Raw genomic sequence first — 72,089 nt, forward strand, 5'->3', positions numbered from 1 at the left:
CAGCGGTTGATGGAGTGCTGCCTGGGGCACAGGAATTTCGAGATGGTCCTGCTATACCTGGACGATGTCATCGTGTATTCCAAAACATATGAGGACCATCTGAAACACCTGGCAGAGGTGTTTGACGCCCTGGCAGGCTATGGCCTAAAGGTGAAACCCTCCAAGTGTCATCTACTGAAACCAAAGGTACAGTACCTGGGACACCTGGTGAGTGCTGACAGAGTAGCTCCAGACCCAGATAAGATCACAGTGATTAAGGACTGGCCAAGACCCTCCAGCATAAAGGAAGTGCGGCAGTTCCTCAGGTTGGTAGGCTACTAGCGAAGATTCATCCCTGGGTTCACCAAAATGGCAGCCCCTATGCAAAACCTCCTGTTAGGTCAGTCAAAGACCAAGAATCAGAAGCCGCCCTTCAGGTGGGACAAGCTGGAAGAGGACTTTCCGCCAGCTGAAGATGGCCCTCACGGGGGATGAGATCCTGGCTTACCCTGATTACGGCCAGCCTTTCATCCTTCACACAGACGCCAGTAACGTGGGGCTGGGAGCCGTACTATTCCAGATCCAGCAGGGCAGAGAATGGGTAATTGCTTACGCCAGCCGTAAACTACGGCCCACAGAGAGAAACCCTGAGAATTATAGCTCCTACAAGCTAGAGTTCCTGGCAGTGGTGTGGGCAGTGACGGAACGTTTCAAACATTACCTTGCCTCTGCCAAGTTCACTGTGTACACGGACAACAACCCGTTGACACACCTGGACACTGCAAGACTTGGTGCCCTGGAGCAAAGATGGATGGCCCGGCTGTCCAACTATGAGTTTACCATCAAATACCGGGCGGGACACACAAATGCCAACGCAGACGCCCTGTCCAGGATGCCGAACTTGCCAGACGGAGGGGAAGATCCAGAAGAACTGGAGGAGATTGAACTCCCTGCGTTCCATCGTCATGGGATTACCCAGTGTTCCCACTGTGTAAGGGACAAGCACTCTGCCACGTTCAATCCCTTACCCCACTACAGCTGGGCGGAGACGCAAGCCTGGTAAAAGAGATGCTGACACAGGCTGATGCCCGCTTTGACCCAGACGCTCCGGAAGAGACCAAACAGCTGTGGAAGGAGAAGAGTAAACTGTTTCTCTACAAGGGGAAGCTGTGGCATCGAATTGTCAACTCCCAGACACAAGAGCTGACCTGGCAGGTAGTGGTCCCGAGATGAGACGCGGCTATGGTCCTGGAGACATACCACGACGGAGCAGGGCACTTTGGATGGAAGAAGCTGGAGTTCCTGTTGCATGAACGGTTCTTCTGGGTAGGCATGAGAGGGGCCATTGAGAGATGGTGCAGAGACTGCGGCCCGTGCAACCTGAGAAGGAAGGACCGTGCCAGCCAGAAGGCTCCCCTGCAGCCCATCATCACCAAGCAGCCACTAGAACTGGAAGCCCTGGACCATGTGAAGCTGGCTCCAAGTAGGTCCGGGTACGTCTATGCCCTCACCATCGTAGACCGCTACTCCCGGTTCCTGGTCGTGGTCCCTGTCAAGGACTTAACAGCTCAGACAGCAGCTATAGCCTTCCAGCAGCACTTCTGCTGTCCACACGGGTATCCGGAGCAAGTGTTGACTGACCAAGGTCCAGCCTAAGAAGCGGAGGTCTTCCAGGAGTTCTGCAACCTCTATGGCTGCAAGAAAATAAGGACAACGCCCTATCATCCCCAAACCAACGGATTGTGCGAAAAGATGAACCAGGTGGTGATAGACTTGCTGAAAACGTTGCCCCTGGAAGAACGCAGTCTGTGGCCTGAAAAACTGCCTGATCTGGTGGACTTGTATAACCACATCCCAGTAAATTCCACCAACTGCACCCCGGCTTACCTAATGAGAGCAAGACCTGGTAAGCTGCCTATTGACCTGGATATGGGAATCCTGACACCCGAGGACACCTTCCCAGGGGCAGACTGGGATACAGAACGGCAGCAGCAGTACCGGAAAGTGCAGGAGAGTGTTGAGAGAAGTCTGTCTCAAGCAAGAGAAAGGCAAGAGACGGCTTACAGTCAGCATGCTCCCGCTGTTCCCCTGGCACCTGGAGAGCAGGTCTTGAAGAGGAAGAGGCGGCTCCATAAGTTGGATGACCAGTGGGAGAAAGACCCGTACACAGTACTGCCCTCAAGCCATGAAAATCCGAAAGTATGCATTATCAGTAAGGATGGAGGAGAGACCACAGCCACTGTCTCCAGAGACCACCTGAAGAAGTGTCCCAAGCAGCTGCAAAGCACTGATGAAGACCAAGACAGCCCTCAACCCGCAGAGGAAAGGGAAGAAATGGTCAGTACCGTACTCGGCGAATTTCCCCGGTCCTGGACACAAATTAACAACGCTATTGTGGTACCCGTCCTTACCTGTCTCCAGCCAGCCCCTCAAGGGCCTACAGAAGAGCAAGCAGCGTTGGGAGAGCAACCGGCCCCGGAGGCAGAAGATTCCATACCAGCAGCCCAGGAGAACCAACCCTCTGCTAGTAGTGAGCCTGCCGTGCCTGTGGTAAGCCAAAGAGTATGCAGAAAGCTGCCCAACCTACCCATAACATCTCCAAACACCTGTAGTGCAGACACTAGCGAGCCCACTACAAAAGGGGTGGAAACAGGGGACCCAGAAAGAACACCACCAGATAGTGGGTTACGTAGGTCTACCAGGAGCACCAGGGGTCAAATACGCGCCCGCTGGAGAATTTAAATGTGATATATATACCTGTGTATTGCCACTGTTGAAATGTTCAATGTTTGTTGCCTGAATACTAATTATGTTGCTCAAGTTACCCGACAGGGTTTATGGACTGACAGGTTATGGACAATGAAAAACCGGAACTGTACCTTGTAAACAGTTGCACCTGTTAAGTGCCCCTTTTGTGCCAGACCACAGAACTAAAACCCGTGGAGGTGGCTGAAGACGTCGTCCAACGCCGGATCATCAATGCCCTGTAGCCACCCCAGGGACTACGTGGAGGGTTTGGGACGGGTCCCTCAAAATACATCTTGGGTGACATGGACACCTGGTTGCGGAAGCGCCGTGACCTATAAAGACTGAACTCCTTCTACATATGTTGATGTGTTATTGCTAGTGTTGAGCATTCCGATACTGAAATATCGGGTATCGGCCGATATTCGCAGTATCGGAATTCCGATACTTAATTCCGATACTTTTGCAATATCGTATACCGGAATCGGAAGTTCCCATAATGCAATGAGCCATTTTCATTTTATTCAGCCAATGAGGATCCTAAGAAGTGTGGGCACATCCTGTTAGGCATGTAGGCATCTTAACTAATGGCATGGCTGTGATTGGCTGCTGAAATGATGTCATGATGCACTATAAAAGCCGCCGCCGCCATTTTGAGCTCACTCTGCTGTGAATTTGACGCGCCCCTGGGCCTGCTGTGTCGCGCAGCGTCTCGCGCACGGGGGCTTACCCGGAACCGGATCAGATGAGGGTTGTAGTCTCCGAGTGGCGGGGACCCGGTCCGTGCCCAGGGAGTCAACTCAGTGTGTGGCAGTCTTGATAGATGTTATTTGAGTGTCGACTACGCCACCCGTTGATTTGCAGCTATGGAGCTGCCGCTGCAGGGCAGACCGCTGAGGCCGGTGTAGAATTGTGCAGCGTGATAGTATAACCCCCAACGGGAGGGGTATGGCCTCAGGGCAGCCGACGTGGAAGATGAGGGTAGCAGGAACCACTCAGAGACGGTGCGGTGTAATTCAGGGTCTTTACTGGTAACAACGATAGACCCTCCCGGAGTACTTGCTAGCGAACGGGGCCTGGTCAGTCCTTGAGCAGATGGGATCTCCCCTGGCCAGGCGGAGTTGTAGGCCTCCCAAACTGACTGTACTCTTCTGGCTACCTTGCTAGAAGCGGATATAAGTAGCCCACGTCCCTGAGTGTACCGTGTGGTGCTCACCCGTATGGCCGGTGACTCGGGGCCTTCTAATGGCTTCCGCTCCACGATGGCGGTGCTGGTCCCACGCGTGTGACCGTGCCTTCGGGTTTCTGGGCCTGAGGACCTGAAATCCCCTGCCGGTCGGCTTCTGCTGCTGGGTAAGAGTTGGTCCCCACAGCCTCGGACGCCGGGTCCGGTAAGAAAGCTTCTCAATCAGGGCGAGCTCTGCAGCTGCCAGCCCCTGACTTGTAGTAGTATTGCTCCCACTGAGCTTCTGCTGTTTCTTCCTGTGACTGTTTCTTGTCTCTACTCTCCTTGACTGACTAACCCTGCTTCAGCCCCGGGTTTATATAGGGGAAGGTCTTCCCCTCCCAAGACTGGGCAGGAGGTGTGGCATGCACAGGATCCCTGGCCAAGAGACCTCCCACCTGCTCTCAGACATAACATTGCTTGTTACTGTGGAAACCAGACCCCTGGGGTGCCACATTCCCCCCTAGTGAAATTTAGTACTCCGGGACTAAACATATTTTAGAAAAACATAACAAGATATAACAATAACAATACAATAAAGAAACACATAAAGGTGGTCACGGCATGTCCGTAACCGGGTGCAGTCTTTGAAGAAACAAAGGTGTCCATTTCACCAAAACAGGGAGACGTAACCAGGTAGGGGTCTTCTGCCTCCTGGACCGGCTGTTCTTCCAGCTCTACCTGTTGCTCCGTAGGTGCTTGGGATGCTGGTTGGAGGAAGGTGAGTACGGGTACCACAACTGCACCATTGACTTGAGTCCAAGACCGAGGGAAGTCCCCGAGCACAGTACTAACCATATCTTCCCTTTCCTCTACGGGTCGATGGTCTTCTTGTTCCTCCTCAGGGTTCCTCAGTTGTTCGGGACACTTCTTCAGGTGGTCCCGGGATACAATGGCTGTGGTTTCCCCTCCGTCTTTACTGATGGTACAAACCTTCGGGTTTTCGTGGCTTGAGGGCAGTACGGTGTACGGGTCCTTCTCCCACTGGTCGTCTAACTTGTGGAGCCGTCTCTTCCTCTTCAAGACCTGCTCTCCGGGTACCAAGGGAACAGCGGGAGCATACTGGTTGTAAGTTTTCTCTTGTCTTTCCCTAGCCTGACAGAGACTTCGCTCCACGCTCTCCTGTACTCTGTGTCCCAGTCTGTTTCTGGTGAAGTGTCCTCGGGTGTCAGGACTCCCATTTCCAGGTCAACAGGTAACTTACCAGGTCTTGCCCTCATTAGGTAAGCCGGGGTACAGTTGGTGGAACCTACCGGGATGTGGTTGTATAGGTCCACCAGATCGGGCAACTTCTCAGGCCACAGACTGCGTTCTTCCAGGGGCAACGTTTTTAGAAGATCCATTACCACCTGGTTCATTTTCTCACAAAGTCCATTAGTTTGCGGATGGTAGGGTGTCGTCCTTATCTTCCGGCAGCCATACAGATTGCAGAATTCCTGGAAGACCTCCGCTTCAAAGGCAGGTCCCTGGTCCGTCAGCACTTGGTCCGGGTACCCGTGTGGACGGCAGAAGTGCTGCTGGAAGGCTCTAGCTGCTGTTTGAGCCGTTAAGTCCTTGACGGGGACGACAACCAAGAACCGGGAGTAATGATCCACGATGGTTAACGCGTAGACGTAGCCACTTCTGCTTGGGGTCAGTTTTACATGATCCAAGGCTACCAGTTCCAACGGTTGCCGGGTGACGATGGACTGCAGGGGAGTCTTCTGGCTGGCACGGTCCTTCCTTCTCAGGTTGCACGGGCCACAGTCTCTGCACCACTTCTCGATGGTTCCCCTCATGCCTACCCAGTGGAACCGCTCGCGCAGCAGGAACTCCAGCTTCTTCCACCCGAAGTGTCCAGCTCCGTCGTGGTATGCCTCCATCACCATGGCTGCGTCTCTTCGTGGCACCACTACTTGCCAGAGTAATTCATGCGTCCGGGAGTTAACCATTCGGCGGCACAACTTCCCTTTGTAAAGGAACAGTCGACTCTTCTCTGCCCATAGTTGTTTGGCTTCCTCCGGAGCGTCTGGTTCAAGGCGAGCCTCCGGCCGAGTCAGCATCTCCTTCACCAGTCGGACGGCAGGGTCGCTGTCTTGCGTCTCCGCCCAGTTGTAGTGGGGTAAGGGGTTCAACGTAGCAGCCTGCTCACTCCTTACCCGGTGGGAATACTGGATAGTCCCATGACGGTGGAACGCAGGGAGTTCAACTTCTTCCAGTCCCTCCGGATCTTCTCCTCCGTCCGGCAGGTTGGGCATCCTGGACAGGGCGTCCGCGTTGGTATTGGAGCGTCCTGCCCGGTATTTGATTGTGAACTCGTAGTTGGACAGACGGGCCATCCACCTCTGCTCCAGGGCACCGAGTCTTGCCGTGTCCAGGTGTGTCAACGGGTTGTTATCCGTGTACACGGTAAACCGGGAAGAAGTGAGGTAATGCTTAAAGCGCTCGGTGACTGCCCATACTACGGCCAGGAACTCCAGCTTAAATGAGCTGTAATTCTCGGGGTTCCTTTCGGTGGGTCGCAGTTTTCGGCTGGCGTAGGCGATTACTCGTTCCTTCCCCTGCTGGATCTGGGACAGTACGGCTCCTAGCCCGATGTTACTGGCGTCGGTGTAGAGGATAAAGGGCTGGCTATAATCCGGGTACGCCAGGATTTCGTCCCCCGTGAGGGCCATCTTCAGCTGGCGGAAGGACTCTTCTTCCAGCTCCTCCCATTTGAAGGGTGGCTTCTGGTTCTTGGCCTTCTGGGACTGGCCTATCAGGAGGTCCTGCATAGGTGCTGCCTTTTTGGTGAAACCGGGAATAAACCTTCGGTAGTAGCCTACCAACCCGAGGAACTGCCGCACTTCTTTTACGCTGGAGGGGCTTGGCCATTCCTTAATTGCGGTGATCTTATCAGGGTCGGGAGCCACTCCGTCAGCGCTCACCACGTGTCCCAGGTACTGCACCTTTGGTTTCAGGAGGTGACACTTGGAGGGTTTCACCTTTAGGCCGTAACTCGCCAGAGCTTCGAACACTTCCGCCAGGTGTTTCAGGTGGTCCTCATACGTCTTGGAATATACGATGACATCGTCCAGGTACAACAGGACCGTCTCGAAGTTTCTGTGGCCCAGACAACACTCCATTAGTCGTTGGAAGGTTCCTGGTGCGTTGCAGAGTCCGAACGGCATGCAGGTGAACTCGCTAAGTCCCATCGGGGTGGTGAATGCGGTCTTCTCCCGGTCCGCTTCTGCTACAGGAACCTGCCAGTACCCGCTAGTGAGATCCAAGGTAGAGAAGAAGTTAGCAGATCTTAAAGCAGCCAATGACTCCTCTATCCTTGGTAAGGGGTACGCATCCTTGTGTGTGATACGGTTGATTTTCCGGTAATCTACACACATCCTCATGGTGTTGTCTTTTTTTCTGACTAAGACTAGTGGAGCTGCCCAGGGGCTACAGCTATCCCTAATCACCCCAGCCTCCTTCATGTCTCTAAGCATCCCCTTGGCGTGTTGGTAGTGGGCAGGGGGTACGGGTCGATACCTCTCTTTTATAGGAGGATGGTCTCCCGTGGGGATGTGGTGTTCTACCCCCTTGACTCGCCCGAAGTCTAACGGGTGTTTACTGAACACTCTCTCGTACTCTTGAACCACCCGATAGACTCCTTGTTTCTGGTGTGCGGGAGTGGAGTCAGTACCCAGATGTAGTTGCTGACACCGGTCCTCCATGTTTTTCTTAGAGCCGTTACCTTCCTCCGGGTGAGATGGAGGCAAGGGTTCCACAGATTGTATAGAATTTTGGTTAATGGTATATAATTTGGCTAGCGTGGCATACCGGGGCAGGTACACTTCCCTCTCCCCGATATTTATTATGCGAACGGGCACCCTCCCATGGCGTACATCAACCACCCCCCGTGCTGTCAAAATGGTGGGCCTACTGTCCGAGTAAACTGGTTCTACCATTGCCTGGTAATCCCTACCTCTCAGACCAATAGCTGCCCGGCACCAAATCATCATTTCACTTTTTGGGGGCATGGCAATAGGAAAAGGGTCACACATTCTTACGCTCACCGCCGGAGAGTTCCACCTGTTGCCGTCGCATCAGTGCCCGGATCTCTTTCTGGAGCACCCGCTGCTCGCCGGAGCTGGCGTTCTTGGCAACCTGCTGTAAAAGGAAAATCACCTCTGCAAGACAATTTTCAATTACATTAGTTCCTAGAGTTATTTTTGGGTGACTCTCATGTTTGTCAATATCTACAATGATCAGTCCCTGTGCTGCCAGTTCGACTCTACCGATTTTGATGGTCACCTCTTTAAATCCGATCTGTGGCACGGGCTGGCCATTGCTGGCGATGATACTCAAGTCGTCGTCAGGGTAGCGGGTAATATCCGAGTCATTCCAGTACTGCTTAAAGAGCACGTACGGGATGGTGGTGACCTGTGACCCGGTGTCCAGTAGGGCACTCATGGGAATGCCATCCAGTACCACAGGCAAGACTGGACGTCCTCCCACATATCTGTCGCGCCAGTTCGATGGGCCTGGTGATCTTTTTCCTGGGGGTTGGCCCTCTACCCCAGGTTGTGCCCGTTTAAAGAACAGTACCTTGCCATATGTCCGGGTTGATTGCAGCGGCGGCAGATGGGTCGTCCGTCCTCGCTGTATCGGTCACTGGGTCTTCCTCTGGCCGGTGGGGTCCTCCTTGGTCGACGCCACGGGATGTCCTCCGGTCCGGATGCCAGCTGGATCTTCCCTAGGGTGGAAGCCTGTAAAGACTGCACAGTTCGGGTTAGCGCAGCAACGCTCTTAGCTAGCTCTTGGACCTGATGGTGTAGGTCTGGAGCCGGGTCATTGTCCAAAGCCTGCGCATCAGCTCCCACAGGCCCTGCCGACAAAGGCGCCGCCTCCTGGTGGTAAGTGATAGCAGGGCGCCTGTGGGTCACAACGCCACCCGGTGCCGGTTCTCGGAGCACCCGGATGGCTCTGTCCTTGAACTGTGCAAAGCCCAGATGGGGATCCTGTAAGGCCATTGCCCGCAACTGGGTTCGGTGGGTATTACAATATAGTCCCTCTATAAACTGTTCGGTCAACAGCCTGTCCTCGTTTCCCACTCCATCAGGGTCGGTCTGCTTAATGGCCCTCAGGGCCTCTTGTAGGTTTAGTGCATAGTCCCTTATACTCTCATGCGCTCGCTGCTTGCACCCGTAGAATCTAAGCTTAATCTCGGCTGAGGTGCGGGTATCAAAGGTGTCCTTCAGCCGGGTTAGTATCCCTGCGACAGTCTTCCTCCCAGGTGGCCAGGATTTTACTTCCCTTTTGGCTGCCCCGGTTAGTTGGGCCACCAGGATGCTCACTTTTTGCTCTTCTGTGAGGGGGTACACCTGGAAGAGGCTATCCAGCTTTTCTCTAAAGTCATGCAGGGTATGTGACTCCCCTGAGTACTGGGGTAGCCAAGCTGCTCCCGGGATATAGGGCATGGTGAAGGGCATAACTGCAGCAGCGGTAGCGCTGGCGGGGGTTGAGGCAGTGAAGCTCTCCTCCGTATCCGACATCTTCCTCCCCCCTAGTGGACCGTGGCCTACCTTGCGATGATCCTCTTCCGTAGGCTCCGCAGTGGATGGTTGAGGACCTTCCGTCGCGCTCCTGTGACGTCGGCGTCTGCTGGGCTCCTTCCAGGACCTTACGCAACGTCCGGACGTGAGGCGGGGCTTCAGTTCTCGCGCGCTTTCGGAGTCCACGCCCCTCTTCTTCCCGCGCGGCGTCCTCAAGATGGCGTCCAATGGCGGGAAAACTCCACGGATGGCGGGAAGAAGGCAGAAGATGGCGCCGGATGGCGGGAAACTTCACCGATGGCGGGAAGAAGGCTGAAGATGGCGCCGGATGGCGGGAATCTTCACCACAGGTAAGTTTGAAAAGTCTCTTTTTCAGGCACGCAGTACCCGGTGGTTGCGGGCACGAAATCCTGCCGACTACGCCAAAGTTGACGCGCCCCTGGGACTGCTGTGTCGCGCAGCGTCTCGCGCACGGGGGCTTACCCGGAACCGGATCAGATGAGGGTTGTAGTCTCCGAGTGGCGGGGACCCGGTCCGTGCCCAGGGAGTCAACTCAGTGTGTGGCAGTCTTGATAGATGTTATTTGAGTGTCGACTACGCCACCCGTTGATTTGCAGCTATGGAGCTGCCGCTGCAGGGCAGACCGCTGAGGCCGGTGTAGAATTGTGCAGCGTGATAGTATAACCCCCAACGGGAGGGGTATGGCCTCAGGGCAGCCGACGTGGAAGATGAGGGTAGCAGGAACCACTCAGAGACGGTGCGGTGTAATTCAGGGTCTTTACTGGTAACAACGATAGACCCTCCCGGAGTACTTGCTAGCGAACGGGGCCTGGTCAGTCCTTGAGCAGATGGGATCTCCCCTGGCCAGGCGGAGTTGTAGGCCTCCCAAACTGACTGTACTCTTCTGGCTACCTTGCTAGAAGCGGATATAAGTAGCCCACGTCCCTGAGTGTACCGTGTGGTGCTCACCCGTATGGCCGGTGACTCGGGGCCTTCTAATGGCTTCCGCTCCACGATGGCGGTGCTGGTCCCACGCGTGTGACCGTGCCTTCGGGTTTCTGGGCCTGAGGACCTGAAATCCCCTGCCGGTCGGCTTCTGCTGCTGGGTAAGAGTTGGTCCCCACAGCCTCGGACGCCGGGTCCGGTAAGAAAGCTTCTCAGTCAGGGCGAGCTCTGCAGCTGCCAGCCCCTGACTTGTAGTAGTATTGCTCCCACTGAGCTTCTGCTGTTTCTTCCTGTGACTGTTTCTTGTCTCTACTCTCCTTGACTGACTAACCCTGCTTCAGCCCCGGGTTTATATAGGGGAAGGTCTTCCCCTCCCAAAACTGGGCAGGAGGTGTGGCATGCACAGGATCCCTGGCCAAGAGACCTCCCACCTGCTCTCAGACATAACATTGCTTGTTACTGTGGAAACCAGACCCCTGGGGTGCCACAAATTCAGTTAGGGATAGGACGCTGTTGTTCTGAGGGACAGTTTTAGCTACCTATTTGGTCTATTCTGCTTTACCCAAGCTACTTTATAAATCGCTGTGCCTTGCAGTGCTAGTGCACAGTTCTCTGTGCTGTTCACCGCTTTCTGCAAGGTCTCTGTGTGTGAGTGCAGCTCACCCTGTAGTGTGTGCTTCAACCACGTCTGGTTGTAGTGCACTCAGTGTGTGTCACTGCCTCATACATTGTCCTTTTTTGCCAATTCATAATTTTTCCTGATATCTCCTATTAGTGTGGTGGTTCCATCCGTATTCAGCTAAATTGGTTCCAAACACACTATATAGGAGTAGATAGAGAAATTTTTTGGGTCTTGCAGCGCTAGTGCACAGTGCTCTGCATCTGTACTGTTCACCGCTGTCTGCAAGGTCTGTGTGTGTGAGTGCAGCTCACCCTGTAGTGTGTGCTTCAACCACGTCTGGTTGTAGTGCACTCAGTGTGTGTCACTGCCTCATACATTGTCCATTTTTGCCAATTCATAATTTTTCCTGATTTCTCCTATTAGTGTGGTGGTTCCATCCGTATTCAGCTAAATTGGTTCCAAACACACTATATAGGAGTAGTTAGAGGAGCCTTTCTGCAGCATTGGGCCCTGCAGCCCCAGCCAGATTAGTATTAGCCTATTTTTTGCAGCCTCATCTATTGCATTGTAGGTTACCTTCCTACATTGTAATAGCTACAAAAAGTTTGTGATACTATCGTTATTACATCTTTAGGCACATCCAGTGTCTTTTTGTGACAAAAAAAACCTAAATAAAGTTCACCAAACACTCCACTTTACAGTTGTGTAGGCCACATTAGCTCATATTAAAGTCTAGTCCACACTTTATAAAATTAGTGTTTCTTATACCTGTTAGCAGCTGTTCAGGAATAAGCACACTAAGCCCTTAGTACTTTTCTGCCTATCTTTATCAGTCTACCGAGATGAAGAAGGCAGGGAGTAAGGCATGTGGTCGTGGGCGTGGGCGTGGAGTTTCTGCAGGGAGAGGACGTGAGGATTCTGTGCCTGCAGGGAGAGGACGTGGGGATTCTGTGCCTGCTGCGGGCACCAGTGACTCAGCATCCCCCAGTTTTACCAGGGAACAGTCCTTTATGTGCAGCTTTGTAGGAGCTAGCCGTACCCCACTGCTGCGCGAGGACCAAATTGAAGCCGTTGTCGGATGGATGTCAGCTAACGCATCGACTTCAATTAGTTCCAGATTCTCTCAGGTCCTGAGCACTGAAGAGCACCCATCTGTCTCTTCACCACCTGCCAAATTGCCCAGGCAGTCAGAGAGCCCTGGACAGGAGCCATCTCTACTTCTGTTCTCTGAATCTCTTGGCTTGGAAAGAGGGGGCCAGCCAAGCAGAATTCTAGAATTTGAAGAAGAGGTAGTATGCAGTGATGCGCAACCGTTTTGTCTCTCTGAATCTGAAGAGGTGGGTGGGCCAGTGCCTATGGTCAGCAGCACACCTCAGTACGCATCTGATGATGAGACTCAGGTGCCACTTTCTGGTGCGTACTGTGCTGTCGAGACTACCCAGGAGAAGCAGTTGTTTGAAGAGGATGGTGTAGTTGATGAGGTCCTTGACCCATCATGGCGTGAGGGACAGGAAGGTGGTGGGAGCAGCTCTGAGGAAGAGATTCCCCGAACGGCCCAAAAAGGAGGGAGAGGGAGAGGGCAGACTTGGTTGCCTGTAGCCTCCACTTCGGCACCCATTAGGAGCATGGCTCTTCCAAAATCCAAAGCGGGCGCTCCCAAGACTTGCAGTGCCTGGTCCTTTTTTGACACAGTTGCAGATGACATTTGCTTTGTCAAATGCAAGCTGTGTAATCAGAAGGTGAAAAGAGGGAAAAGTGTCAGCAACCTCAATACCACAAATATGTGGAAACATGTGCGGACCAAGCACGTGGTGGAGTTACAAAAACACACTGAAGACCTAGGCCAACCTACAGCGCCACCTACCACCTCTTCAGCTCGTGTTGTAGCCTCTTCCTCCAGCTCACACACAGCTGGTTCGGCTTCCTCACAGGATCGCCATGGAAGAATCTCTGGCACTGTTGTACAGAGACACAGTGAAATTCCACCCACAGCACCACTTTCCCAGTCATCCTCACACTCCCAGGCCAGTCTACAGCCATCGTTAGCACAGGCATGGGAGAAAAGGCGCCCATACTCGGCAAACCACCCCCGACCACAGGCTCTGAATGCTGGCATTGCTAAACTACTGGCCCTTGAAATGCTATCATTCAGGCTGGTGGAGACTGACACATTCCGTAACTTTATGGCATTGGCAGTCCCACAATACAACGTGCCCAGCCGCTTTTATTTCAGCAGGCAAGCCGTCCCTGCCCTGCAACATCATGTGGAGGGAAAAATTAAACATGCGCTACAAAACGCCATCAGTAGCAAGGTCCACCTGACCACCGATGCGTGGACCAGTAAGCATGGACAGGGACGATACCTTTCCCTCACTGCCCATTAAGTAAATGTTGTGGAGCCGGGTACAAATCTTGAGAGTGGCGCTGTACGTGTTCTGCCAACTCCAAGGATTGCAGGAATCCAGTCTGTACACATTGACTCCTCCTCATACTCCAGTTCCTCTGAATCAGCGCTGCAGGAGCCGTCACGGTCTACCTCCACATCGACCCGTGAACGGTTACCTGTTATGATGACCGATATGAGTACAGCCGTGGCCAAATGTCAACAGGCCGTATTAAAATTAATTTCTTTGGGGAATCGAAGCCACACAGCGCAGGAGCTCTGGAATGCCATCAAGCAGCAGAGCGACGTGTGGTTTGTGCCAGCGAATCTCCAGCCAGGCATGGTAGTGTGTGACAATGGCCGAAATCTGGTGGCAGCTCTGGGCCTAGGCAACCTCACTCACATCCCATGTCTGGCACATGTGCTCAACTTGGTCTTGCAGAGTTTTTTGAGGGACTATCCGGATCTTGATGCACTGCTTCACAAGGTCCGCATAGAGTGCGCTCACTTGCGGCGTTCCAGCAGTGCAAGATCACGCATTGCAGCTCTGCAGCGCCGATTACGTCTTCCGGAACATCGCATCATATTTGACCTACCCACCAGGTGGAATTCAACGTTACATATGTTGGAGAGGTTGTGTGAGCAGCAGGCAGCAGTAATGGAGTACCAGCTGCAGCAGGCGCAAACAAGTCGCAGTGCGCGCCTTTCACACTTCACCACCACTGAGTGGGCCTCTATGAAGGACATTTGCCACGTTTTGCGTGCCTTCGATTATTCCACGCGGATGGCGAGTGCAGATGATGCACTAGTCAGCATGACTATCCCCCTTATCTGCCTGCTTGAAAAAACACTGCAAGCACTAAGGGACGAGGTTTTGGAAGAGGTGGAGGATGAGGAGTCACAAATGCCATCTGCTTCTCTACAGTCTGCGCAACGTGGTTCCTCACAAAGGCCTAGGCAGGGGACACTTTGTGAGGAGGATGAGGAGGAGTCAATGGATGAGGAAGACATCTGTCCAGAGGAGGGAGGTACACAATGCTCTAGTAGTCAGTATCTAGAGCGAGGGTGGGGTGATGCAGAGCAGGCAGAGATCACGCCTCAAGCAGGGGACAGCGTTTCTTGGCCAGTTGGCAGTCTGCAGCACATGGTTGATTTCATGCTGCAGTGCCTGAGAAATGACCGCCGCATTGCCCACATTCTCAACACGGCTGATTATTGGGTGTCCACCCTCCTAGATCCTCGCTACCGGGACAACTTACAAAGCCTCATAACACCGTTGAACCGGGAGCGTAAAATGCGGGAGTACCAAGACGCACTGGTGCATTCCATCATGTTCTCCATTCCAACCGAGAGCAGTGCTGCTAGTGCTTTACAAAGCAGCTCAGTGCGTCGAGGCAGTGGAGGAAGCTCTGCACAAAGAGGGAGCAGAAGCAGCGCCTCAGCACAAGGCAAGACCAGTATGGCCGAAATGTGGCAAAGTTTTGTGTCCCCGCCGCCACAAATGTCTACACCATCACAGACGGCTCCAGTCAGCAGGAGGCAACGTTTCCGTCAGATGGTGACAGACTACATGTCTTGCCCTCTTAGTGTACTCCCAGACGGATCTTCTCCCTTCAAGTTTTGGGTCTGTAAGCTGGATACATGGCCAGAGCTTAGTCAGTATGCATTGGAGGTGCTAGCTTGCCCTGCTGCTAGTGTATTATCGGAACACGTCTTTAGTGCCGCAGGTGGTGTACTAACAGACCGTCGCATGCGACTATTCTCCGATAACGTTGACCGGCTTACTTTTCTCAAAATGAACAAGGCCTGGATCTCTCATGAATTTGCCAGTCCTCTTCCAGAATAAATAATTGGTTGGCAACAGTATCCAGGTCTCCTGTTCTGTTCATGTTTCTACCACCTGAACTGTAATCCCTGAGCTCCAACACCGCCAGTTGGCGCTCGGAAGTGCCGTCTGCACAGTCAACACTTGCTGCCGTGTTATTGGGGTTCAGTAACGTCAGCTGTTCCCCTGCTGTGCGGACGGCAATTTCTCCTGCTCTGTCCACATTCTCACTACTACAGATTTTAAAGTTGCTCCAATTACACCTCTGGCTCCTCTGTTTTCAGTATTATCCCTGAGCTCCAACACCGCCAGTTGGCGCTCGGAAGTGCCGTCTGCACAGTCAACACTTGCTGCCGTGTTATTGGGGTTCAGTAACGTCAGCTGTTCCCCTGCTGTGCGGACGGCAATTTCTCCTGCTCTGTCCACATTCTCACTACTACAGATTTTAAAGTTGCTCCAATTACACCTCTGGCTCCTCTGTTTTCAGTATTATCCCTGAGCTCCAACACCGCCAGTTGGCGCTCGGAAGTGCCTTCTGCACAGTCAACACTTGCTGCCGTGTTATTGGGGTTCAGTAACGTCAGCTGTTCCCCTGCTGTGCGGACGGCAATTTCTCCTGCTCTGTCCACATTCTCACTACTATAGATTTTAAAGTTTCTCCAATTACTACTCTGGCTCCTCTGTTTTCAGTATTATCCCTGAGCTCCAACACCGCCAGTTGGCGCTCGGAAGTGCCGTCTGCACAGTCAACACTTGCTGCCGTGTTATTGGGGTTCAGTAACGTCAGCTGTTCCCCTGCTGTGCGGACGGCAATTTCTCCTGCTCTGTCCACATTCTCACTACTACAGATTTTAAAGTTGCTCCAATTACACCTCTGGCTCCTCTGTTTTCAGTATTATCCCTGAGCTCCAACACCGACAGTTGGCGCTCGGAAGTGCCGTCTGCACAGTCAACACTTGCTGCCGTGTTATTGGGGTTCAGTAACGTCAGCTGATCCCCAGCTGTGTGTCCGGCAAATTCTCCTGCTTTGTCCACATCCACTGTACTACTGATTTTAAACCTCCTCCAAATACACCTCTGGCTCCTCCGTTTTTAGTATTTACCCTGGGCTCCAATACCGCTAGTTGCTGCTCAGAAGTGCCGTCTGCACAGTCAACGCTTGCTCCAGTGTTATTGGGGTTCAGTAACGTCAGCTGATCCCCAGCTGTGTGTCCGGCAAATTCTCCTGCTTTGTCCACATCCACTGTACTACTGATTTTAAACCTCCTCCAAATACACCTCTGGCTCCTCCGTTTTTAGTATTTACCCTGGGCTCCAATACCGCTAGTTGCTGCTCAGAAGTGCTGTCTGCACAGTCAACGCTTGCTCCAGTGTTATTGGGGTTCAGTAACGTCAGCTGATCCCAAGCTGTGTGTCCGGCAAATTCTCCTGCTTTGTCCACATCCACTGTACTACGGATTTAAAACCTCCTCCAAATACACCTCTGGCTCCTCCGTTTTTAGTATTTAACCTGGGCTCCAATACCGCTAGTTGCTGCTCAGAAGTGCTGTCTGCACAGTCAACGCTTGCTCCAGTGTTATTGGGGTTCAGTAACGTCAGCTGATCCCCAGCTGTGTGTCCGGCAAATTCTCCTGCTTTGTCCACATCCACTGTACTACTGATTTTAAACTTCCTCCAAATACACCTCTGGCTCCTCCGTTTTTAGTATTTACCCTGGGCTCCAATACCGCTAGTTGCTGCTCAGAAGTGCTGTCTGCACAGTCAATGCTTGCTCCAGTGTTATTGGGGTTCAGTAACGTCAGCTGATCCCCAGCTGTGTGTCCGGCAAATTCTCCTGCTTTGTCCACATCCAATGTACTACTGATTTTAAACCTCCTCCAAATACACCTCTGGCTCCTCCGTTTTTAGTATTTACCCTGGGCTCCAATACCGCTAGTTGCTGCTCAGAAGTGCTGTCTGCACAGTCAACGCTTGCTCCAGTGTTATTGGGGTTCAGTAACGTCAGCTGATCCCCAGCTGTGTGTCCGGCAAATTCTCCTGCTTTGTCCACATCCACTGTACTACGGATTTAAAACCTCCTCCAAATACACCTCTGTCTCCTCCGTTTTTAGTATTTACCCTGGGCTCCAATACCGCTAGTTGCTGCTCAGAAGTGCTGCCTGCACAGTCAACGCTTGCTCCAGTGTTATTGGGGTTCAGTAATGTCAGCTGATCCCCAGCTGTGTGTCCGGCAAATTCTCCTGCTTTGTCCACATCCACTGTACTACTGATTTTAAACCTCCTCCAAATACACCTCTGGCTCCTCCGTTTTTAGTATTTACCCTGGGCTCCAATACCGCTAGTTGCTGCTCAGAAGTGCTGTCTGCACAGTCAACGCTTGCTCCAGTGTTATTGGGGTTCAGTAACGTCAGCTGATCCCCAGCTGTGTGTCCGGCAAATTCTCCTGCTTTGTCCACATCCACTGTACTACGGATTTAAAACTTGCTCCAATTACACCTCTGGCTCCACTCTGTTTTTAGTATTTACCCTGGGTTCCAGCACCGCCAGCTGGTTCTCGGTAGTTCCATTTGCTCTTGTACCTTCTACTACCCATCCGGGTTCCAGTACCGTCAGCTGGTCCTCGGTAGTTCCATTTGCTCTTGTACCTTCTACTACCCATCCGGGTTCCAGTACCGTCAGCTGGTTCTCGGCAGTGACTTTGGCACGGGTACTCCCTCCTGCCCAGCCTGGTTCCAGCACGCCAGCTGTTTCCGGGTAGTGTCAACGTCACTTTGCCTCCAATGCGTTGTCCTGTCGTGTTGCGGTTGGGTTAGCCGACTCTATGGTGTTGCAGTTTAGGTGACTCCTATGTGGGCTGCGGGATCTGGCAATGAAGGCTGGTTCCATAGTGCCAATAGGACAAGCACCCCCTGTAGGACTGTGGGTTTTGGTAACTGCGGCCGGCTCGCGGCCTTGAACTTTTTTTTACATGGGTACCTTCTGCTACCCATCCGGGTTCCAGTACCGTCAGCTGGTTCTCGGCAGTGCCTTTGGATTAGGTGCCTCCTTCTCGGTATCCAAGTTCCACCAACGTCTGCTGGTCCTTGGTAGTGCTTTCTGGCACAGGTACCTCCTGCTTAGTAACCGAGTTCCAGTACCGTCAGCTGGTCTTCGGCAGTTCCATTGGCTCTTGTACCTTCTGCTACCCATCCGGGTTCCAGTACCGTCAGCTGGTCCTCGGTAGTTCCATTTGCTCTTGTACCTTCTACTACCCATCCGGGTTCCAGTACCATCAGCTGGTTCTCGGCAGTGACTTTGGCACGGGTACTCCCTCCTGCCCAGCCTGGTTCCAGCACGCCAGCTGTTTCCGGGTAGTGTCAACGTCACTTTGCCTCCAATGCGTTGTCCTGTCGTGTTGCGGTCGGGTTAGCCGACTCTATGGTGCCTGCAGTTTAGGTGACTCCTATGTGGGCTGCGGGATCTGGCAATGAAGGCTGGTTCCATAGTGCCAATAGGACAAGCACCCCCTGTAGCACTGTCGGTTTTGGTAACTGCGGCCGGCTCGCGGCCTTGAACTTTTTTTTACATGGGTACCTTCTGCTACCCATCCGGGTTCCAGTACCGTCAGCTGGTTCTCGGCAGTGCCTTTGGATTAGGTGCCTCCTTCTCGGTATCCAAGTTCCACCAACGTCTGATGGTCCTTGGTAGTGCTTTCTGGCACAGGTACCTCCTGCTTAGTAACCGAGTTCCAGTACCATCAGCTGGTATTCGGCAGTTCCATTGGCTCTTGTACCTTCTGCTACCCATCCGGGTTCCAGTACCGTCAGCTGGTCCTCGGTAGTTCCATTTGCTCTTGTACCTTCTACTACCCATCCGGGTTCCAGTACCGTCAGCTGGTTCTCGGCAGTGCCTTTGGATTAGGTGCCTCCTTCTCGGTATCCAAGTTCCACCAACGTCTGCTGGTCCTTGGTAGTGCTTTCTGGCACAGGTACCTCCTGCTTAGTAACCGAGTTTCAGTACCGTCAGCTGGTCTTCGGCAGTTCCATTGGCTCTTGTACCTTCTGCTACCCATCCGGGTTCCAGTACCGTCAGCTGGTCCTCGGTAGTTCCATTTGCTCTTGTACCTTCTACTACCCATCCGGGTTCCAGTACCGTCAGCTGGTTCTTGGCAGTGACTTTGGCACGGGTACTCCCTCCTGCCCAGCCTGGTTCCAGCATGCCAGCTGTTTCCGGGTAGTGTCAACGTCACTTTGCCTCCAATGCGTTGTCCTGTCGTGTTGTGGTCGGGTTAGCCGACTCTATGGTGCCTGCAGTTTAGGTGACTCCTATGTGGGCTGCGGGATCTGGCAATGAAGGCTGGTTCCATAGTGCCAATAGGACAAGCACCCCCTGTAGGACTGTGGGTTTTGGTAACTGCGGCCGGCTCGCGGCCTTGAACTTTCTTTTACATGGGTACCTTCTGCTACCCATCCGGGTTCCAGTACCGTCAGCTGGTTCTCGGCAGTGCCTTTGGATTAGGTGCCTCCTTCTCGGTATCCAAGTTCCACCAACGTCTGCTGGTCCTTGGTAGTGCTTTCTGGCACAGGTACCTCCTGCTTAGTAACCGAGTTTCAGTACCGTCAGCTGGTCTTCGGCAGTTCCATTGGCTCTTGTACCTTCTGCTACCCATCCGGGTTCCAGTACCGTCAGCTGGTCCTCGGTAGTTCCATTTGCTCTTGTACCTTCTACTACCCATCCGGATTCCAGTACCGTCAGCTGGTTCTCGGCAGTGACTTTGGCACGGGTACTCCCTCCTGCCCAGCCTGGTTCCAGCATGCCAGCTGTTTCCGGGTAGTGTCAACGTCACTTTGCCTCCAATGCGTTGTCCTGTCGTGTTGCGGTCGGGTTAGCCGACTCTATGGTGCCTGCAGTTTAGGTGACTCCTATGTGGGCTGCGGGATCTGGCAATGAAGGCTGGTTCCATAGTGCCAATAGGACAAGCACCCCCTGTAGGACTGTGGGTTTTGGTAACTGCGGCCGGCTCGCGGCCTTGAACTTTTTTTTACATGGGTACCTTCTGCTACCCATCCGGGTTCCAGTACCGTCAGCTTGTTCTCGGCAGTGCCTTTGGATTAGGTGCCTCCTTCTCGGTATCCAAGTTCCACCAACGTCTGATGGTCCTTGGTAGTGCTTTCTGGCACAGGTACCTCCTGCTTAGTAACCGAGTTCCAGTACCATCAGCTGGTCTTCGGCAGTTCCATTGGCTCTTGTACCTTCTGCTACCCATCCGGGTTCCAGTACCGTCAGCTGGTCCTCGGTAGTTCCATTTGCTCTTGTACCTTCTACTACCCATCCGGGTTCCAGTACCGTCAGCTGGTTCTCGGCAGTGCCTTTGGATTAGGTGCCTCCTTCTCGGTATCCTAGTTCCACCAACGTCTGCTGGTCCTTGGTAGTGCTTTCTGGCACAGGTACCTCCTGCTTAGTAACCGAGTTCCAGTACCGTCAGCTGGTCTTCGGCAGTTCCATTGGCTCTTGTACCTTCTGCTACCCATCCGGGTTCCAGTACCGTCAGCTGGTCCTCGGTAGTTCCATTTGCTCTTGTACCTTCTACTACCCATCCGGGTTCCAGTACCGTCAGCTGGTTCTTGGCAGTGACTTTGGCACGGGTACTCCCTCCTGCCCAGCCTGGTTCCAGCATGCCAGCTGTTTCCGGGTAGTGTCAACGTCACTTTGCCTCCAATGCGTTGTCCTGTCGTGTTGTGGTCGGGTTAGCCGACTCTATGGTGCCTGCAGTTTAGGTGACTCCGATGTGGGCTGCGGGATCTGGCAATGAAGGCTGGTTCCATAGTGCCAATAGGACAAGCACCCCCTGTAGGACTGTGGGTTTTGGTAACTGCGGCCGGCTCGTGGCCTTGAACTTTTTTTTACATGGGTACCTTCTGCTACCCATCCGGGTTCCAGTACCGTCAGCTGGTTCTCGGCAGTGCCTTTGGATTAGGTGCCTCCTTCTCGGTATCCAAGTTCCACCAACGTCTGCTGGTCCTTGGTAGTGCTTTCTGGCACAGGTACCTCCTGCTTAGTAACCGAGTTCCAGTACCGTCAGCTGGTCTTCGGCAGTTCCATTGGCTCTTGTACCTTCTACTACCCATCCGGGTTCCAGTACCGTCAGCTGGTCCTCGGTAGTTCCATTTGCTCTTGTACCTTGTACTACCCATCCGGGTTCCAGTACCATCAGCTGGTTCTCCGCAGTGACTTTGGCACGGGTACTCCCTCCTGCCCAGCCTGGTTCCAGCACGCCAGCTGTTTCCGGGTAGTGTCAACGTCACTTTGCCTCCAATGCGTTGTCCTGTCGTGTTGCGGTCAGGTTAGCCGACTCTATGGTGCTTGCAGTTTAGGTGACTCCTATGTGGGCTGCGGGATCTGGCAATGAAGGCTGGTTCCATAGTGCCAATAGGACAAGCACCCCCTGTAGGACTGTGGATTTTGGTAACTGCGGCCGGCTCGCGGCCTTGAACTTTTTTTTACATGGGTACCTTCTGCTACCCATCCGGGTTCCAGTACCGTCAGCTGGTTCTCGGCAGTGCCTTTGGATTAGGTGCCTCCTTCTCGGTATCCAAGTTCCACCAACGTCTGCTGGTCCTTGGTAGTGCTTTCTGGCACAGGTACCTCCTGCTTAGTAACCGAGTTCCAGTACCGTCAGCTGGTCTTCGGCAGTTCCATTGGCTCTTGTACCTTCTACTACCCATCCGGGTTCCAGTACAGTCAGCTGGTCCTCGGTAGTTCCTCAGCTTTCTTGTACCTTCTGCTACATTTCCAAGTTCAAGCTTTTTGAAATGGTTCTTGGTAATCACTCTAGATCTTCCTGACGAGGACCCTGAAGACGAGGACCCCGAAGACCAACCCTAAGAGGACAAGGACCCCGAAGACGACGACCCTGAATACGAGGACCCTGAAGACCACCCCGAAGAAGACGAGGACCCTGAAGACCACCCCGAAGAAGACGAGGACCCCGAAGACGAGGACCCAGAAGACCAACCCGAAGAAGACGAGGACCCCGAAGATGAGGACCCCCGAAGACGACGACCCTGAAGACCACCCCGAAGAAGACCAAGAAGATGACCCTGAAGAAGTTGACCAAGAGGACAAAGAAGAGAAGACAAGCACCAAGATACAGAAGAACAAGAGACAGAAAGCCAAGAAGCAGAAATACAAGAAGCTGCAGAACAAAAAGCGGAAGAACATTAAGCATAAGACTAAAAATCAGAGCAAAAGATAATATCTAAATTATAAGCAGAAGATGACTAAGCAGTGTATGGGGGTGAGTCCGTTCCTCCTCGTGGGGCCCCTGGAATAGACCTGCTGCTGCAGGCCAAACTGAACGCGGACAAATCCTGTTGTAAATCTTTTGTGACGGGCAGAACGAAAGGTGTAATGTCCAACCTTTTATAGATAACAACTACAGGAATGCCTGCCACAAATAAGAATATGATGAAGAAGAAGAAGATGAAGAAGATGAAGAAGTAGAATATGAAGAATGTAAAAAAAAAGAATAATACGAAGAAGATGAAGAAGAAGAAGATGAAGAAGGTGAAGAAGAAGTGGATAAAAAAGATGCTGAAGATGATGAAGGAGAAAGTGTGGGAGAAGTAAAAAAGAAGGTGAAGAGCATGGAAGTAGTGAAACATAAATATCTGACAAAATATAAAAATACTTAACATAGTCAATATTTCCGTAACTCAGAACGTCTTAGAAAAAAATATTAAGTCCTGCTATTCCATTTGATTGGGCTAAACCTCTATGCCTTTATTGTCTCCCCCACCTCCCCCAATACATTCTACATTATTCTTAGTTGTTTTCCTTCATGTAGAATTAACCTACAAGGAAAGAAAGGGTTTATTTTCATTCCGATATTTCTGTCCCATTGACTTGCATTGGTTTCCGGTATCGGAATCGGTGATATCCGATACTTTTTTGGTATCGGTCCGATCCAATCCGATCCGATATTTCCCGATATCGGAAGGTATCGCTCAACACCTGCTTATACCCTGTTATGTATGTTTTCATAAAATGTGTTTAGTCCAGGAGTACTAAAATTTACCAGGGGGGAATGTGGCACCCCAGGGGGTCTGGTTGCCACAGTGGTGGAAATACCATGTCTGAGAGCGAGCATGGGTTTTCCTGGTCAGGAGCACATTTGCATGCAACGCCTCCTGCCCCAGTCCAGGGGGGGGGGGGGGAACCTGTCCTTTATAAACTGGATCTGGGGTGGGGTTAGTGAGTAGTTCCAGAGACAGTGACAGAGCAGCAAGGAGCTCTGTAGGAGCCAAGAGCTGAAGACCAGGGACTGGAGCAAGCAGAGCTCGTCCTGGCTGAAGATGCAGAGAACCGGACACCGGAGTCCGAGTCTGTGAGGATATTCACATTCAGCAGCAGAAACCACATGGCAGGGGATTCCAGGTCCTCTGGCCATAGAAAGGCCGGAGGCTCAGTCACAAGCAAGGGACCGGCACCGCCATCGAGGAGCGGAAGGTACCAAAGGCCCCAAGTCACCAGCCATACGGGTGAGCACCACACGGTACACTCAGGGACGTGGGCTACCACACGACTACAGCAGGGTAGCCAGGAAGAGTGCAGTCAGACGGGAAGGCCTACACCTCCACCTGGCCAGGGGGACTCTTGTTCGCTCACAGACTGACCAGGCCTCTAATGTTAGCTAGTACTCCCCGCAGGGCCTTCTTCATTACCAACAGTAAAGACCCTGAACTGCACTGCACGGACTCTGAGTCATTTCTGATGCGCCCATGCACCGAGACCTTCATCATCTACACACGTTGCCCTGAGGCTATACTCCTCCCGTGGGGAGTTATACTACCATCTGCTGCGCACACAACATCAGCCTCAGCGGTCTTCCCCGCAGCGGCGGTTCTCAGTGACCGCAATCCACGGGTGGCGTAGTCGGACATTTCAACATTAAAAACCAAGTAAACAGATCCGCCACTGGTTTGACCACCCTGAGCCACGGGACCGAGTCGCTGCCACGGAGACTACAACCCCTAGCATTACACAGAGACCCGGCACCGGGTATTCCCCCACACAGAGGAGCAGGTGGCGCGTCACATAGCAGGCCTATCCAATCAATCAGAAAAAATCTGTAAAGTGTCACATGCAATAGAAAAAATAATAATACAGCAATTAGTGATAGTGAGGACCCAAGATATAGAGTCACACAAATAAACTCAACGGTATGAAAACCTGTCAAGTGAATAAACTATCAGTAGAGGCTATTAAGTGTTGCATGCAATATATATGAGGAAAAAAAGTCCATAGATAGTGCTGTATATAACCTTGAAGCAAAAAAGATTAAAACTCAACATGGTAACACTACCACAAAAACCCTAGGAAGACCAGGAGTTATGGCGAGAAGACATATAGCTGAGTGCTGGTAAAAATGCAATATAGACTAGTGTCAAGAGAGATCCATTCAACATAAAGCAGACATAAGACATCATAACATGGCAGGTATATAGGGAGTGGAGGGAAGAGGCAATACAACCTGGTGACTGTGAGAAAAAGGACAACCCCAACGCGCGTTTCGTGTTCCTCTTCTTTGGGGGGAAGGATACATAGGGGGTAGGGAAGCTCCCTTATATTGGGCCGTGCTCAGTGTACTCACGTGTGGCTGCATCGGTGCTTCTGGAAGCCGCAACAGAATGGAAGTAGCGGCAGCAGCGTTCCACGTCACCAAGCCCCGTCCACCGGCCGACGCGTCAGCCCGGGAGGAGTGGAGAAGTGACGTTGGAGGACGCGTCACCACGGCAACCTAATTCGGCCCGCAACTGAAAGCGCAAACAACGGGAAAGCTAGCCGCAGTATGGAAAGAGATGCACCAAATCCAAGTAAGGATAAGCACATCATAAGATCTCCCCAGCATAGTGCCATTAATCAATACTTCAGTCATAAAGGAAGCAAGGAAGTGTCATGATGGTCATCCCTTGATATTGTGGCACCCTGCTACTACAGGTACCACAGGACCCAAAAGGATGCATGGACGGACTTCTCCACAAGAGGCCCTTACTACACACAGACAGCTCCACCCTTCCACCTCATACCACCAGAGGGAGCCCTGTTAGGGATATATATACTGGAGGGTGGAGTTAGATAGAGAGAGTGTGCTGACACTTTAGAGCAGTGAAGAAGCAGCACGTCTGCTGCTGTGTTGAGGGCCCCGAGTGTGGACAAGGCAAAGAGAGAGGAGAGAAGAGTTAAGGGGGCAGGGGAGCATCTGAAGCTCACCCAAGGACACAAGCCGGACACCGGGTCCGCGCTTACAAGGTCCTCTATACCCAGTAGGGACAACCGGCATACCAGGAGGATTCCAGACCCTTGGTTCACCTGAAGCTACCATCATTTTACAGAACTAGGAACCACGAAGGCCCCAGCATACAGGGATAGCGGTAGCCAAAGAAAAGTTCTACTACAAGCAGACAGGTGAGAGAGTGAAACAGCATAAAAGCTAGGCCTACTTCCAGGCTGGCCAGTAGCTTTAGAGGAAGGAAGAAACAGATAAGGAGGCCTTATACCCACTCACTGGGGAGAATCCAGAAGTGCACCCTTCCTATCAAGTACCCTGGACTGTACCTGCCGTCAACACCAGTAAAGGTACTGAAGCGAACCCCCTGTGTGCATATCCGTCATTCCCCCTGACCCGACCGGGCCACTTCTCACCTGCATCCCTTACATCAAGCCTGCCCCGGGGGCAAGCTACTTCTGTGGGGTGCAGAAACATCTCAGCTGCCATCCCATCACCCCCGGAGGTCTGCAGCAGCGCCGGTACCCATTACCGGGAACCACAGGTGGCATCACGAGACAAAACTGTTGACAAAACCCCTTTTAAAGAGGGACCCCAGGGTACGGGCCCGGGAGCCGACTGCCGTGACATCCCACAGAAGGTCTAGGCCTGGGTACCGAGTCTCCCCTACATGTCCCCTGGGCGAGTCACATTCTTCCTGGCGCCACGAACATGATTTCGTGCCCATTGCCACCGGGTACTGTATGCCGTATTTGAACTGTGTTTTAACTGTGGTGAACATCGCAGCCATTACCGCGTCGCCGCGTGGTAAGAAGAGTGGCGTAATCGCGAGGAACCAGAGAGGCGTGACCGTTGGTAGCTTCGCTCTCTGATGCAGCAACAGGAAGCGTCAGGTCCTGGAAGGAGACCGTGATCTGCGGAGCTGCGGCCTACCTGATAAAAGTAAAGAAGGTAGGCTACAGTTTACTAGGGGGGCAGAACCATGGCCGACGACCAGCAAGACGCCGGAGCACCAGTTAACGCTCTTGATGCTCAAGTCGCACCCGGCGCTGCTCTGGCTGGAGCGGCCGCCCCACCAGCAGGGGTCGTGACTCCAGTGATACCCATGGCCCTGCCGTACGTCCCCGGAGCGAAATGGCTTCCCCAGTATGATGGCAAACCAGACACCCTGTCTGGGTTCAAAAGGAAAATATGTGGTGTATTGGACATGTACTCAATGACTGGTAAACAGAGAGCCGCTGTTGTGCTGGGACAATTGGCTGGTGCCTCAGAGCGGGAAGTTGAAACCTGGCCGTCCGCAGACCAGGAATCAGTATCTATTATATTTAAGAGGCTGCAAACTGTCTTTGAAAACCGCACTGAGACAGATTTTCGGATGAGGTTCTACCACTGTACCCAGAAACCTGAGGACAGCAACCGGGACTATGCCTGGCGTTTACAAGAGGCCCTGCGGGCCCTGAAACAGATTAGCCCAGTCAGCATACATGATGAAGACAAAATGCTGATAGAACAATTCATCCGGGGGTTAAGGTCCCAGGAGGAGAGCAGAACTGTACGGTGGTGGGTCTTACATCATCCAAATGCCACCTTTGATGCCCTGAAGGACATGGCTATTAAAGGCCTTCAGCCCCTGGAAACATCAGATACTGCTATCCAGCGTTACCAGGGTGGGGCCATCCCAATGCCCACAGCACTCCCTGCCCCTTCATTAGCGGCTGAGGCAAAAGTGCAAGCAGCGTCCTCTAGCGAACTGGACAGCCTGCGCTCTGAAGTGCCCTACAGCTACAGACGGAGCCCGAGCCAGAAGGAAGGATCCTAGTCGCCGACAGCCCTGAGGATGTCCCCTGGATGAGGAAAAGAAGGAGGACAATGTCACCCCGTGGAAGGCCAAACGACCGACGTAGCCCTCCAGGAGAACTCATCTGCTACCGTTGCCACAAGGCAGGCCACACCACACGGATCTGTCCTTTAAATGGGCAAACCCTGGGGCCAAGGGCCGACACCCAGGAGTAGATCAACCAGGCCCATCGAGCTGGTATGACCGGTTTGTAGGAGGAAGGCCTTTCCTGTCCATTGTGCTGGCATCGCAACACCTGCACTACTAGACACCGGGTCACAGGTAACCATGATACCTGACGTTCTTTACAAAAGGTCTGTGTATGCCTCCAATGGCCTTCCTCTGAACCTAGTCGGGGTTAAGGACGTGACAGTGAAGGTGGGAAGGGTGGAACTAAAGGACCAAGGACTGATTATAATAGAGTCTAACCCTGGTGATACAAACTCATATATGATACTTGGCACAAATGTTGTTGGTAACTGTTTGGGAAAAGTGTTGTTTTTACTCCAACAGATTGCTGACACTGCCAAACCAGGACAGAGGAAGGTGCTCCAGAGAGAGATTCGAGCCCTCCTGTACCAGCAACAGGTAAAGCTATCAGGTGGTGAGATTGGCAATGTCACCCGTACATTACCAGACCCGATACCCATTGTGATTCCCCCAATGAGTGAAATGCTGATTTGGTGTAAGGCTGCAATAGGTCTCAAGGGACAAAACTACCAGGCGGTAGTAGAGCCTGTAAACTCAGAGCACAGACCTAGACTCCTAACTGCTAGAGGGGTAGTTGATGTGCGCAATGGGAGGATATCCATACGCCTCCTAAATTGTGGGGAGGAGGAAGTCAAATTGCCAAGATACGCCACTGTTGCCAGACTGTATACTGTGAATAATAATGCCATACACACCGTGGAATCCTTGACCCCACCAGATACGGTGGAAGACAATGACTCTGAAACTCAGCTGGAGGAATGGTGTCAACAGCTCCATGTTGGAACTGACGCCACTCCTGTCCATCAAAAACAGAGTGGTTCAGGAATACAAACAGGTGTTTACTAAACACCCACTTGATTTTGGAAGGGTCAAAGGGGTACAACACCACATACCCATAGGTAACCATCCACCCATTAAGAAGCGTTACAGACCCATACCACCAGCACACTACCAAAAAGTAAAAGAAATGTTGCATGACATGAAAAAGGCAGGGGCAGTAAGGGATAGTTGTAGCCCCTGGGCAGCTCCCCTGGTCCTGGTCAGAAAAAAGGACGGTAGCATGAGGATGTGTGTAGATTATAGACAAATTAATCAAATAACACATAAAGATGCATACCCTTTGCCCCGTATAGAGGAATCCCTGGCTGCACTGAAATCTGCCAATTATTTCTCTACATTGGATCTCACTAGCGGGTACTGGCAAGTTTCTGTCGCTGAGGAAGACCGGGAGAAGACAGCCTTCACCATCCCGATGGGATTATGCAAATTCAAGAGCATGCCTTTTGGACTCTGCAACGCACCTGGAACGTTCCAGAGGTTCATGGAGTGTTCCTTGGGACACCGGAACTTCGAGACAGTGCTGCTATACCTGGATGACGTTATCGTGTACTCGAGGACGTATGAAGACCATCTAAAGCACCTGGCGGAGGTATTTGAGGCATTGTCCCGGTATGGGATGATACTAAAACCTTCCAAGTGCCACCTGCTCAAACGGAAGGTTCAGTACCTGGGACTCGTAGTCAGCTCAGAGGGGGTAGCACCAGACCCAGAGAAGGTCACTGCCATCCAGAAATGGCCTGAACCAAGGAACATCAAAGAAGTACGTCAATTTCTGGGACTGGTCGGGTACTACTGGAGGTTCATTAAGGACTACACCAAAAAGGCAGCACCTTTACAAGATCTCCTAGTAGGACAGTCCAAAAGAGGTAAAAGTCCCCCATTCCAGTGGGGCAAAGAACAGACTGAGTCCTTTGCATTGATGAAGGATACTCTAACCGGGGAGGAGATCCAGGCTTACCCTGACTACAGCCAACCCTTCCTGTTATACACAGATGCCAGCAACAAGGGACTGGGAGCTGTGTTGTCCCAGAAGCAAAACGGCAGAGAAAAGGTAATTGCCTATGCCAGTAGGAAGCTTCGCCCTACTGAGAGGAACCCAGAGAATTACAGTTCCTTTAAGCTGGAGTTCCTGGCCTTGGTCTGGGCTATCACTAAAAGATTCAAACATCACCTAGTCTCAACTAAATTTACAGCCTTTACCGATAATTAGTGTTGAGCCATCCCTGTAGTGTTCGAGTTCGGTTCGGTTCGTCGAACACCCGTATGTTTGCCGAACTGTTCGTTGCACACCTTCGAACACCGTTCAAACCAATGGCAGGCAAACAAAAACACATAGAAACACAAAGAAAACACCTTCAAAGGTGTCCATAAGCTGACAAACTGCTCAGAAGACACAACTAACACATGGAAAAGTGACAAGTACATATAGTCATGCGAAAAGAAAAGAGGTGGAGGAGTAAAAGGATGGGGAGACACAGATATAGGCATGTCATGCCCTTCTAAAACCAAAAAAGTGCGAAGCCGACACGGCCAGTGCGCTCCTGCCCGTGCGACCTCCGTGTCGCCGGGTTTGTGCCAGAGCCGAGGTGGACCCTGACGGCCAGCCCCCCTCTCCCAATACTGGTGCCTGTCCGCTGGTGGGTCGAGCGAGCCCCCCTGTGGTGGAGGCAGGTCTAATCTTTTTAATTTAAATTGTCTCTCTAATTTGAATGAGTACACTTTAAATCCTTTTACAAGGATCTATTGGAGTGCAAGTCTCATGCCAGCAGCCGCGGTAATTAAAGCTCCTGTAGTGTCCACTAAAGCTGCTGCAGTTAAAAAGCTTTTATAAGGATCGAGCTTGGCGGTCCACCGCAAGGCGTCCTACCGCCAGTCCCAGCCCCTATGCCTTGGGGTGCCTCCCCGATGCTCTTCACTGAGTGTCCCGGGGGCCCGAACCATTTCCTTTAAAAAAATTAAGTGTCCAAACCACAGGTGGTGTAGCTTGCTTAACAGCTGGGATAATCCGCTGACTAGCAGACACTGCTACTAGGCACAAAGTATTTCCTGGGCTACATGCAGTTAAAAATTTGTAATTAGATACTCTCATTGGATGCTGAAAAAGCATTCCATAGAGTCTCCTTGCACGCCATATATTATTCTCTTAAAAAGCTTGGGGTAGGGGTCTAGGGGACCCTTTTATAGCCAAAATCACGGCCATGTATCGCAATACGTCACCTAGGCTGAAGATAAATGGAACATTTTCATCACCTTTCATAATCACCAATGGGACAAGGCAGAGATATCCTCTGTCCCATCTCTTATACATCCTAGTGATGGAGCACCTGCTCTCATCAATTCGCCATAACCCCAATATTAGGTGGATTGAGGTGCGAGGCACCGAGTACAAGTGCTCTGCATTTGCTGATGATGTCCTAGTATATATCACTCAATCACATATATCCATCCCTGCTGTTATGGCTGAAATAGATCACTTTGTTACATGGTCAAATTTTAAAATCAATGCAGTGAAGTCTGAGGCCCTCGATGTCTCCCTCCCCAAATCCATATAGGATTCCATCCAGTCCAACTTTCCCTTTGCCTGGCCCTCACAGGGTATCAAATACTTAGGAATTTGTATTCATAGAGACCTCTCCAGTCTATGTTATCTTAATTTTGGGCCCTTTATTGAACAACTCCATACAGACCACGGTTGGCAAGTTAGAACTGTAAGATTCACTACGTGAACCACTGGTGTTTTGTGGAAAAGCACATGTACACGGTGTTCCAAATTATTATGCAATAAGTGTTTAGGAGTGATAAGGTAAGAATTTTTTTGTTTGTCAGTTAAACTCATTGATGGTGATGTGTGTCTGGGCTCTTTATATCACTGTAAGCAATTGCAGACACCTGTGCTAATTAGTTTGACAGGTGTGTCCAATGAAAGGCAAGACTACTTAAGAAGGCTGACCCACATTTTTAAGCAGCCTACATTTTCTGCCAAAATGGGAAAGAAAAAGGATGTGTCGGCTGCTGAGAAGCAACAAATTGTGATCATCGCACAATCAAGAAGTATGTAGCTGATTCACAGTACACACGTGTGCGTGCTGATAAGGGAAAATTGAGGACTCTTTCCTACATGCAATTACGTCAGGTTAAAAGAGCAGCGGCAAAAAAGCCTTGTCATAGCAGCAGACAAGTTTTTGAAGCTGCTGGTGCCTCCAACGTCCCCTGAACAACAAGATGCAGGGTCCTTCTGAGGTTTGCAGCTGTGCATAAGCCATCCTGTCGACCTCCTCTATCCACTGTACACAAGCAGAAACGGCTCCAGTGGGCCAAACAATACATGAAGACTGACTTCAAAACTGTTTTGTTCACCGATGAGTGCCGTGCAACGCTCGATGGTCCAGATGGATGGAGTGGAGGATGGCTGGTTGATGGACACCCCATGCAAACACGGCTACGGCGCCAACAAGGAGGAGGTGGAGTAATGTTTTGGGCTGGAATCATGGGGAGAGAGATTGTCGGCCCCTTTAGGGGTAAAGATGAACTCCATAATGTATGTGGAGTTTCTCAAACAGCACTTCCTGCCATGGTTCAAGAAGAAGAACCGTGTATTGTGCAGCAAGATCATTTTCATGCATGATAATGCACCGTCTCATGCTGCACATAACACATCTGCATCTCTGGCTGATATGGGCATAAAAGGGGACAAACTTATGGTGTGACCCCCATGCTCCCCTGACGTCAACCCCATTGAGAAACTCTGGAGCATCATCAAAAGGAGTGTCTATGATGGCGGGAGACAGTTCACATCTAAGCAACAGCTCTGGGAGGGTATTCTGTCCTCATGCAAAACAATTGAAGCAGAAACCATCCAAAACCTGACAAATTCAATGGACGAGAGAGTTCAGAAGCTCCTTTCGAACAAGGGGTCCTATGTGCAAATGTAACATCACCTAGAATAAAATTTTGAGTTGAAAACTGTTTGATTTCAGTTTCTAATAACCTGCTAATGCTTATAATTTCAAAAATGACCATTTTTTTTGTTCTTTATTAAAATGAAAAGGTTGATCGAAGAGTGTGGGGTATCTAAGAGTGTGGCAACCCAGTAGTCAGGATTATTTCGAATTCTGACAATCTGAGGGTCATGTTGCAGGTAGTGCAGCAAGAAGGCACTCATGTGTCTTGCGCATCTAGGAGCCCCAAAATTATTTTCCAGGCTAGATGCAGCTAAAAATTATTATTAATTTGAAAGCTGGTGGAGCTTAGTATAGATGGCCTAATAGAATCAGTACTGCAAACTGCTATAAGGCCCAAATTATTTTCCAGTCAAGATACAGATAAACATGATTAGTAATTTTAAATCTGGTGGAATTTAGTATAGATGGCCTAATAGAATCAGTACTGCAAACTGCTACAAGGCCCAAATTATTTTCCAGCCAAGATACAGATTAACATGATTAGTAATTTTAAATCTGGTGGAGTTTAGTATAGATGGCCTAATAGAATCAGTACTGCACACTGCTGAAAGGCCCAAATTATTTTCCAGCCAAGATACAGATAAACATGATTAGTAATTTTTAATCTGGTGGAGTTTAGTATAGATGGCCTAATAGAAACAGTACTGCACACTGCTACAAGGCCCAAATTATTTTCCAGCCAAGATACAGATAAACATGATTAGCAATTTTAAATCTGGTGGAGTTTAGTATAGATGGTCTAATAGAATCAGTACTGCACACTGCTACAAGGCCCAAATTATTTTCCAGCCAAGATACAGATAAACATGATTAGTAATTTGAAAGCTTAAAACGGTTGGTGAGGTGATTTTAACAAATCATCAAGCTTTTACTCTCTCCAGGATGACACGGGTAGAAAAAGTCGTTTCGGATCCATGATTTGTTCATCTTTATGAACGTGAGTCTGTCTACATTATCAGTGGAGAGCCGCGTGCGCTTATCTGTCAGCACACCACCAGCAGCGCTGAACACATGTTCAGACAGAACGCTGGCTGCGGGGCATGATAAGATCTCCAAGGCGTAAGTGGCGAGCTCCGGCCATTTATCCAGATTGGAAGCCTAAAAAGAGCAAGGGTCCAGTGACACAGTCATGGCTTCAATGTTTACTTGGAGATACTCCTGTACCATCGTCTCTAGGCGTTGACTATGTGTCAGACTTCTTGTCTCCTGTGGCCTTGCAAAGGATGGGCTAAAAAAGTGGTGAAATGATTCCGCAAAATTGATGTTACCAGCAGATACTGTGTTTCTGTTACGTTTTGAGTGCTGAACACTCGACGGTCCCATGGTTGGCAAGTTAGAACTGTGAGATTCACTTTGTGCACCACTGGTGTTTTGTGGAAAAGCACATGTAAGATTCTGCAACAGTCTCTGAAGATACTCCTGCATGCGTGCATCTCTTTCTATGGCAGGAATAATTTCTACAAATTTACTTTTGTACAGTGTGGCCAGCCAGTAGTCAGGATTATTTCTAATTCTCACAATTCGAGGGTCATGTTGCAGGTAGTGCAGCAAGAAGGCACTCATGTGTCTTGCGCATCCAGGAGCACCAAGTCCCTGTTGTGTTGGTGGCGAGGTAACAATCATGCTTCCTTCCTCTGCCCTCTCCCCCCAACCTCGCACAACAGAAATGTGATCAAGGTCTCCCTCATCTGATGAGTCTTCCATCAGTTCGTCCTCCACTTCTTCCTGGGCTCCTGCACCTTCCTCACTAGTTTGGCTGCTACCATGCGCCCTGGTAAAACCATCTCCCCCACCCTCACATGCCTGCCGCCTTGGTGCTGCCGACCGTCTGGACCTTGCAGATGTTAGCCCTTCCGCATACAACTCCTCCTCCTCTACTTCCTCCACCACCTCTTGCGCCACCACCTGACTCCGAATTCTGTTTAACATGTGCTCCAGCATGTAAATCACTGGAATAGTCATGCTGATAATGGCATCGTCAGCACTAAACATCTTCGTCGCCATTTCAAAACTGTGCAGAAGGGTGCATAGGTCCCTGATCTGAGACCACTCCTCCAGCGTAATTTGCCCCACCTCTGGATCTCGTTGGCCCAGGCTATACGTCAGAACGTATTGCACCAGGGCTTGTCGGTGCTGCCACAGTCGCTGCAACATGTGCAGAGTTGAATTCCACCAGGTAGGCACATCGCATTTTAGCCGGTGAAGTGGCAGGCCCAACGACTTCTGTAGAGATGTAAGTCGCTGAGCTGCGGGATGCGAACGGCAGAAGTGAGCACACAGCGACCGTGCCCTCTGCAGAAGGCCATCTAGTCCGGGATAGTGGGCTAAAAATTGCTGGACAACCAGGTTCAACACGTGAGCCATACAAGGCACGTGTGTGACATTGTCCCAGCGAAGGGCCGCACCCAGGTTTGCAGCATTGTCGCACACAGCCTTCCCTGGTTGCAGGTCCAGTGGAGACAACCATTCATGAAACTGGTTCTCCAGAGCTGACCACAACTCCTCAGCTGTGTGACTCACATTTCCCAGACATTTCAAAGTAAAAACCGCCTGATGACGTTTAGCCCTGCTGCCAGCATAGTAAGGAGGTGTGCAGGATCCCTTCTGCGCAGTTAGAAAGCTTGTGGCATGACCAGACAGGCTTTGGGTGCAGGTGGAGGACCGAGAGGAGGTTGAGGAGGCAGAAGCAGTGGAGGAACTTCGAGATAAAGAGGATTGACGCACAACTCGTGGGGATGGCAAGACTTGGACAGCAACCCCTTGTACTGCTGTCACCATAGTTACCCAATGCCCAGTCAGCGACATGTAACGCCTCTGTCCATGCCTACTCGTCCAAGTGTCTGTGGTGAAATGCACCCTGTCAAACACAGAGTTTCTCAAAGAAGCGATGATATTGTGTGCGACATGCTGGTGGAGCGCAGGCACACCTTTCTTTGAGAAGTAGTGCCGACTGGGCATCTGGTACTGGGGCACTGCGACGGACATAAGGTCTCGAAAATCCTCTGTGTCCACCAGGCGGAAAGGCAGCATTTCTGTAGCCAACAGCTTGCAGATGGTGAAATTCAACCTCTTAGCTTTGTCATGGCTAGGAGGAAATGGTCTTTTACTTGTCCACATCTGAGGGACCGAGGGCTGGCTGTTGTGCTTAGACGGGGTTGAGAAGGGTGTCCCCGGCAAACTGCCGGTCTGTGATGAAGATGCAGGCGGACATGTTAGGTTGCCTTGATCCAAAGGTGGTGCTATCGATGACGGACAGCGCTCAACACCAGCTGGTGTTTCCACCTCCAAAGAAAATGATGACCTGCCAATCACGCTGGCTGTCGCGGGTAAAGAGGTGGCAGGTCTGCGTCCCAAAACAGGTGTGACTGCTGTCCCCCCAGTCACAGAGGATGTAGAGGCCGCGGATGCACAAGATGTAGCAGACGGTGGTTGGCCCGGCTGGCTAGGCCGCATTGTAGCACAGTGAGCTTACCACTGCAACTTATGCTTCATATCCATGTGCCGGTTGATGCATGAAGTACTCAAACTATGTATTTTTTGGCCTCTACTTAGATTTTGCTGACAAATGTTACAGATAACACGAGTTGGGTCATCCTTATCGATCTGAAAAAATGCCCAGGCTATGCAAGGCTTAGCACCCATGCGACCTGAAGAGCCACCACGACTTGTGGTGAGAGGCAGAGTTGTGATTGAGGATGCAGTTGTTGACGTGCTTCCAGCACTACGTCTCTGTCCAGGAAGACGCAACCTGACCTCGTCGTCACTAGCATCCTCCTCCACCTCCTCTCCTGACCTCATCGACTGGCTGACTGTGGGTTGACAGTAAGTGGGAACTCCAACCTCGTCATCATCACCCTGTGTGTTATCACACCCGTCGTCCTCAGAGCCAACCTCTTCCTGCCCTGACAAAAAACTCAAGTTGTCGCTCCAATCAGGTATTTGAGTCTCATCATCGTCTTCCTCATTGTCTCCACCAACAGGAGTTACAGTTTGGGAACGAGGGTCTACATTATGGTCAGAACCTTCTGCCTCTGGTCCTGGATCCGACTCATAAAGATTCTGGGCATCAGGGCAGATCATTTCCTCGTCTGGATTCACAGAAGCTCTGGAGCCGACCTCTGATTCCCAGGCTATAGTATGAGTAAACAGCTCTGCAGACTCAACCATCTGTTCTACCCCATACTCAGACGGGCAGCTGGAGACTTGGGAGCTGTGAGGAACCAAGTGTGATTGGGGTGACACCTCTGAGGACTGGAGTATTTGTGATGTTGAAGTTGAGGTGGAGGAGAGACCACTTAAAGGAGCACTTGATATCCGTTGAAGCACCTGCTGTTTTTGTGCCTCATCTGGAATTTGTAGCGATTGGCGTGGCCGTAAGAAAGGGATCTTATCACATTGTCCGCTAAAAGAAGTAGACATTTTAGTTTGGCTGGAAGATGGTCTTTCTTCTGCAGATGTTACTGTTGCTTTAACACCTACCCCACGGACACAACCTTTTTTCCCCTTCCCAACACGCCTATTCCCCTTTCCACCAGCAGCAGGCCTTTTTCCACTCATTTTGGTGGTTAACTAATTCACAACTCTGGAGTTGTTTGCACAAAAAAACAATGGATGGGAACCGAGCAGAGCTGAGTGGCCAAACTGTGGTATTAGGCCAAAACTATTGGCTGGGTTAGATGCAGAAAAAAATTATATTCAGTTTGCAACCTTATGGAGGTCAGTATAGATGGATTAATCGAACAAGTCCCACACACAGCTAGAAGCCCAAATATTTTTTCAGAGGTAGATGCAGAAAAATTTTTTATTCAGTTTGCAACCTGATGGAGGTCAGTATAGATGGATTAATAGAACAAGTCCCACACACAGCTACAAGCCCAATATTTTTTCAGAGGTAGATGCAGAAAAAAAATATATTCAGTTTGCAACCTGATGGAGGTCAGTATAGATGGACTAATAGAGAAAGTACCACACACTGCTAGAAGGCCAAATATTTTTTCAGAGCTAGATGCAGACAAAAAATTATTTTGAATTTGCAACCTGATGGAGGTCAGTATAGGTGGACTAATAGAACAAGTCCCACACACAGCTAGAAGCCCAAATATTTTTTCAGAGCTAGATGCAGAAAAAAATTATATTCAGTTTGCAACCTGATGGAGGTCTGTATAGATGGATTAATAGAACAAGTCCCACACACTGCTAGAAGGCCAATATTTTTTCAGAGGTAGATGCAGAAAAAAATATATTCAGTTTGCAACCTGATGGAGGTCAGTATAGATGGACTAATACAACAAGTCCCACACACTGCTAGAAGGACAAATATTTTTTCAGAGCTAGATGCAGAAAAAAATTATATTCAATTTGCAACCTGATGGAGGTCAGTATAGATGGACTAATAGAACAAGTCCCACACAGTGCTACAAGCCCAAGCCCAAATATTTTTTCAGAGCTAGATGCAGATAAAAATTATTTTGAATTTGCAACCTGGTTGAGGCTAGTACAGATGGACTAATAGAACGAGTCCCACACACTGCTATAAGCCCAAGCCCAAATATTTTTTCTGAGCTAGATGCAGATAAAAATTATTTTGAATTTGCAACCTGATGGAGGTCAGTATAGATGGACTAATAGAATAAGTCCCACACACTGCTACAAGCCCAAGCCCAAATATTTTTTCAGAGCTAGATGCAGATAAAAATGATTTTGAATTTGCAACCTGGTGGAGGTTAGTATAGATGGACTAATAGAATAAGTCCCACACACTGCTACAAGCCCAAGCCCAAATATTTTTTCAGAGCTAGATGCAGATAAAAATGATTTTGAATTTGCAACCTGGTGGAGGTTAGTATAGATGGACTAATAGAATGATGCTATGCCCAAAAGGTTTTACTTCACTAGGTGCAGTAAAATTATTTGTATTCTATACAGAGGTGGTGTAGCTTGCAACACTGATAGGCTACTCCACTGACTAACACACACTGAAAGAGGCCAAAAAGGATTTGCTTTGCTAGATTTAGCCAAATGCTGTGAAAAAAACTTGCACAGCACTGGCACAGACCTGCCTGGCAAAAAGTGATAGGAAATGATATAACCTAGCCCTCAAAAGGACTGCAATTACAATTAGTCTTTACTCCCAACCTATCTATTTAAGAGCACAGACCTGCCTGATAAAAGTCGTAGGAAATGATGTAACCTAGTCCTCAAAAGGACTGCAATCATAACTATTCCCTACTCCCAAGCTATCTGTAGATTTGTGTGAAAATTGACTTGAAATTAACACTGAAAGTATAGCGCACACAGCAACAGCGTTGCCATCTAACACGCAGCTGCAGCAGTGAGAAAATGGTGGCTACGTGGAAAATGGCTGGGTCTTATAGGGCAAGGACATGTGACATACACTGCCAATGACACATGCCCTTGCTTGTGTGAAAAAAAGCAGTTCGCTCCGTTTGTGCGCTGCTGATCGGCTGACAGACTGCACCTCCCCACTGTAAATGCGGGAAAGAGAAAAAAAAATGGAGATCTTCATTATTAATGCAGAGATCCATCCCCTGTCCCTCCCCCAGCCCCGCTGTACACTCAAACTGCGTATTAACATTAATTTTCAGCATTACTGAGAAAAAATCCAGTTATGATTTTGGTGCACGAACAGTTATCGAACATAACTTCGAACAGCCGAATTTTTTTCAAATTGTTCGTGTTTGCCGAACGGCTCGAACAACGCCAAAAACAGCTCGAATTTGAGATTGGCGAACAGTTCGAGTCGAACACCGCTCATCTCTACCGATAATAACCCCTTGACACACCTGGAGACAGCCAGGTTGGGAGCCATGGAACAGCGTTGGGTGGCCAAATTGTCGAATTACCAGTTCACAATCAAGTATCGGGCAGGTCACAAGAACACTAATACTGATGCCCTGTCAAGAATGCCCCAGCAGTCGGACACTGAGGATGAAGTGGATGACCTAGAAGAAATTGAATTACCTGCTTTCCACAGAAATGGAATGGTCCACGAGCAACACACCTCCAGAAGAGGTCATGGTAAGACGCTAAACCCTTTACCTCATCACAGCTGTAAGGAGACGCAGGAGAGTGACCCGGTTGTCAGCCTCATCAAAGGACTGATAACCCAAGAAGGTTCTCACCTGGAGAAGGATGCTCCTTCACAAGCCAAACACCTGTGGAATGAGAGAATCCGGCTGTTCATCTACAGAGAAAAGCTGTGCAGAAGGTATGTCAACCCCAGAACCCATGAAATGGTGTGGCAGATTGTAGTACCCAGGACGGATATCCAGATGGTGCTAGAAGCCTACCATGACCAAGCAGGTCACTTTGGCTGGAAGAAGCTGGAAACCTTGCTGAAGGACCGGCTCTATTGGGTTGGAATGCGGAGTTCCATGGAAAGGTGGTGCCAGAATTGTGGGCCCTGTAGCCTCAGAAGGAAAGACTACGGCAGCCAGAAAGCACCCTGGCAGTCCATCAAAAGAACCCAACCCCTGGAGATTGTCGCTCTGGATCACGTCAAACTGTCACCCAGCAGATCAGACTATTCCTATGCCCTGACCATGGTGGATCACTATTCCCGGTACCTGGTTGTGGCCCCTGTCAAGGATCTGACAGCAGAAACTGCAGAAGAACATTCCAAGCCTACTTCTGCAGGCCCCATGGATACCCGGACAAGGTGCTAACAGATCAAGGCCCTGCCTTTGAAGCTGTTTAAAGAATTCTGTCCCTGTATGGATGCAAGAAGATCTGGACTACACCGTATCATCATCAAACCAATGGTATGTGCGAGAAAATGAATAACATCGTCATTGACCTGTTAAAAGCCCTACCTTTGGAGGAGAGGAACCAGTGGCCAGAAAAGCTACCTGACCTAGTGGACCTGTATAACCACATACCTGTGAGTTCTACTAATTGTACCCCAGTGTACCTCATGAGAGCAAGACCTGGAAAATTGCCCATGGACCTGGATCTCGGTGTAGTAGAACCTGCTGCGGATATGTCCACTGAAGACTGGGACACAAATCGGCAAGAGCTGTACAGGAGAGTACAGGCCTGTGTTGAAGACAGCCTAAACAAAGTCAGGGAAAGACAAGAAGGTCAGTATAACAAGCATGCACCAGCAGAACCCTTGGCACCAGGAGAAATAGTGCTAAAGCGGAAAAGAAGAGGTCACAAGCTCGATGACCAGTGGGAAAGAGAGCCCTACACCGTGTTAAATTCCAGATTTGACAACACCAAAACCTGCCTGATCAGCAAGGATGGAGGTAGGACAACTACAACAGTCTCAAGAGACCACTTGAAATTGTGCCCAGGTCTACTGAAGACACAGGAGGAAGAAGTACCTCTTATAATACCGGAAAAACCCAAGGAAGATGTAGTTTATACAGTTCTAGGAGACTTCCCTGCAGACTGGCCTCAACTCGATGGAGCAGTTATCATACCAGTGATACACTTCTGTCAGCCACCAGAAGAACCTCCACCACAAGAAGAGCCTGTGAGCACCCTAGAAGAACCTGCTCAGGAACAGGAAGAGTCCACAGTAAGAGGAGGATCACCAGTTGAAGCAGAACCTGAGGGTTCAGTAAACAGTGCACTTGCCAGTCCTATAGAGATGTTGAGGCAGTTCTATAACTTACCCGCACGTACACCTGATAGGTTAGCGGATAGTGCATGCACAGACACCAGTATCACCCCAGTGCTACGTAGATCCACACACAGCACACAAGGCCAAATCCCTACCAGGTATAGGGAATAAGGTACAAAATGCCTACTGTGTAAATAGTTACCCGTAAGGGTACAGAAGGAAAATTTAAAATTTGTTTTTGTGTGTGAACTGAAAAATACATGTGTGCATTTAGTTACCCGTGAGGGTATAAAGACTGTAGGTTATGGACAGTGAATAACCAAAGAACTGTCCCTTGTAAATAGTTGCACTTATTAAAGTGCCCCCTATTGGTTTTATGTCAAAGACCACTGAACAAAAACCCGTTTGGCGTGGCTGAAGACGTGTTCCAAAAGGATGCATGGACGGACTTCTCCACAAAAGGCCCTTACTACACACAGACACCTCCACCCTTCCACCTCATACCACCAGAGGGAGCCCTGTTAGGGATATATATACTGGAGGGTGAAGTTAGGTAGAGAGAGTGTGCTGACACTTTAGAGCAGTGAAGAAGCAGCACGTCTGCTGCTATGTTGAGGGCCCCGAGTGTGGCCGAGGCAAGAAGAGAGGAGTTAAGGGGGCAGAGGAGCATCTGAAGCTCACCCCAGGACACAAGCCGGACACCGGGTCCGCGCCTATAGGGTCCTCTATACTCAGTAGCGACAACAGTCATACCAGGAGGATTTCAGACCCCTGGTTCACCTAAAGCTACCATCATTTTACAGAACTAGGAACCACGAAGGCCCCAGCGTCCAGGGATAGTGGTAGCCAAAGAAAAGTTCTACTATAAGCAGACAGGTGAGAGAGTGAAACAGCATAAAAGCTAGGCCTAGTTCCAGGTTGGCCAGAAGATTTAAAGGAAGGAAGAAATGGATCAGGAGGCCTTATACCTGCTCACTGGGGAGAGTCCAGAAGTGCACCCTTCCTATCAAGTACCCTGGACTGTACCTGCCGTCAACACCGGTAAAGGTACTGAAGCGAACCCCCTGTGTGCGTGTCCGTCATTCCCCCTGACAGGTGGCATCACGAGACAAAACTGTTAACAAAACCCCTTTTAAAGAGTGACCCCAGGGTACGGGCCCGGGAGTCGACTGCTGTGACATCCCACAGAAGGTTAAGGCCCGGGTACCGAGTCTCCCCTATATCCCCCCTGGGCGAGTCAATATAATCATAGAAAGGTGTATGAGAATGAAAACAGTGCAAATCATTAATTAATTAATAACCAAATGGGGATAAAAGATAGAAGTGATATTATATAAACAGAACCCCAGTGATAAAGTGGACATATGCCATCAATGAGGGGAAAAAGGAGGATGTACACTCAGAAGAATACACAAATAAAAATATTACATCACCATATTGATACATGAGTGCTAGAAGTCCCATATTGAAAGTGAAAAAATAATAAATAAAAAATAAATAATAATAAAAAATAAGTGCACAGGAGTGAGACTGAATTATAGGAAAACTTATTTATTAATGATAGAAAAGTAAAGAAAGTGCAGGAATAATAAAATTAGTGATGATACATCAAATGGATAAACAGTATACATAGTAGATCCATATAATGTCAAATACTGTAATACACAATAAGTATATGGAACGTGCGTACATGTAAATAGACTAAAGTGCAAGTGCATGGGGAAAAGATATATGTAATTATATCTATGACATGTTACAAGCTATAGGAAACTCTAAGACAGATTGAAAATAGTTATTAGTAATAATAAATTAAAATCTTTGAAATGAACAAATGACAGTCAGACATTACTTTTCTGGTTCCACAGAATTTAAAAAAAATTAACCTCATGAAATCGGCCTGGACAGAAATGATGGTTCTTCTTAACTTAATATTTTGTTGAACAACCTTTTGAGGCAATCACTGCAATCAAACGATTCCTGTAACTGTCAATGAGACTTCTGCACCTCTCGACAGGTATTTTGGCCGACTCCTCATGAGCAAATTGCTCCAGCTGTCTCGTGGTTGAAGGTTGCCTTTTCCAGACGGCATGTTTCAGCTCTTTCCAAAGATGCTCAATAGGATTTAAGTCAGGGCTCATAGAAGCCACTTCAGAATAGTCCAATGTTTTCCTCTTAGCCATTCTTGGGTGTTTTTAGCTGTGTGTTTTGGGTCATTATCCTGTTGCAAGACCCATGACCTGCGACTGAGACCAAGACACTGGGCAGCACATTTCTCTCTAGAATCCCTTGATAGTCTTGAGATTTCATTGTACCCTGCACAGATTCAAGACACCCTGTGCCAAATGCAGCAAACCATCCCCAGAACATAACAGAGCCTCCTCCATGTTTCACAGTAGGGACAGTGTTCTTTTCTTGATATGCTTCATTTTTCCGTCTCTGAACATAGAGCTGATGTGCCTTGCCAAAAATTTCCATTTTTGTCTCATCTGTCCATAGGACATTCTCCCAGTAGCTTTGTGGCTTGTCAACATGTAGTTTGGCAAATTCCAGTCTGGCGTTTTTATGATTATTTTTTCAACAATGGTGTTCTCCTTGGTCATCTTCCATGAAGTCCACTTTGGATCAAACAACGACGGATGGTGCGATTTGACACTGATGTTCCTTGAGCTTGAAGTTCACCTTTAATCTCTTTAGAACTTATCCTGGGCTCTTTTGTTACCATTCGTATTATCCGTCTCTTTGATTTGTCATCAATTTTCCTCCTGCGGCCACGTCCAGGGAGGTTGGCTACAGTCCCATGGATCTTACATTTCTGAATAATATGTGCAACTGTAGTCACAGGAACATCAAGCTGCTTGGAGATTGTCTTATAACCTTTACCCTTAACATGCTTGTCTCTAATTTTGTTTCTAATCTCCTGAGACAATTCTCTCCTTTGCTTCCTCTGGTCCATGTTGAGTGTGGTACACACCATGTCACCAAACAGCACAGTGAGTATCTGTAGCCCTATATACAGGCCACTGACTGATTACAAGATTGTAGACACCTGTGATGCTAATTAGTGGACACAATTTGATTTAGCATGTCCCTTTTGTCACATTATTTTCAGGGGTACCATCATTTCTGTCCAGGTCTATTTCATGAGTTTCATTTTTTTTTAAATTCTGTGGAAGCAGAAAAGCAATGTCTGACTTTCATTTTGTTCATTTTCATAGATTTATAATTTATTATTATTTTTGTCAGATTCAAGTTATTTCTGTGACCATTGTGGGTTTTTCTTTCATTAAACAATTTTGACCACGTGTGTATGTACTGAATTCTAATGTACGTTATCTGCAAAGTAAAATATTAACATTGTGCAAACATCATCAGGTAGACTACAACTTTGGGGAATTAAATCCATATTTAGGAACAGCCGTACACAACTCAGTGCACATCCAATTCATTTTAACCAACAAAAGTTTCCTTCACAGTTCAAGGACATCAGATTGGCACACGCAGTATCAGGCACAGCACCCGCCGTTTCTAGCTTCAGTAATACAGTACATTTCCCGCTTTATTTTCCTTTCCGCCTGGACTATCCCTACACTTACTGGCAAAGAACAGAGACCACTGGGCCTGACGTGGATTGAGTCTCTGGGCGTTTTGTAAATAGGCCAGGTTTTTGTGATCTGTGTAGATGATCACCGGGTGCAAAGCCCCTTCCAGCAGGTAGCGCCACTCCTCCAGCACAAATTTGATGGCAAGCAGTTCATGATCTCCTATGGAGTCAGGATCGGTCTGGCCTGGCGGGAAATCGGGAAATTTCCTGGTGGGCCCAGATATGAGAGTGAGAAAATTGGTAGCGGGGGCCCTTTAAAAGTGTGGGTCCTTTAAAAGTGCGGCTGAATCAAATGTAGCGTCGTGCGTGTGGCGCCCCTTAGGGTTCGGTCACCACAGAGGTGTTGCAGCTCAGCCAGAGATGTGGCATCTCACTCTCAGGTAAGGAAGGAGTACAGTTCAGGACCCTAACAGCTGCATCCAACACACACAACTCCAGGCAAGCAGGAGGGGCAAGATGACTCTGCTTCTTGCTGAGCCCCTTTCCTGGCTGGAGCGGGGGGAACCCAGAGAGGGGGAACCACATAGTGGGTGTGGGTGGAGGAAGTAGTTAAGGGGAGCACATAGAAGGAAGATATAAGTAGAGAAGCCATCTTAGAAAGAGAGGCTAATCAGAGGAGGAAAGTGACAGGAACAGAGTCTCTGTTGGAGCTCTGCTCCAGAGGCGGGCCTAGACAGTGAGGCCCAAGTTGGAGAGGAAGGAGAGAAGAGAGGAGAGGGAACAGGAAGGCTCCAGGAACCAGAGAAAAGGACCCTAGGGGTACAGGCCATGCAGAATGCCACCCGTGTGTCCGCATCTACCGGGAGGTGGAAGGGTCAGGCTGCATAAAGGGGACCGGTCCCTCAGCTAGCGGAAGACTGTACGTCTTAACTAGAAACCAGAGGCTGCAGTATTTCATGTCCTGTAGCCAACAATCCATACCAGTCTCACCAGGAAGGTAGCTATAGAGGACCCAGGGGATGGAACAGACGTTGCCCGCCAAGGCCCGCAGGTACTGGACTGGGACACTTGGTATGAGGTTCAGGGAGACAGCCAGAGAGAAGACACAGAAGGGGGTCCTATGTACTCCGGAGTTAACTGGGGGTGGACTGAGCCCCTCACTGAGTAAACGCAGCACGGCACGGGAAGTTAATTTGACGTCTGTAACTTGGACTGCAATAACCGAGAGTAAAGACCCTGAGGACTGCACTTCCTTGCCTCTGTGCTTCTTGCTGCGCCATCAAACCCTGCACTACAACACCCAGCACAACCAACATCAACTACACTGCCCTGGAGCTAGCTCTCCTGTGGAGAGCCACACCATCCCTGCTGCAGTATCATCAGCTTCAGAGGACTGCTCCTCAGCGGCGGCTCCCTTAGCCGCTTTCCACAAGTGGCATCACGAACTCTATAACTCCCCTATACATAACCCCTTTCTATTGACCGCCCTGGGTCACGGACCGGGTCACTGCCACTGTGACAATTCCCCCAGCGTCCACCGGCCCGGCACCGGGTACCCCACGGCCCAGGGGGCGCCTCACGCACACGGCACATTCATTGGTGACAGCGGGCCTGCAGTAACGTGCATGCAGCATACTTACCACGTGAGTCCCTGACACTAAGAGGATGGATTCTTTCTGGGCGGTGACACGCACTGCGCTCTGTTTTCCCGCTGGCTGGCAGACTGTGGTGTGGTGTAAGGTGACATTGACGCCGCTCTCTTCTGGCCTCTGATACGCCGTGGCCGCACTCTGCAGTGCTTTCTCTGTGCTCCGGGGCCGTCCTATGATACGCCGGCGCCACCGAATCCGTCGTCTCGCTCTGCTCTCCCTGCTCCCGGGCTTCTGATACGGTCCCATGCCGGCTCCATATCTGCCCTGGCCTGCTCCTCTGTAGTAATACCGGCTCCCGACCGGGTGGTGGCACCGGCACCGGCGCAGCCCCGCTTCTCTCCTGCTCTGACTCTGGGCTTTTTTATACCGGCTCCGGGGCTGGATATGTGGACGGTGACCGTCCTCTACAGTTCAACTCTCCAACCTGGCCTGGAATTGGAAACAAGGCTGCAGTCATATGCCTGCATATGTGTGTGTATATGCCTGTGTGTGTGTGTATATGCCTGCGTGTGTGTATATCTCTGCGTGTGTGTATGTATATGCCTGGGTGTGGGTGTATATGCCTGCGTGTGTGTGTATATGCCTGCGTGTGTGTGTATATGCCTGTGTGTATATGCCTGCGTGTGTGTGTGTACATGCCTGCGTGTGTGTGTATATGCCTGCGTGTGTGTGTGACGCGCCCCCTGGGCCATGTTTGTGTAGCGTTGCGAACGCGGGGAATACCCAGAGCCGGATCAGATAGGGGTAGTAGTCCTCGTGGCGGTGACCCGGTCCGTGCCCAGGGTGTCAAACTAAATGGCAGTCTTTAGCAGTAGATGTTAGAGTGTTCGACTACGCCACCCGTTGAATGCGGCTATGAAGCCGCCGCTGCAGGGCAGTCCGCTGAGGCTGGTGGTTCGGATGTGCAGCGTGGATGGTATAACCCCCAACGGGAGGGATATAGCCTCAGGGCAGCTATGTTAGAGATGACAATGGGAGTGATGGTGCGGGTGTCCCAGTACTGATGGTGCAGGTGCGACGACGAAACACGGAGGCTTGAAGTGCAGTTTCAAAAGCTTTACTCACAGTTCTTTATCAGGTCCCTTGTGCACAGTTGGACCACCCGAGCCGTGCTGCGTCCACCAGGTCAGGGACTCGGCCAACTCCCAGGCAGTTCCAGAGCGTGGTCCTGAGCTCCCCTCTCTTCCTTCCTACTGGCCGTCCCCACCAGGGATCCACCTTTGTCCAGCTCCCTCGGGCCTTCTGGTGGTGAAACCTTTCCCGGCTTCCCTGACCCTATACGTGGTATGCCTTCCTGGTGGATATGGCGAGGGGTCGCGCCAAAACTTGTCCACGACCTCCGGTTCCTGGCTAAGGATAATTGGCCTCCACCAGTTTGGGATCCGGTACCCTGCTCTGCCAACCCTTCACCCGTTTCCGTTCTCTCGTGGGATCTCAGGGTTCCCTCTATGCTTTCGTCTCTGGGCCTTTCCTTGCGTCTCTCTTCTTCCTCCTTTTTCCTTCTCTCTCTCTCTCTCTGCTTCAGGCCTGGCTCTGGAGCTGGGCCCAGACGGAGCCACAGCTCCCTGTCAGCCCTCTCTGGCTGAGCTCCTCTCTGAACAGACCCTGATCTAAGATGGTGCCCACCTTTTATATTCCCTCTGACACCCGAGCCCAGGTGACAAGCACCCAATGGGCTCCTTCCTATGCCCAGAGTCCCTCCCCTGTCTGCTCCTACACCACTGGGATGTTCCTCCCCCCCCCCACTCCAGCCAGGGACAGAAGCTGTCGTACCTGCACATCTATCTGGTGGGAGTACCGTTGATCTGTCCCCCGGAAATGGGGTGAGTGTAGTGCATGCAGCTAACTGAGCCCAGTTCCACACTCCATCCTTACCCGGGAGTGGAATACCACACCTCTGGTCTGAGGTGCAATACCCCTGTAGCAGCCGAGTCCTCGGGGTGCTACATGTGTATATGCCTGCGTGTGTGTGTGTATATGCCTGCGTGAGTGTGTATATGCCTGCGGGTGAGTGTATATGCCTGCGGGTGAGTGTATATGCCTGCGTGTGTGTGTATATGCCTGTGTGTGTATATGCCTGCGTGTGTGTGTATATGCCTGCGTGTGTTGTAATGCAGCGGCTAGCGGCATTACTGTAATGGTCCAGGGTGTGTTTTGGCTGACCATGTACCTCCCCCTCAGGTTACTGATCACATGACTGTGACATCACCACAGGTTCTGTGCACACAGAAGGTCTGATCACATGACTGTGACATCAGCACAGGTCCTGTGTGTGCACTGGAGGATATATAAATCTTGGTGCTTTTGAAACAGGGTGTGAAAGGCGTGAGGCCTGTTCCCCATGTGTGGGACACCGTGAGAGTGTGAAGCCTGGTGAAGCCTGAAAGGCAGAGGCTGGATCCTTGTGTGTAAGAGATGCCAGTAGCCTTGGAGGGCAAGAGGCTTGGAAGGCAAGAGTGCTGGAAGGCAGTGGCTGGATGTTATGTGTGAAAACATACCAGTAGCCTTTGAAGGTATGAGGGCTGGAGACCCCCATCTGGGAAGCCGTAAAGCCACAGCTCTGGCAGAACAAATCTGAAGCAGCTAAAACCCGGCAAAGGTAAAAAAACTGCTTGATGTGGACATTTATATTGTTACCTTGCTGAAGGCTGTATCTGGTGCCAAGTGGACATATCTGTCACTGGAAAGGCTCTTGGACATTATATGTGTAATATGTCAGCGAGCCACTAAGATGGACTCGGTTATGAGCGGTTTATAATAAATAATAAACTGCTGGATTGTGAAATACCAGAAAGGCGTTGCATGTGTGCTTTAGTTGACCTTGTGAAGCGAGTGTCCCCCAGCATGATGACTAGCGCTGCTTTACCGTGTATATGCCTGCGTGTGTGTGTATATGCCTGTGTGTGAGTGTGTATATGCCTGCGTGTGTGTGTATATCACTGCGGGTGCGTGTATATGCCTGCGTGTGTGTATATGCCTGCGTGTGTGTGTATATGCCTGCGCGTGTGTGTATATGCCTGCGTGTGTGTGTATATGCCTGCGCGTGTGTGTATATGCCTGCGTGTGCGTGTATATGCCTGCGCGTGTGTGTATATGCCTGCGTGTGTGTATATGCCTGCGTGTGTGGGTGTGTATATGCCTGCGGGTGAGTCTATATGTGGTGCCCCTGAGGGTTCAGTCGCCACAGAGGTACTGCACCTCACCCAGAGGTGTGGTGTCTCCTTCTCTCAGGTAAGGAGGGAGTGCTGCCCGGAACCCCAACACGCGCATTCAACACTATACTACTCCAGGCCGGCTGGAAGGGCAAGATGCACTGAGTTTCTGCTGAGCCCTGTCCCTGGCTGGAGTGGGTGGAACCAAATAGAGGGGGAACCAGTAGTGGGTAAGGGTGGAGGATGTAGAGGAGGGGAGCACCATGATAGGAGGTATATAAAGTGAAGCGATCTTAGGGTGGCAGGAGAGAGAGTGAGTGTGATTCAGTGAAAGGAGAGGAGGGGAGCAGAGTCTCTTCAGGAGCTCTGCTTCAGAAAGGGGCCTAGTAATAGAGGCCCAGGAGGGGAGCAGAGGAGAAAAACTCTGTTAACATAAGTGATCCCAGGGGGTACGGTGAGTGCAGGATGGCACCCGTATGCCCAAGTCTGCCAAGTGTCAGAGGGATCAGACCGCAAGAAGGGAACCATGCCCTGGACCAGCCGTGTTATTCCAGGTCTCGGCTGGAAAACCGGAGGCTTCTGCACTTCCTTGGTGCAGTTGCCACAGCCTCACCCTAGTCACCGTGAAGGGCATCAAGTAGGTCCGGGAACTCCAGGTTGCCCAGAGGGACTTCAGAGCACCCGATCGGGACTGTGTGTGGGGAATCGCAGGGCAGGAGGGAGAAGACCCAGTGCGGGAAGTCGGTCTAGTAAGGAACATAAGGAAAGCGGGGTTCCGTCAAGCGCTCCTGATATACTTGAGAAAGTGCTGGACCCCTCATCTGGTAGACGCCGCACGACGCGGGAGGCTGACACCCGTACAGTGTACCTGAGGAACTTGAACAGAACTGTGAGTAAACTCGGACGACTGCACTCCGCTGCCTCTGTCAGTTATTTCTGCTGCGCCATCTCTCCTGCACCACAAGCCCCCGCATCACCATCATCTATTCTACACTGCCCTGGGGCCTGATCCACCTGTGGGGAGCCGTTCCAACCTAGCTGCCCTACCAACCGCCCCAGAGGTCTGAAGCAGCTCTGGTACCTATTACCAGAAACCACAGGTGGCATCACGAACACTTCCTAAAAACTACAAATCCCATATAAATATTTTCCTTCCCCTTTTTGTTGACCGCCCTGGGCCACGGACCGGGCCGCCGCCCCCTGTGACATATCCCTTCCCCTAGCATCTAGAGGCCCGGCACCGAGTACCCCACGGCTCTGGGGGCGCGTCATATATGCCTACGTGTGCGTGTATATGCCTGCACGTGCGTGTATATGCCTGCGTGTGCATGTATATGCCTGCGTGTGTGTGTACAGTGCCTACAAGTAGTATTCAACCCCCTGCAGATTTAGCTGGTTTGATAAGATGCAAATAAGTTAGAGCCTTCAAACTGCAAACGAGAGTAGGTTTTATGAACAGAAGCATAAATCTTACAAACCAAAAAGTTATGTTGCTCAGTTGAATTTTATTAAATTTTAAACATAAAAGTGTGGGTCAATTATTATACAACCCCTATGTTTAATATTTTGTGGAATAACCCTTGTTTGCAATTACAGCTAATAATCGTCTTTTATAAGACCTGATCAGGCCGGCACAGGTCTGTGGAGTTATCTTGGCCCACTCCTCCATGCAGATCTTCTCCAAGTTATCTAGGTTCTTTGGGTGTCTCATGTGGACTTTATTCTTGAGCTCCTTCCACAAGTTTTCAATTGGGTTAAGGTCAGGAGACTGACTAGGCCACTCCAACACCTTGAATTTTTCCCTCTTGAACCAGGCCTTGGTTTTCTTGGCTGTGTGCTTTGGGTCGTTGTCTTGTTGGAAGATGAAATTACGACCCATCTTAAGATCCTTGATGGAGGAGCGGAGGTTCTTGGCCAAAATCTCCAGGTAGGCCGTGCTATCCATCTTCCTATGGATGCGGACCAGATGGCCAGGCCCCTTGGCAGAGAAACAGCCTCACAGCATGATGCTGCCACCACCATGCTTGACTGTAGGGATGGTATTCTTGGGGTCGTATGCAGTGCCATCCAGTCTCCAAACGTCACGTGTGTGGTTGGCACCAAAGATCTCGATCTTGGTCTCATCAGACCATAGAACCTTGAACCAGTCTGTCTCAGAGTCCTCCAAGTGATCATGAGCAAACTGTAGACGAGCCTTGACATGACGCTTTGAAAGTAAAGGTACCTTACGGGCTCGTCTGGAACGGAGACCATTGCGGTGGAGTACGTTACTTATGGTATTGACTGAAACCAATGTCCCCACTGCCATGAGATCTTCCCGGAGCTCCTTCCTTGTTGTCCTTGGCTTAGCCTTGACTCTTCGGACAAGCCTGGCCTCGGCACGGGAGGACACTTTCAAAGGCTGTCCAAGCCGTGGAAGGATAACAGTAGTTCCATAAGCCTTCCACTTACTGATGATGCTCCCAACAGTGGAGACAGGTAGGCCCAACTCCTTGGAAAGGGTTTTGTATCCCTTGCCAGCCTTGTGACCCTCCACGATCTTGTCTCTGATGGCCTTGGAATGCTCCTTTGTCTTTCCCATGTTGACCATGTCTGAGTGCTGTTCACAAGTTTGGGGAAGGTCTTAAATAGTCAGAAAAGGCTGGCAAAAGAGATCTTTAATCCACACATGTGAAGCTCATTATTCTTGGTGCCTGAACTACTTCTTAATACTTTAGGGGGACCAAACAGAATTCTTGTGGTTTGAGGGGTTGAATAATAAATGACACTCTGAATTAATTTTTAACGTTTTAAAAAAAAAAAAAAAATTTGCTGCAGTGCATTTCCCACTTCCAGGCTGATCTACAGTACAAATGTCACAATGCCAAGTTAATTCCTCATGTGTCAACCAGCTAAATCTGCAAGGGGTTGAATACCACTTGTAGGCACTGTATATGCCTGTGTGTGTGTGTATATATGCGTAGCTCCCCGAGGGTTCGGCCGCTACAGAGGTATTGCATCTCAACTAGATGTGCGATATCTCACTTCCAGGTAAGGATGGAGTGTGGATCAGGACCCCGACACCTGCATGCATTACACCACATTTCCGGGGGGCAGGGCGACCGATATGCTCCAAGTAGAGCACGACAGTCCCTGTCCCTGGCTGGAGTGGGGGGGAGGGAACACCGAGGAAGGGGGGACCCTGTAGTGCATAGGAGGGAGAGGGCAGTTCCTGGGTGCACTTAGAAGGAGCAAAAACCTATAATATAACACATGGACTGATAATATATAAAATGTAACATTTATTATTGATATATTAAAAACAATAAAAAATACATATGATATATCCTCGTTAAAGCCCAGGTGAAACGCGCGTTGGATTCAGGTCTTACGGGTCAGTACAGTTCTGTCATCTTTACTTACTCTATATTCTGTTTTACTATACTCATACACTCTGCTGCTTCATTGATTGTTCTGTACTGTGAGTTTATCTACTCACACTTTGTATTTTATGTAAATCTTATATGATTACTTGCAGTGCGGATCTTTTATACATTTGCAGCATGTGATTGAATTTGATTCACTGGCGAATATTCTTATATGTACTATAGCTGTCAATCCCAGCGACCTTTGTTTGTGTTGCTTCCCTTTTCTTATTATACTTATGTATTTTTTATTGTTTTTAATATATCAATAATAAATGTTACATTTTATATATTATCAGTCCATGTGTTATATTATAGGTTTTTGCAGTTTATGCAGACACATGGGCATTTTGATGGTTTTGTGTGATTCAGTTTATTGATTGTTGCACTTAGAAGGAGTTATAAAAGGCGGGCACCATCTTAGTTTAGTGTTCAGTTCAGTTCAGACAGAGAAGAAGAGAGAGCAGGAGGTGGGAGCAGAGGCTCGGCATGGGCTCTGCTCCGCAGGCTGGCCTGAGAGAGAGGCCGGGGCCTGGAGGAAGGAGAAGGAAGGAAGGCTCATCCGCTCCTGGAGGAGGCTCCAGGAACAAGAAACGAAGGGACCCCAGGGGTGTGGACCGGCGAGTCGCCACCGCACGCCCGAATCTACCTGTGTAGGGGGGTCAGGCCAAAGGGGGAGACCGGTCCCTGAAATTAGTGGAGGCGGGGAACTACCCTCAGCTAGAAGCCGGAGGCAGTGACATTTTATGTGGCACAGCCCCTCTCTACACCCGCTAGGAAGGCACCACATAGGGTCAGTTAAACAGCACCAACGTTGACCAGAGAAGGCCCGAGGCAGCCGGACAGAAGAGAGGTCACTGGCGGGGTATGACAGGCCAGAGAAAGGACACACAAAGGGGGTCCTGTGAAACGCTCCAAAGTTATCTGGGAGTAGGCCGAGCCCCTCACCTGGTGAGCACAGTGCGGCGTAGGACGTTATGACCAGCTGTAGTAACGTGGATAAAGAACTGTGAGCAAATACTCTGGACTGCATTACAGGACTCTGTGTCGTTACTGCTGCTCCTGCGCACCATCACCCCCAACTTCCACACTTGCTGCCCTGAGGCTATACTCCTCCCGTGGGGAGTTATACTATTCTCTGCTGCACTCCCAACACCAGCTTCAGCGGTCTGCCCTGCAGCGGCGGTTCACTCTGACCGCAATCCACGGGTGGCGTAGTCGGACATTTAATCACAAAACCCTATAAATAGACCGCCATTTGGGTTGACCACCCTGAGCCACGGAACTGGGTCCCCGCCACGCAAGGACTACAACCCACAGCATTCACAACGGGTCCTGTTCCGTGTATCCCCACACACGCGCGGCCCAGGGGGCGCATCCTATGCCTGTGTGTGTGTGTATATGCCTGTGTGTGTGTGTAGATGCCTGTGTGTGTATATGTCTGTGTGTGTGTGTGTATATGCCTGTGTGTGTGTGTATATATGCCTGCCTGTGTGTATATGCCTGCCTGTGTGTATATGCCTGTGTGTGTGTGTATATGCCTGTGTATGTGTATATGCCTGTGTGTGTGTTTATATGCCTGTGTGTGTGTATATGCCTGTGTGTGTGTGTGTGTATATGCCTGCCTGTGTATATATGCCTGCCTGTGTGTATATGCCTGCCTGTGTGTATATGCCTGTGTGTGTGTGTATATGCCTGTGTGTGTATATGCCTGTGTGTGTGTATGTGTATATGCCTGTGTGTGTGTGTATATGCCTGTGTGTGTGTATATGCCTGTGTGTGTGTGTGTATATGCCTGCCTGTGTATATATGCCTGCCTGTGTGTATATGCCTGCCTGTGTGTATATGCTTGCCTGTGTGTGTGTGTGTAAATGCCTGCATGTGTGTGTGTCTGTGTGTAAATGCTTGCATGTGTGTACAGTGTGTGTGTAAATGGCTGCATGTGTATACAGTGTGTGTGTATATGCCTGCATGTGTTTGTGTGTATGTATTTGAGTGCCTGCATGTCTACGTGTGTATATGTGTCTTCACACTTGTGTGCGTGCTTCCCTGCGTATCTGCATTTTTGTGTGTGATTGTCTGACTGTGTCTGAGCATGACTGCGTGTGCATTTCTGTGTGTGCTTGCCTGCGTGTGCACGTGTCCCCATTTCTGTGAGTATGTGTATCTGCGTGTGTATATTAGGGCTCTTTCACATATCCTGATATTTACGGGGCTGGAGATATCCGTGTCCACCTGTGTGTCATCCGTGTGACACGTACCGGCGCTTGGGAATCAGTGTACAGTTAGCGCTGTTCCCAAGAGCCGGGTGCTGAGCGCTGCCCTCATCATAGATCCCTGCCGGCGCTGCGATCAGCAGCAGCAGGGTCAATGATGAGAGTAGTAGTCTACTCCCGCTGTGTACAACTATAAAAATACGAATAAAATAAAAAAATCCTTATACTCACCTCTGCTAAGTGTCACCCGCTGTAATCCGTGCGAGCGCTCACGCCGAGGAGAATGACTCCTGCAGCGAGCGGGCCCCGGAGCTGCACTCAGTGATTAACAGGGCACCCCTTGTTGAGTGTAGCTCCAGGGCCCACTCGCTGCAGGAGTCATTCACCTCGGCGTGAGCACTCGCACGGATTACAGCGGGTGACACTTAGGAGAGGTGAGTATAAGGATTTTTTTATTTTATTCCTATTTTTACAGTTTCACACGGCGGGAGTAGACTACTACTCTCATCATTGACCCTGCTGCTGCTGATCGCAGCGCCGGCAGGGATCTATGATGAGGGCAGCGCTCAGCACCCGGTGCTTGGGAAGAGCGCTGTCATCAGTGTGCAGGACATTTTGCGGGAGGTGCAGCAGGTAAAAACATTCATTTGAGTGGGTCTATGTGTACCAATGTCTCTGGTATGTGTGGAAACTGTCATCGCATGTACTCAAGTGTGAAAGAGCCCTTAGTATGTGTCTGTGTGCAATTGTTTTCGTGTGTGTAAGCACCCTTCTGCATGTCTCTGTGCTCTTCCGAAGATTTATTATATTTGGGGAGAGATGGGAGAGAAATTTTAGGAGACAGAATGGGGAGATGTGTGAAGAAACAGTATGGTGAACCAGAGGAGGGGTGGGAATGAGTGCAGGAACAGAATGGGGAAGGGGGATGTGTGAGGAAACAGTATGGAGAGTGGGGGAATAGTGTGAGGAGACAGTATGGAGGGAGAAAAGTGTGAGGTGACACAGCACAGAGACTAGGTAGTGTGGGGGAAGGAATGGAGATGCGGCAGTATGGGGGAAACAGTGTGAGGGCACAGAAAGGGGGGAACAGTATGCTGAGGAGGGGGCGTGTGATGAAGGGGCACAGTATAGAGACTGGGCAGTATAGGGGGGACACAGTGTGAGAGGACAATGTGAACAGGGGGCCCAGTATGGTAAGGAGAGGACAGTGTGGAGAGCAGGTACCATAAGAGGGGTAGAGTGTATGTCATATTTTGTGCAGGGAGCATTGTAAGAGTTAGGTTTATTCAGGGGCTCAGTGTAGATATTTTTATTCAGGAGCATTATAATGACTCTGCTATCTTTAAGGTCATCGTGTGGGGATGTGCTGCAGAAGACCGGAGAAGATGGAAGTCTGCAGAGACGAGCTGTGGATGAGAAAAGTCATCATGGAGACTGGACAAGAGGAAGAAAAGAAAGAGAACAACTCTAATCAGAGAAGACGTCTCAGGTAAGATACCTGGATGTAAATGTTCATTTGTGATCCTGCCTGTGTCTCATCAGTACTGTGGTTCCTGTATGGTCCGCAGTCTGATGATGACTGATAACTCCCAGTATCTCTATTGTTAATTACATACTGGGAGTTGTAGGTTTATGCGATACAAAGATATATGGGGCTGACCTGACATTACAAATGATGGTGGTTCAGATGATGTATTCATGTACTGATGTGTTTGTGCTCGTCTGCGTATCTGGAATAATATGTCTTTTTGCAAGATGCGTGTATGTAACTGTGCATTGTGGTGTGTAATAACATTCATATGCTTGAGGCACCTTTACTAAATCTATTAGGTCTCTTTCACATGTGTTAGGGAATTCCATTTGTCTTTCCACATTTAGGAACAGACAAGTGAAATTTGCTAACCTTGTCATAACTGTCACCATTGGGATGTGCTTGTATGGAGCGGGTTCAGGAGCTAAGCCTGCTCCATACCGGGCAGATGTCGGCTGTGTTACATAGCCGGCGTCTGCCTGTAACAGCAGTGATCAGAGCTCGCCTTGATTGCTGCTGTTTTGAGTATTTAAGTGCCCTTGTCAATCACTGACAGCGGCATTTAGATAGCACAATGGCCGGTGCATGCAGTCACCTGCTCCCTTCAGCCCCTGTGACGCAGTTGCAGGTTGCTGTTCGGTTTCCAGTAGTGCTGAGTGAGCGTGGTCGGATAAGAGACATTACAGTCACCGCGAACTACAAAGTGAGCGTGCTGCAATAACGTCCGGCACCTTGATTGTGACACTTCCATGGAGCCGAACCTCAGGCTGAGCTTCATTGAATGACTAACATGGCAATTCCTGCATGTGTTGCGTCTGTCTACCGCCGCAAAACATGCTACCCCGGGGACTCGAGCATAGTAGCAGAGCACTACAAGATACTCAGATAACACCCGAGCATGCTGGGATCACACCTTATCCGACCACGCTCGCTCAGCACTAGTTGCCAGATGCTGCTGCCATGTTAGTTATTCAATGAAGCTCAGCCTGAGGTTGGACCCGTTGAAGCACCGGAAGGCAGCGAAACGGCTGTTGTCCCTTTTTTCCTCTCCCCCGCATACCCTTCGTGGTCTCAGTCCAATGCTGCACGCTGAAATGCTTCGCACACAAAAATAAAGGAAGGTTTAAAAGAAGACTGGATGAGTGCTGCCTTTCCTTCTATTCTTGCTTGTGATTGAAATATTTCTTGGATGTGCACCACCGTTTAAGTCTTGAAGCACACAGTCTGAATTATGCCCTGGTGATTGATCCTTTGAAAAAAACAGCGTGGTGCCAAAATGTTTCTCTTGCATTTGATCAGCCTGAGGTTGGCCTCCATGGAAGATGTCACAATCAAGGTGCCAGACGTTATTGCAGCACCCTCACTTTGTAGTTCGCGGTGACTGTAATGTCTCCCTCCTTGCACCGACCCTATGACAGGAAGCGAGTGGCGCCAGGGAGAATAAAATGTAATTTTCACCGTGTAGCCAATGCTTTTCCAATAAGCCGTCTAACCAGGCTTTAAACCCTATTTACCTGCAGATTACCCCTATATCTGCAGATAAATAGTGTTTTTCAAGGTGACAAGTAACCATTAAAGTGACTCTGGCAGTACGGAATGACTGTTCGAATAAAGTCCTGCCGCTTGGTGCTCCACAGCGCGGCCAATCAATTAATTATAGTGCATTATAGAAAAGCATAACAAGTAATAAAACCGTTTACGGTGGGCTGTAATGTGGGCCCCCAGAGTCAGTTCCCCTGGTGGGCCCTAGGCACCCCAGTCCGACCCTGTATGGAGTAGTTGCGCTCGGATGAGGAGAAGAGCTTGGAGAAGATGCCACAGGTTACCATTCTCCCAGATTGGGATTTCTGGGTGAGCACCGCTCCGGCTCCGGAGGAGGAAGCATCAACCTCCAGGAAGAACTGCTTGTTGCAATCCGGACGGTGCAGCACAGTGGCGGAGGAGAAAGCTTGTTTTAGGGAGACGAAGACCTCCTCCGCTTCGGAAGTCCATTCCTTGGGATTTGTTCCCTTACGGGTGAGTGCGGAGATGGGAGCGGTCCGAAAGGAGAAATGAGGGATGAAGAGGCGGTAATAATTTGCGAAGCCCAGGAATCGCTGAATCGCCTTCAACCCCTCTGGTCGGGGCCATTTTAAGACGACAGAAACCTTCTCGGGGTTCATCCGAAGACCAGTCTCGGAAATAATATATCCCAGGAATGGAAGGGAAGTCTGCTCGAATAGACATTTCTCAAGTTTTGAGTAGAGATGATTCTGCTGGAGCCTTAGCAGAACCTGATGTACATTCCTCCGGTGTGTGGGCAGATCCGGAGAGAAGACGAAGATATCGTCCAGGTACACCACTACGCAAGAATACAAGAGATCACGGAAGATGTTGTTAACCAGCTCCTGGAAGACGGCTGGGGCATTACAGAGACCAAAGGGCATCACGCGATATTCATAGTGACCGTCCCAGGTGTTGAATGCCGTCTTCCACTCGTCTCCCTGGTGGATCCAGACCAAATTGTACACCCCACGAAGATTGAGCTTGGTGAAGACCCTTGCGCCTTTAAGGCTGTCAAACAGCTCCGAGATTTGAGGCAGGGGGTACTTATTCTTGATGGTAATCTGGTTAAGACCCCTGTAGTCAATACACGGCCGAAGCGAGCCGTCTTTCTTTTTAACGAAGAAGAATCCTGCTCCAGCCAGGGAAGTAGATTTCTGGATGAATCCCCTAGCAAGATTCTCCTCAATGTACTCAGACATGGCTAGGGTCTCAGCCAGCGACAAGGGGTAGATATGCCCGAGGGAAGGAGAAGCACCGAGTACCAGGTCGATAGGGCAATCATACGGCCTATGAGGTAGTAGTGCCTCAGCTTCCTTCTTGTCGAAGACGTCTGCATAGGACCAGTAGGGTGCCAGCAGACCAGGTAGATTAGCTGGAGTAGACAGAGGTTGAGCCGGACGAACCGGAACCAGGTAAGTCTCATGGCAATCCTGCCCCCAACGGAGCACCTCACCAGATTGCCAATTCAGGACGGGTTCATGTCTCTGTAGCCAGGGTAGACCTAGCAAAAGGGAGTGAGAGAGTCCAGATAGCACATGAAAGGAGATCCTCTCCGAGTGCAGCATTCCCACCTGAAGGGTTACAGGCTCTGTGGCGAGCAAGATGGTCTGCAGAAGGAGTCTCCCATCCACGGAAGCGACTGCCAATGGTTCGGCCAGACGTTTAGTGGGAATTTGATACTGCTCCACAAGAGCCTGAGAAATGAGATTCCCAGCGGCTCCGGAATCCAGGTGGGCGGTCTCAAAGAAGCGGATCTCACCACTGGAAATAGAAATGGATAGAGTCAAGGACGGAGAGGATTTACTCTTGCCTAGGATGACCTCTCAGAGCGGTCCTAGACACTGGAGTTTCCCGGCTTCACCGGACAGGAACGGATCAGATGCTCCTTACTGCCACTGTAGAAGCAGCTCCCCTTGGCTCGGCGCATCTCTTTGCGACACTTGACCATCTTGATCTGGTGAATCTGCATGGGTTTGGGCGATCGTGCCTGGGGAATTGCTGGTTGGGAGGCAGGTTTCTGGAATACAGGAGCAAGACAAGGAAATCTTCTCTCCCGGGTTGTCTCCTTAACTCGTTCCAAGAAACGGATGTCAATCCAGGTAGCTAGTGACACCAGGGTGGAAGGAATGTCCCGACAGGCTAGCTCGTCCTTGATTCGTCCAGAAAGACCCTCCCAGAAGGTGAACAAAAGGGCCTCGTTGTTCCAGGCAAGCTCAGATGCGAGAGTGCGGAAATGCATGGCATACTGGCCCGAGGAAGCAAAGACGCGAAACGCGCGTACGGGTGCTGGGCAGTGTGGAATCTTCTATTATGGCCAATGGTCTGTATCTGTATATTTGATTACAGTAATCCCTTTCTATAGACAGGATTAATAGTGGATATTTGATTCTGGTATACATCAGTATAATGTTTTACTAATATTTGATCTAAAGAGATGTATACCTATATATATTTATTTTCTCTGTACTCCTGTGAGAATTTGTTGTCATTTACCCTGGAATATTCAGAATATCTCAATACTGATTAAGTGTAACTTATACTAATCTTCTATACAAACCTCTTTTTTGAAAGATAATTAATTATATATATAATGTGAAATACTCTTAACTGAGAGATCTGTATCTTCCTCTCATATATTTGAAACAATATGCTGTTATCCATCTTGCACACAATGTTATAATTGGGGTACTAAACATGCAAAATATCTTTTGATAACGGATTGGAGAAAACTGCATTTATTCTCTATACTTTTAAAAGGGATATACTAGTATATTTTTTACTTTTGCATTGGCATTTACTACTACCCATATGCCTTAAGAATATATCTAAACCACACTGCCCGGGAATTTTCTATTGGTGTTTTTATGGGCGGAGATGATATTTTATAAAAGCTTTCTGTGTGCTGTGTTTAATAAAGTATCTAAATTAACTTATATGACTAGTTCATGTGATTTCTATAGATATAACAAAGGGAGATTTAATAGACGCTCTTGAAGGGGAATAAAGCCTGTAATAACACAGCAGGGCAGGAGGTGGGTAGTGTTTATTAGGAGCTTAGACCCGGCTTCTGCATTCAGTGACACTTTCCCTAAACCTTGTGGGGTCATCTAATATTTTTATCATTAATATTATTATTACTATTATAAAGCGGCTCAAGGGAGCATTATTATTTTTAATAAAAAAGAACAGGTAGTCACTATTATTATCATTATTATAAGGAGGCCCATAAGGGGCACTTTTATTTTAAGGAGGTCCGAGCCACACTATTAAAGTGAAACTGTCAGTAAGATCAACCCTCATAAGCCGTCTACATAAAGATGCAGGTCATAGAAAGTTGAATAGAGTGATGCCTTGATAGCCACGATTTGATGAATGTCTTAATCAGAGAAATCCACTTTTTTCTTAATATGTAAATGAGCTGTTAGGCAGGGTCATATTTGTAATAAAGACCCCCATTTTTGGAAGTGGTTGTGGCAGAGCAGCATGGGCCAGCGTGCTTCATATGCCAGGGTTGGATGCAGCCCCAGCCCCACATGCCCTGTTCCCACAGAAAGATATTTCTGTTAGCACTGGAATCTGAATTTCTTATTGATACAAAACGCTATAATTTTTATTGTGTATAACAGATAAAAATAATTTATCTTACATAAAAAGACTCTAACTGATCAGAAGAGTAAAGCACCCATAGCTCTTTCCTCCTTGCCTGCATCTGGTACTGATGCTGAGCCTATATTGTTGCCTACTTAAGGGTTGCAAGGCAACTTCCTTATAAGGTAAGATGCCCCTTTAAGATTAGAACACAAGATTCCATTATGACATCACAATTAACCATCACTACTTCTACAAGTGTTTACACTCCTGTTGTCACTTTGACATTCCGGTGTCATTGCTGTTGGTGTGATAAGCCATATAGCTAGTCATATACTGACCGCGCTTGGATTACTTGAAATGTCTGGAATTCCTCCAGACAAACTTCAGGTGTTAGCACTACTCCAGGGGATTCTTACCACCTATGACCCTGACTTTGTGCTACCACTACCCGATGGCGTCCTCAGCTTCACTTACCGGCTGGTTATGGAGCTTGTGAGAGATTGCCTGACCAAATACCATCAAGGTTGTATAAGCTCAGAATATCTTGAGCATTTACAGCAGAACATCTGGACATTAGTACAGCAGGTAAGTAGCAGACAATCTGCACAAATTATATATAATAATAATGGAAAATAATAATGGAATACAAGTTTAAGTTTCACCTGTGCCAAATACCCAGATAAGAATAGCCTGGAGTCAAAACAGGGCAATCAGGCTACATGACAAAGGAGAGGGTGGGATCTAAAGGGTTAGTTGAATTAGGGATGGGAAGGTCCTGGATGCGGGGGGAGGAGGGAATAGGATTGGTTAACCCTTTATGGACCACAAAATTTTTTCCGCTCTCATTTTTTCCTCACTTTCTTTCAAGAGCCATAACTTTGTTATTTCTCCATTGGCATAGACATGTGAGGGCTTGTTTTTTGGGATGAGTTGCAGCTTTCAATGGCTCCATCCTATTTACCATACATTGTATTGAAACAAGGGGAAAAAAATTCCAATTGAGATGAAATGGTTCTTTTTGTCACTATATTCAGAGACCCATAACATTGTAATTTTTCTGTTGATAGGACTAAGTAAAGCCTTTTTTTGCGAAGTGAACTCAGATTTTTATTGATACCAAACACCTATCTTAACAGATCAGACTTTAACAAACGTGGCAATACCATATATGTTCATGAAGTTTATTGATTATTTTCATTTCTTCTTAATTTTCATCTTTATAGGCTGAAGAAAAATCCCAAAGTGGAGAATTGGCCTTTTTTAAACAACTGGCCCAGAATGTCCTGTATGTACTGGAGTATCCGGCCTACTCACTGGAGCGCCTGGTAAGGATCCATCATCTTCTACATCTCATGTCCTTGTTGTCTCATCTTCTCCAGATTACCAGTCATATAGCAGAAGGTCAGATTTATGATGGTAGAGGCCTTCCCCTCTCCGCTCCAGGCAGACACAGGATATTCTATGGCGGCCTGTCTCTGCGGCTCCATCCTCGGTGGTGACAGTCTGTACTCAGCGGTGCGGAGCTTGTATTTCTACCTCTGTCTCACTCCATCATCACAATCTTCCTCCTTGTAAATGCTGCAGTTCTGATAGAAGTTATTAGAGAACAGTTGTAGATACAAGTCCCTTAAATATTAATGTAAATTTGCTTGATAGAGCGGCCGTGAATTGTCCGTCCAATACTGAACTTGTCAAGTAAATCCAGGTTTAATCCTTCCCGCTTTATATATATGGTAATCTAGTGTTTGAGAAACGTTATATTAATTGTATATCTTATATCCATCAGGAAACATCAAAAGGCGACTCCGCAGAGGGGCAAAACCTAAATGTTGCTGACCCTGATAACAGTCAGCCAGGGCCAAAATCCGATCTGATAGAAGGTAAAACGATCATCTAATATTTTACATTCAAATATTACGTTATTGAGAACGGCAAAGAATATGTGGATTTATTCTTCATCCTCTGGATAAATAAATAAGCAAATAAATAGGAGAAACCTGCATGGTCTGGGAGGGTGGGGAGTGAGCCCCTGATGCGCGTTTCATGAAGGCTTCTTCCATACCCCCTGGAAGAAGCCTACGCAAAACTTCTTCAATATCCCTTGGAAGAAGCCTATGCGAAACACATGTCGGGGTCTTGCTCCCCACCCTCCCAGACTGTGCAGGTTTCTCTTTTTTATGTGTCTTATTTATTTTGAGGACTACAGCTTGTTCCTATATCTTCTACATTCTAAACAGACACAAACTTGTATGAATACGATTATGAATAGGTTTTGAAGTGATTTTGATCAGTTGTTCTTGGTTTGAAAGAGAGAGCGTTCTCTGTGTCTGACATTCTCTTATTATTTTTTTCATGAATTGTTCTGATTAATCAATAAAATTTGTTATGTTTTTTGATATTTGCCTTTTTTGCTTCCTTTTCTTTTGGTTATTAAGTGCTGATACAGACATTTAATAAATGACGTTTCTTCATTATTTTAGGAATAACTGTGCCGGCAAATACTGATGGTGGAATATGTGAGACACCAGAGATCTTCCAGGAATCTGCCAGTGTAAGTATCAGAGGGACGTCTGTATATCGTCAGATGACGGGTGTGAATTATACATCCCATATTATATCCCATATGACAATGGGATATCACTGTTCGTCATGTAGATCAGACATATTATGTGTGATAATGGCGTTACTCTTCCTGCCCCCTCGGTGTGATGTCCCTTATCCTTCCCTGTAGTATTGATTTGTGTGTATGGGGGATTTCCCTTTATAATATAATGGGGTCTGTGGAGGGTCCGGCTTGTATCACGTTCTCTACAGTGTAATCAGTGGGGACATAATATAGAAGAGAGACGTTCCTGCATCTTGAGCTTTTATTCTCCTGCATTTTCTGTCTTAATGTCATTTCTTATTCCTTTTTAGGCCTTGATCGGATCATTGAACCCAGTGAGAAATCCTTGTAAGAGCGACTATAAACCGATCAAACTGATCAGCAGTGGAGCCTTTGGGTGAGCTTTACTTTGGTATAATATTTATTTCCCAGGGCTCCTTATGATGATGCCTTGGTGTCCTGCCCATGTAATATTCCCATAGAGAAATCAGGAGTCCACATCACTGTCCACATCTATCTGTCAGGTCAGTTAGGATGTGACGTGGATGTGGACCCTCCATTGATGATCATTTATGGAGTATTATTTTATGCATTTCTATACATGGATTTATAGTGATGGCCTCACATCTAGTATTAACCATTAGTACAGGAGATCGTTTGATGAAGTCGATAGATGGACTGTTAATAAGAATTTGTAATAAATCATGGATTTTCTTCCTCTCCAGGGCCGTCCACTTAGTGCGCCATAAAGACACAAACCAGATTTGTGCTATGAAGACAATGGACAAGGAGAACCTGAAAAAGCCAAAGAGGCTTGAATTGGCCTTCCTGGAGAGGGACATCTCAGCATTCGCCGATTGTCCCTTTGTGACCTCCATGTTCTGCTCTTTTCCTACTAAACTTCATCTGTGTATGGTCATGGAGTATGTACCAGGTAGGTCACATCCATTGTATCTATATCCAGCCCACGTCTGTTTAATCCTAGCACCTATATATGACCATAATGTGCCCACATGGATGGCTACATGTAGTATACAGTATACGCTCTACATTACACAGTATATCTCTATATAGGCCATCTTGTCCCAATATTTCCACTTATTTCATATTCACCCTCATCATGTGTAATATACATTGAAACAAACCCTCACCTGTCATATTTGCTTTCTCCTATAGGAGGAGACTGTGCCAGTCTTATAAAGCGCTGGGGTCCTTTACCAGTCCCCCTGGCCCGTATGTACATTGCGGAAACGGTTCTTGCTGTGGAATACCTGCACAGTTATGGAGTGGTGCACAGAGACCTGAAGCCTGGCAAGTAAGTGACCCCAGTAGTATAATAAAGGGGAAAAAAATTATAGTTTTTGTACAGTCTATGGGTAATTACTTGGGTCTGACACCATTTCTTTCTTTCACAGCCTCCTGATATCATCAACAGGACATATTAAGGTCACCGATTTTGGGGTTTCAAAACTCGGCCTCATGAGACCAAGCTCAGATATCTACAAGGCTTCAACTGAGGACATCACCAGCGAGTTCCTTGATGAAGAGGTAGGCTTTACTTACAAGATCTTGCACTTTACAGATTTCATCTCTTTCTCCTTCTCTGACAATTTCTCTATAAAACATTTGCACTAATGTTATTTAACGCAATTATATTTATTGATCATCATCTCATTTTTCTGTTGGTTTCCAGACTTTTGGCACCCTTAGTTACATGGCCCCAGAAATTATCCAAAGGAAAGGCTATGGAAGGCCCGTTGATTGGTGGTCAGTAGGGATCACCCTACATAAATTTCTTTTGGGACGTACACCATTTAGAGGGACTTTAAAAAGAGATATTTTACGCAGTGTCCTTGAGGGTAAGTAAAATAATCTGAATGCTTGTGATGTCACTGTTATTTGGTTTCATTGGTTTTCTGGTTTAATTTCTAGCCTTATTAAGGACATTTTTATGAAAATTAATGAAAATGTTTCATTTCCTATAATATTTGCTTTTTATATAACAGATAAATTAATTTGGACATATCATAAATACTCTACTCCACCCGATGCTCAGGACATCATCACTCAGCTGCTCAGAAAAGATCCAGCAGATAGACTTGGGACAGGTAATATTATAATAGTATTATGACTTATTACACCTCTGTGACCAGACAAATGGTTGTGTCCATGAGGTTCAGTAATCTACCTACTTATCCATTCCCCATTTTTCATGCTGTGACTTTCAGTACATTTCCTTCATGTCTGCTGTTACATCTTCAGTTCAGGTTAACATAAACTGTACCGATATGGAGCAGTTTCTCTAAAAATGACTGTATCACTTTCTTTCTTGTCTTCCTTTTCCAGGAGGAGCAAATGAGATCAAAATGCATCCATTTCTGCATCACTTAGACTTTGACAACCTTCTAAGTCAGAAGCCCCTGTTCGTTCCTGAGCTAAAGTCAGATGAGGACACCCGCTACTTTATCAGTAAGTAAAATGAGACGTCATCTGCCGAAAACTGCTTTGTGTCTTGTCTTTCATTTTATGTGAAAATAAGTTCTCAACATTATTAGTGATAACAGGGTGACTGTCTGACCGGGTCTTATACTAATTATCTCTGATAACACTTGTACTTTGTAGCTCGTTGTAGCAGACACATGAATTCAGATGAGGCGGACACAAGAGAGGACAATGACTGGCCAGAAATAAAAAACTTTGTATCATCTTATCAAAGGTTTTCTAAAGTATGTATGTGGCTACTAATATGTCTAAAACCTATAATTACAAAAATGCTTAAAATAAATCAATTTATTTTTCTCCGTGTGTTTTAGCTAAATATCATCAATACCGGGATGATGACCAATGTAGAGCCTATGTCACCTCCACAGTGTTCCCAAGAGAACAGTGAAAAACACTCAGACATGTGAGTAGATTATTATTATTATGAGATTTAGTTCTGATATATGTTCAGAACCAAATACAAGACACGAGTAACACAAATCTAAATCCAGCATCCACCACCCCTCTGTGCATCTGGCTTGTGATAACACTGCAATAACAGTTGATCATTGTGACCAGCCATTCATTTCCTGCTCATTTCAGGCCAATATTACTAGTTGAGGGCCTGGGCAGTGTATCCCCTCTAGGTTGTCCTAATTGGCCTCACAAACAGGTGTTCTTCATTTTTTCTATTGTTTTTACTTTTAATTTACTGGTCTTTCTTCTACCAAACAGGCAGAAAGAGTCTTCCTCTTCTAATACTAAAGGAGACAATCAGTGTTTCACTGTTAAAAACAACGAGTCATCCTCGTCCTCATTGTCAGGTATGTACAGGTTTATAGGCCATCCAATTATAGCCTATAATCCAAAATTATAATGTGAATCAGCACATGAAGGCTCCAAAAATCACTTACTTTATTCCCGTTGCTCCCCTGAGTATTCAGTTTTTTGAGTTACGGGTCTTATTTAGTGCTTATTTTTATCGTCTTTTCCAAGAGGGCGGTGCTCACAGGATCCTCTGGGGCGTGTCTTTAGGTTGCTCTGCAATATAAAATTGTGAGCCATGCCCCCTTGGAAAAGACCATAAAAATTAGCACTAAATATAAATGCCCATATCTCTACAACCATAGGGTGGATTTTAGCAAAACAAATATCAGAATACTCGGGGAAGCAGCAGACATAAGATAATGGTGAATCTCAGATACTTTTGATCTAGTGACGGGTCCTCTTTAAAGTTGCATTGAATTATTATCTAACTGATTATATAATAACACAGTGGCTTGCTGCAAGTAATGTCATGATAATAAGGGGACATAGTTCCTTGGAGACACCACATGGCAGCACACAGAAATGCTACAGGTGCATATTAATCAGTTGCATAACTCTATATAGATATAAAGAAAATATTTTAGAAGTTTATAATTAATATTTTTTTCGGACTTTTTGATTAGAATCTCCAGTTCAGAAGAAAAGAAAATATTTTCTAAAACTGAGAAGACAAGAAAAAACTGAGAAAGTAGAAGAGGGGGAAAGTAGGCGAGGTAAGTGTGACAATAATCTCCATGTTGTATGATGTCAGTGAGATAAGTCATGTGGAGCAGATGTTATCTGTCAGTGGTGGGATTGTCACATGTATGATGACTGGCAAAGATCCCTGCCCTCTGTGTGATGAGATTCCTCTAACGTTCTCCCACAGTGACACCACAGTAGTACCCTCTAATATGGAGTCCCATTACTTACATTAGTTTTACATCTTTTCTCATAGGTTCCATCTTCTGCCGGATGATATCATCCTGCCGGCGTGGATTATCCAGAGCTGCTCGCGCTGTCAGAGGAAGATGCATTTTTGCCTGCTGTCACCAGGGCACCTTAGACATCTCGGGGACAGAAAACCCCCACATCTAGCGCCCTGAAGAAACTACAGCATGTCCACCATCAATGCTGTACCTGTATGGAAGGATTTGAACCATCTACCCGTGGCCTCCTGACCAGCAAGAAACACATGCTAAAGTTGAAGGCTTCTCCAAGAACACGTCTTCATCCTTCCATGCAAGATTTAATTAAACTAAATAAATACAAATTTTAAATTGATTAATGTCTTTTAGATTTAATTGATTATTATTGATATTTTTAGTATATCAATACTATACATCATATACCATATATCTGAAGGGTTGGATTCCAAAGTGGAGAACAGCGGTTCTATGTCTCCAATTAATCCTCTCAACCTCAGTCAAAAGTGGAGGAGAGGACCAAAGATCCTGTTATTCCTAAGAGTACATACACACATAGCCTTGTAGATGCCAGTAAACCATCGTGAATTGCTGGCAGCTGAGCTTTAGGAAAGCTACCTGTCCGGAGATGTGCACCGCCGACAGTGGTGAAAAAAAGCATTATAATGAGAACAATATGGCCAAAGGACCCTGGAGCCTTTGGCCCTGGGCAGTAGCCCAGATTGCCTCATTGTAATCTGCTAATGATTTCACAAGGAATGAAGCCCAGAGTGAAGAAGGAAGCCCATGAGAGTGATACCCACTTCAGAACAGAGAAAACTTTCCAATGGCTACAACGGTTTCTGCATTGGCCACAAGTAAATCGAGTGGTGAAAGAAGATTACCGGAAATCCCATCAGGGTGAGATGACTAAACCCCCTAAACACAGAAAATCTATATAGGTGAAGAGGATTTCTTTCCCATTGGAAGTGCTGATGGTGGACTATCTTATGATCAGCCGCTCCGATAATGGTTGTTTGTACTGTCTGGTGATGATGGATCATTTTAAAAAGTTTGCAGTCATGACTCCCACTGGGAATCAAACAGCCGAGTCAGCGGCCTGTGTCATCTGTCATGACTTCATGTGGGTATACGGGTGTCCAAAAAAGAATTCACTCTGAGCTAGGAGCCTGTTTTCATGGAAAAGTCATGGATGAATTGCACCAACTGTACAACATTGAGAATTCCAGAACTACACCCTAGCACCCATAGGGAAATGGGGACTGTGAACGTTTCAACATAACTTTATCTACATTCTGAGAATTGTGGAGGACAACAGAAAGATGACAGGATGTCACACGCTGTCTAGCACTGTGTATCTGCGGTCTATTATAGATGCCGCTGTAACTTAAACTGTGAAATTCCCTCTTGTACTGCATGGATTAATGCCAATTCTATTGCCATGTCCTGGTGGATGTGAGTTTCTGTGTGAGTCTACTCCCCTTAGCGTTTAAGTAGCCTCTCCTTCCACCACGTGGTGCAGCTGATAGAGTTTCAATCTATATTGGAAGCCGTGCTGTGCAGCCCTGTTTGTTTGTGCCGCTGAAGTCCTTTCCTTTGAGATTGCTGTACCTTTGTTCTGAGGAGAGAGATTAGGGGAATTAGTGCAGGGCTTGTGAAGGAATTAGGGCTTTGGGTGGAGACCCGAACCTTCTCACCATCAGAGATACCTTCGGGGTCAGGGCTATTCAGGGTTCCCAGTCTAGGGACAGATTAGTTTTCCCTGCTCACCCAGCCCGTATCTGCTATTTCCTCACCAGCATTCCCCTACACCGTGACACAGGAAAATGAAATTGCCTGAATTTGTACCAGAAGTGGTCTAGTTGTACAGTAACCAGGTTCATGCCACGACAGGGTACACGCCTTACACGTTGCTGTTTGGACATAACAGCAATGAGGTTACTGAGCTAGAGCTTGATCCAGTGGAAGATTGTACGAAGATAAACACCACAACTTTGGTGTGGAAACACCAACATCGATTAGAGACACTGAGATTTAAGATTGTACAGAAGCCCCAGGGGAAAAGGCATCCTGTAGTAACTCCTGTGCAGGAGGCACCATTACAGCTGGGGAATCGAGTTTTGGTTCAAGTGAAGCACCCTTGGGGAAAATTGGACTACACGTGGGAGGCTGTTCCTCATCGAGTGACAAGGAGAGTACACCCCGAAAGGAGAAGACGTTGCACCAGAGAGAGTACGGCACCCTTACATGCTACCGCCACATGTGTCTGATGAAGAGAGAATGACCGGGGCTAGCTTAGAGGGTAGGCTAGAGGTCAAAATCACAGGAAGAGTGTCTCAGGGCCTAAGTGTCCCAGAAGAGACAGGTCAGGAGGGACTTCACAGATCTGAATGTACCAACGCTGAATGTACCAGGAGGTATGCGGAAGATGATTTCATATGGCAGTATGTAATACAGCAGACACAGGAGTGTGTTTGGATATTGGCGACTCTGAGACCACCGCCAAGGAGCGTCTAGAGCAAAATTAACCTTTCTCATCCAAGTAATGGTAAGTTTAAAGAGTGGAGGAATGTAAGGAGAGTGAGTGACTCATATAATAGAAATGAGCTGTAAGGTATTTGTGGGCAGATGCTGCCATGTAGTGATCAGAGACTATAGGTGTAGGAACCTAAAAGGGTATTGGAACCAAGGGACAGAAGGCAGGCTGAATGAGAGGGAAGCAGAGCTAGGTGCACAGGGGACATGTGATCTGCAGCAGAAAAATACAAAAGCCAGGAAGTCAGTCTTCGCCCCGACTTGTAACAAGTCACCTGTGGGAGATAGGCCTGACGTAGGTGATGAGTGTGTCCAGAAACACAAGATCAGTATTGGAAGTGGATTAAGCAAGGGGTGCAGAGTCCTTACAGAGGCTAGGAGATCCTGATTGTCGAGGCTAAAGATAGCAGATAGCGCAGACCCTTTTGTAGAAATGGAAATTCGGTCGTGTTAGCGTAGACCCAATTGGAAGGACAGAAATTCGGTTATGTGAGCAGAAGGGAGCATGAGTTGTCTCTCTGGAAATTGGAGGCAAGGACAGAAGGTCTGTGGTAGAAGAAATTGACTGTGGCCCACAGTGCGAGACTTTCATCCTTGCAGGAAAGTGTAGTGTGGGCACCTGTTAGGGTCTGGGGTGGCGACTGCCATTGGAAAATAGAGCGGGTTGACGGAGGCCCATTCTGATTCAACCCAGACACTATTGGCTGACAGTCCAGTGTATCTTTAACTATTATAGGTTAGTGTGCATTTATACCAATATTCATACCACGATGAATGTTGCATATACTTTATGTGAATATTGATGTTACAGTGGTAATTGTACTCAGTATATGTTCTTGGTGTGAAGCTCAGTAGGAGTATAACCGAGCCACGCAAGGTTTAGTGAGCTTAACAGACAGTGGTTACCTGTATCAGGGAAAATCAAGGATATATAGTCGACAACTAAGCTATTGGTGTCATACTTCTTAGTGCTGTAGCGCTGGGTTTGATATTTTATAGGGCATCGTTCAGATAACCAGGCCCAGAAACAGGGCCAGACGGTGACCACAAGCACGAGACAGAGAGAGAGCGCAGAGATCGCTCTACACTGTCTGTATTGTCATTGATATATAATTGAATCATTTTGTAAATAGTTAATAAACAACTTGTTTTATTGTACCACTGAGTCC

The sequence above is a fragment of the Phyllobates terribilis genome, unplaced genomic scaffold (genome assembly GCF_046119375.1).
Source record: "Phyllobates terribilis strain yellow unplaced genomic scaffold, ASM4611937v1 Scaffold_3__8_contigs__length_932513732, whole genome shotgun sequence".
In the NCBI taxonomy this organism is placed as follows: domain Eukaryota; kingdom Metazoa; phylum Chordata; class Amphibia; order Anura; family Dendrobatidae; genus Phyllobates; species Phyllobates terribilis.